The 71,790-nt window shown below is 45.3% G+C and overlaps 2 protein-coding genes across 2 annotated transcripts; both read left to right on the top strand.

Annotated features, from left to right (window-relative positions):
• The first annotated feature begins 357 nt into the window (after positions 1-357).
• On the top strand, positions 358-23,432 carry LOC123363322 (suppressor of cytokine signaling 1-like). The gene is made up of 3 exons (XM_045004212.1): positions 358-595; positions 19,523-19,647; positions 22,268-23,432. Exon 3 carries the CDS (start codon positions 22,334-22,336, stop codon positions 22,844-22,846), a length of 513 nt encoding a protein of 170 aa, XP_044860147.1. The 5' UTR covers positions 358-595; positions 19,523-19,647; positions 22,268-22,333; the 3' UTR covers positions 22,847-23,432.
• A 16,153-nt stretch (positions 23,433-39,585) lies between these two features.
• Positions 39,586-64,446, top strand: NFAM1 (NFAT activating protein with ITAM motif 1). Its single transcript, XM_044979437.1, has 7 exons — positions 39,586-39,832; positions 42,329-42,682; positions 43,604-43,716; positions 53,555-53,752; positions 57,281-57,367; positions 61,550-61,645; positions 63,124-64,446. The coding sequence occupies exons 1-7, from the start codon at positions 39,778-39,780 to the stop codon at positions 63,178-63,180; spliced, it is 960 nt and encodes a 319-aa protein (XP_044835372.1). The 5' UTR covers positions 39,586-39,777; the 3' UTR covers positions 63,181-64,446.
• The last annotated feature ends 7,344 nt before the right edge of the window (positions 64,447-71,790 follow it).

The raw sequence follows: 71,790 nt of genomic DNA on the forward strand, positions 1-71,790 counted from the left end.
AGCGGGGCTGGCACTTGCCGGCGGTCCCTTAGTGCGCGCGGCCTCCTTGGAACCAACGAAAGCGAAGGGCTGCGAGCGGCGCGCAGCCAGCCAGGCGCGCGACCCAGCTGCCGGTACCCGAGGCAGGCGCGCGTGCGGGGGAGGCTGGCGCGCGCCGGCCGGCAGCCCAGGGAGGCTGCTGCTGCTGCAGCTGTTGGGAGTCTCGTTCTACCCCCCGCCCCCCCCCCAAGCAGGCGGGACGCGCCAAGCAGCAGCCGCCGCCGCCTTCCCGTGACTCAGCCCCGCGTTCCTCGCTCTCTCCCCTCTGCGCTCAGAGCAACTTTGCTAGAGGGCTCGGCTCTGAGGTGCTCCTTGGGGGGGTTTCCAGCCGCACTTTTGCACCTGGGCAACTATTTGGGACCTACTTAGGAAACGGGGGCGGGAGAGAGGGACACCCCCTCTGCCTCTTGTCCTGGAGAGAGCATCTTCTTCCCTTGTTTGCAAACCCGAGGCGCCCTAGCCCCCATCCCTCCTCCCGGCCCCCGGCACGGGCGAGCCAGCAGGAGGACTTGGCGTGCATCCCTGGCCCAAGTGCACGGGCTGGCCCCCGCCTCCAGTAAGTAACGCAAAGCCTCCTTTGTTACTTTCAAGTGGCTCGAAGGGGGGCTCTCTTCGAGAGCGGGAGGAGGGAGGAGGTTTTTGGGGTGGGCGCTTCATTGAGTTAGCGGGAGATTGTGGATGAAACCCGGCTCCTTGGGGTGAAGAAGCAAACTCTTGGCTGAACTCCAGGGTCCGGTGCTGCTTCTCCGCCTGGAAAGTTGCACCGATTGTCCTAAAGTTAAAGCCAATTAGCAGCCGCTTCCTGCCTTGATCCCCCAGCACACAAAACTCCTTCTCCAGCCTGCAAATCCATGTAGGAGCAGAGCCCCACGCTGCGGCGCACGGTGTCCGAAGTAGCTAGCCACAAAGAGCGTAGATCGCGGGCAGGTCCTAGCCTCCGGGGCTAGTCATCAGAAGTTCGCTCCTTGGAGTCCATCTGGACTGCGGCAACCTGGAAAGTGGAAGGGTTCCCCCCCCCCCCCCTTCCCCGGGAAAGATGTGCTCTCTGCTGTTATCCCTTCCTGATTCAACCACGCTCGAGTCACTGAAGTCGCCAACCTGGCAAAAGATGGATGCCACACAGTGGGCTTCCCCCCAGCTTCTCTGCTGAAACAATTTAGCGCTAGTTGTTAGACAGGCAGCCCTGGAGAGCAAGTTAGCACAGGCACTGGCAATGCCAGCTACAGCCACTCAACCATCCTGATGCTGCAGCTTTGGTCTGAAGGTACCAGCGCAGGTGGAGACACAAGAAACCAATCTGTCATCTTTAACCAGCACTGAATTTTCTTAAAAAAAAATAAGAAAGGGGAAGATAAAGGCAGCCTCTTAAAAGCTGTTTTATTATCTTATGTCACCACTTGCTCTGTCCCAAATTCTAGCTGTCAGGTTTGTTAGCTCACTTGGAGAGCCCTCTTGTTTGTTGCTACATGGCTAGAACACAGGTGGTAGGTGCAGCTACTGTTACTGCTACTATAGGTGGCTACTGATTTTGGTTTGGTTTATTTTTTGTTTCTCAGTAAAGTAGCGGTTGATTTTATTCTAAACTAAAGATATTTAAAATTGGTGTGAATTTGTGGATTGGAACTAGATTTGAAAATTAGAAAATGCTTCAATTAATGCGTGTTCTTTGGTGTGGGTTTGGTAGAGGACCTGAATAATCGGTATAACAGCATTGCAAACATCTAGCATTCAAAAAATCATGAGTCAGACCTCTAAAAATAATGAGATTTTTCAAACAATAATTAATCTTGGGGTCTTCTTCTTTGCTTTCTGCTTTTTGAGTATTTTGGGCTCACTCGGGTCACGTTTTCAAGTTTCTCCCCAGAACCACAAGGGCTAGAAATTCAATTAAGAAAAAAGAAAACTGAGATAATAATTCAAATGAGGAGCTATGGCTATAAGAAAAATATCAAATCTCAGAAGACTCAGAAATAAAATATTGAGAATTGGCTTCTTTCATCCAAAGAATATAAAATATTTTACCAACTTTACAAATTTTAAATAGCAGGATTATTTTTGTTGGCATGGAGGTGCATTCACCTCTGGAATGGTAAGTGTAATATAACAGTACACAATGTAGGACTTGAATAATTTGCCAACTGGAAATTCTTCCTATACAAATGCAGATTGTAATTTTAAATTGGAATTTGCTTAGAACACCAGGGATGATGATGACATCCCTACACTTGCAAAAAGGTGTCATAACCAATACCTTGTTTCTATAATTTATATGAAAAATGGCACTTTTAAGCAATATCGGGTTCCTTATTCTAGTCACCCTCCTTGCACTTTTATTGTGAATTTCACTATATTTATGTTTTACTTAATTAAATGCTTCCAAGAACTCAGACTTGAGAATCTCATCTTTTATCTAAAAATAAATACATAAATAAAAAAGCCCTGGTTCAAAGAAAAGCTTGAAAACAGGACCTGGATGAACCCTGAAGGCAAATGAAAATAATCCAACATTTATTATTTTTTATAAATAAAAACTCATGATTTAAAAGCCAGTCTCATGATTTTTGGAGGGTGTTTGACGTGATTTTTTAATTGTTATGGTTGCCAATTCAGCCCACTACCATTCTGGGATTATTAGTTCATTACTAATTTAAAGGGAATAGCATAATTTATTGCATTGCCAGTTTTGCTCCTTGCAGCACTCTGGGGAATTTAAAGGAAAATCCAATCACATGTTGACCAGGTCCAACCCTGTTTAGCTCCTGAGATGTGATGAGATCAAATATAACTACAGTTTTCTGACACTTCCCCTTTAATGCCAGTCTGTCAGTAGAGAGGACACAGTCCTATCTACATCACCAAAACAATCGTGGCTGTAGCCTGGATCCCGCAAATACTTAGCACGCATGCTTTAAGCTTGTTTAATCTTTTTGAGGTCAAAGGGACTATATGTATGTTTAAAGTTAAGCATGTGTGTTTAATGTTTGCCCCACAAAACATTTGAGTATAAACTTGGTCTGGGTTGACCTACGTTCTAATAAGATTTGGCTAGCCATTGTGGATGAAGCCAAACTGTGTTTATAAGCATTTCTGTTTTTGTTAATTGTCTTAATCAGTTGGATATTTGGCTTCAGGAATGATTTTTAAGTATTGTTTTGGCCTTCTCCAGATTAATAGGCACTGATTCATTTTTATGCTGCTCATCACTGTGCTAGTGATATGATTAAATAACCTGGCTCATCCATAACTGACCTTAAATATTGTTGATTTGAAATGTATGCAGTCTTTCATGTAATACTCCTGAGGGCATTCTGCACCAAAAAAATTAAAAAGTCTGCGCCTAAAAATTCTGTGCACAGTATTTTAAAATTATGCAAGTTTTATATGTGAATAAATAAATGCAGAGGCTCCAGCATGGCAGTGGGGAGCATAGGCCACTGGCTGCAGGAAGGTGGGAGATCACTCTGAGCCTCCCTCCCCCCAGCCCTGAGACACCCAAGTGAGGCTGCACCCGACCCTGACACAAGGCCTGGACCTGCCCCAGAAACACCCTGGGGCCGCCCTGCCCCCCTGCTCCAGGTGCACCAGGTGTGGGGCAGGCAGGCTCAACCAGGCAGGATCCAAGTGTGGAGGAGCTCAGGGTGGGGGGATCCAGGAGTGGGGTGAGATGATTCTGTGTGGGAAAATCTGGGTGCAGGCAGCTCGGTGGGGGGGGGGTGTAGGTGTGGGGGGATCTGGATGCACAGAGGCTTGTTGTGGGGGCTCCAGGGGCAATGGGACACTACAGAGGCTTCCAGGTGAAGGTGGTTGGGGCTCAGCAGAGAGGTCTGGGCATGGGGTGTCAGTGGGGGGGTCGGTGCTGGGGGAGTGGGGGTTGATGGGGTCGGGGATCTGGGTGCAGCTAGTTGGGGGGTCAGTGGTGTGGGGGTCTAGATGTGGGGATTGAGGGTGGGGCATCAGGGTGGGGGTTTGAGTGCAGGGAGCTCAGTGGGGGGTGGTCTGGGTGCAAGGGTGGGGGGTCCAGAGGCAGGGGGCTGAGTGCAGGGGGGATCCAGATGCAGGAGTTGAGGTTCAGTGGGGTGGGATTTGGGTATGGAGGGTTAGGGGGTTTCTGGGTGTATGGGGTGAGGCTTAGCGGGGGTGTCTGAGTATGGGAGGTCCAGATGCACGGGGGTTGGATGAATGGGGGAGCAGCTCCTCATACAGTGACCCCTTGCCCCACAGCTGAGGAGCGATGGGGGCAGAAAGCACGGGAGGATGCTGAACTTCCTGGGGGAGGTTTCTGGGGGTGGGTCTGACACAGTCCCAGCTATTGCTTGCAGGGGAAGAGGAAGTCCCATCCTCTCCTGCCTCCAGCCCAGCCAGGACTAGCAGTTGATCCCGGCTCAGGGTAGGAGCCATTGACTGGGGTGTCCCCAGCCCCATGCTGATTTACCTCTCCACCGGCTGCTCCAGGTGGCTGAAATGATGTACCTGCACTGCTAGGGAGTAGTGTATGACTGCTCTTGCAGCTTCCCTGTCAAAAAGTCATTTTTCTGCTGGGAAGCAAAGAAATTTGTGGGAGACGTGAATTCTGCACACATGCAGTGGTGCAGAATTCCCCCAGGAGTAATTTTAGGCTGTACTAGAAGCAATGCATAAGCCGCAGTCTTCTCCCAAGGCACAGGAGTCTATTTCACAACTATTGAACCTTTGTGTCTTGAAAAGCAGACGTGAAAGAACAACCGCGCCTCTGTCCCCACCAAAAAAAAAGTTGATCTCATGCAAACCTCCAAATATACATATCTCTGCTTCTGTAACAGAGTTGTCAAACTCATTTTTGGAGAGGGCCAAATTCTATTTCTAAATTATGGATTGGAGTCAACATGGAGTATGTACCATCCTTAATCCACTGGGAATTTCTTGCAGGTGTCAATGGGATATTTGCACAAAGATCTAAGGTAGAATATAGCTTGTAACTGAAATGTTAGTTATCTCATTGATACTGAATGTGGCTTCAATATTACTCACAGAAAATATTCCCACCTTTATGCCACTATTTCTGCGCTATGTTTCTCTCCTTTTCCATTTTTCTTTCTCTGTTTGTCTCCATCTTTCTTCTATCTGCATTTCTTTCCCACCAGTAACTCCCAGTCCCCCCCACTACCACACACTCCCTCTCTCACCCATTCCCATCTCATCTTGGTTAGCAATAAAATAGATATTGCTGCTATTAAATGTAATAATTAGACTCCAAGATCATCACCTCAGTTGGATTAATTAAGGAGGTCACATTTTGTCAACCATTATTTCCGGAGCTCTGCAGACTTAACAGACAGCTTTGCTTCAGTTACATTTGGTTAGTGTTTGTAAACCATGAGGGCTGGAAATGTATTTTTTTAAATGAAAGCTTAGATTGTGTGGAATCTGAATATGTCATGTGGGCCACATAAATATCAGATGTTAGACACTTCTGCTGTATAAGAAGTACTTTTATAAATGAATATTTACTTACAAGACCATGCTGAAATTATATATTCATTTGATACATGAATGCATGTGACTAAAGGCATAAATTAAAGCTAGAATATTGGTTCTTACTACCAATCTGCCCATGTACATCACTGCTGACATGCAGCATTCCTACTATTGCTAATACTACTAAGGAGTAAAGGACAATTGGCAGTGTCTCAAGGAGGCAGTATTAAAGGCACTACAGCAAATTATCTCAGCGCAAAGGAAAGATAGGAAGAATAGTAAGAAGCCAATATGGCTCCATCAGGAACTCTTTAATTGCCTGGAAATCAAAAATGTATCCTACAAAAAGTAGAAATACGGGCAGATTGCTATGGATGAGTTCAAAAGAATAGCACAAGCATGTTGAGACAAAATCAGAAAACTAAGACCATGTCTACACTACAAAATTATGTCAACTTAACTTACATCAGCATACACCCACCACAGTTATTAAATCGCTTGTGTATGTGCACACTTGGCTCCTTCTGTCAGCAGTGTATGTCCTCACCAGGAGCGCTTGTGCTGATTGTATTGTCAGTGTGGGGCATTGTGGGATAGCTCCTGAAAGCTAGTAACAGTTGATGTAAGCAACGCAGTGTCTACACTGACAGAGCATTGACCTAATTACATCTACCATGACTCTACTCCACTTGGGAAGATGGTGTTACTAAATCAGCATAGAGAGGTGATTATGTTGGTGGGAGCCAAATTTATGTGAAGACATTTCCACAGCTAGGTTGATGCAAGGCAACTTATGTCAACCTAACCCTATAGTGTAGACAGGGATGGCTCTAGCTTTTGTGCCGCCCCAAGCACAGCAGGCAGGCAGCGGCTTCGGCGTACCCGCCGCCAAATCCACAGGACCGGCGGACCTCCTGCAGGCAAGCCGCCGAAGGCTGCCTGACTGCCGCCCACGCAGGGACTGGCTGGGCGCCCTCCGCGGCTTGACACCCCAGGCACGTGCTTGGAGCGCTGGTGCCTGGAGCCGCCGCTGAGTGTAGACCAGACCTAAGGAACAAACCGAGTTACACCTAGCAAGGGACATAAAGGACATTCAGAAGAGGTTCTACAAATACGTTAGGAGTGAAAGAAAGACAAAGGAAAGGGTAAGGCCAGGTCTAAACTACACACTTTAGTATAAGTATGTTGCTCAGGGATGTGAAAAATCCACATCCCGAGCAATGGGTATACTGACCTTAACCCTCCCATGTAGACAGCGCTGTGTCAGTGGGAGAAGCTACCGTCTTTCACGGAGGTGGACTTATTAATCCAATGGGAGAGCTCTCTCCTGTCGGCTTAAAGTGTCTTCACTAGGAGTGCTACAGCAGCTGCGTCAATGCAAGTTTGTAGTTTAGACCAGCCCTAAGTCCACTAGTTAGCAGGGAAGAAGAGCTAATAACTCATGACATCAAGAAGACTGAGGTATTTAATGCTGATTTTGCTTCAGTTTTCACTAAAAAGGTTAATTGTGACCAGATGCTTAGCACAATTAGTATTAACAAGGGGGAAGGAACACAAGCCAGAGAACAGGTTAAAGAATATTTAGATAAGTTAGATGTATTCAAGTCAGCAGGGCCTGATGAAATTCATGCTCGGGTACTTAAGGACCACGCTGAAGCAATCTCGGCACCATTAGCAATTATCTTTGAGAATTCATGGAGGACAGGGGAGGTCCCAGAAGAGGGAGAAAGGCAAACATAGTACCAATCTTTAAAAAAGGGAACTAAGAGGACCTAAGGAATTATAGACCAATCAGCCTAACTTTTATACCTGGAAATATAATGGAACAAATTATTAACTAATCAACTCGTAAGCACCTAGGCCCAGATTTTTAAATGTATTTAGGAATCGTTGTACTCAGCATTGCAATGCCTAATTGATTTAGGAGCCTAAATCTAATTTTCAAAAAGGATTTCAACTGCCAATGGGATTTAAGCTCCCCTAAGTGCCAACATCCCTTTTAAAATGATATTTAGGCTCCTAAATCAGATAGGTGTTGCAATGTCTAAATGTCTTAAAAAATCTGAGCTGTACAAGATAGTAGGGTGATAAATAATAGCCAATAGTCAAGAACAAATCACACCAAACCAACCTCATTTCCTCCTTTGATGGGGTTACTGGCCTAGTGGAGGGAGCAGTAGACATGATGTATCTTGATTTTAGTAAGGCTTTTGACACAGTCCCACATGAAATTGCCCTCGTTTGCTTATGAAAATGTGGTCTAGATGAAAGGACTATTAGGTGGGTACACAAATGGTTGAAAGACCATACTCAAATAGTAGTTATCAGCAGCTCACGGTTGAACTGGGAGGGCATATCTAGTGTGGTCCCATGGGAGTCAGTCTTGGGTCTGGTACTTTTCAGTGTTTTCCTTAATGACTTGGATAATGAAATGGACAGTATGCTTATAAAATTTGCAGATGACACCAAGCACTTTGGAGGACAGATTAGAATTCAAAATGACCGTGACAAATTAGAGCAGGGGTTATCAAACTTCATTGCACCGCAAGTCCCTTCTGACAACAACAATTACTACACGACTCCAGGAGGGAGGACCGAAGCCTGAGCCCACCCAAGCCCCACTGCTGCAGTGGAGGCCAAAGCCAAATCCCAAGGGCTTTAGCCCTGGGTGGGAGGCCTGTAACCTGAGCCTTGCTGCCCAGGGCTGAAGCCCTTGAGCTTCGGCCTTGGCCCCACATGGGTGGAGCTTAGGCTTCAGCCCCGGGCCCCAGCAAGTCTAAGCCAGCCCTGGTGACCCCATTAAAACAGGGACCTGACCCATAGTATGAGAACTGCTGAATTAGAGAATTGGTCTGAAATTAACAAGTGGAAGGTACCATGCTTAGACAGAAAAAATAAAATACACAACTACAAAATGGGGAATAACTGGCTAGGTGGTAGTAATGCTGCAAAGGCCTGGGGGTTATAGTGGATCACAAATTGAACATGATCCACAGTGTGGTGCAGGTGCAAAAAAGGCTAATATGATTCTGGGGTGTATTAACAGGAGTATCATCTGTAAGATACGGGTGGTAATTGTTCTGCTTTATTCAGCACCGATGAGGTCACAGGTGGAGTGTGTGTCCAGTTTTGGTCACCATCCTTTAAGAAAGATGTGGACAAACTGGAAAGAGTCCAGAGGAGAGCAACAAAAATGATAAAAGGTTTAGAAAACCTGACCTCTGAGGAGAGATTAAAAAAAAGTCAGCATGTTTGGTCTTGAGAAAGAAGACCCCAGGGGGACCTGATGACAGCCCTTAATGTGATTGCAGAGTCAGACTGTTGTCGAGGACGGTGGTCAATTGTTCTTCATGTCCATGAAAGGTAGAGTAAGAAGTAATCTGCTTCATTTGCAGCAAAAGAAATTTAGGGTAGATGTTAGGAAAAACTTGCTTAACTATCCTTATTGTTAGAACTGGAACCAAGGGGGGATGTGGAATCCCTGTCATTGGAGGTATTTAAGCACAGATTAGACAAACAGCTGTCAGGGATAGACTAGGACGGTTTACTTGGCATGGGGGCTGGACTAGATTATCTCTCGAGCTCCTTTCCAGCCCTACATTTGTATGATTCTGCCTTATTTCTGATCAGACCCATCTATTAATTCAGTTTTGGGCCTTTCTTAAAGCAAAGATGTCTGGCAGAACTGGTCCCCGTTTATTTTGTATTGTGAATAAGTGTCCAAAAATGACCAAGATGAGAACTTTCAAACTCATTTACATCCATGACCAAACTCAGGATTTGAACCCAAGTCTCCAGAAGGGAAAGGTTTAAGAAGGTATAATCAATACTACTTTATATCCAGTTGTTCTGTATCAGAATCATAATAGTTCAGTTCTTGTAAACTAGCTTAAATGAGCAAAAGTTGTCAATTTTTGTGTGTTATTTAATGGCAAAATTTGCTTGCATTTCATTTAATGGCAACATTTGCTGTGTTGTCTTTGGAGAGTGCACAGCAGCCCCTTTAAAGCGTGTTCATTTTCCTTTCCTTTGGTGGAGAGATGAAAAAGTCAGTGTGCACTTCACAGGAAATGAAGTCTGATACAAATTTGCAGACTGCACATTTCCAAGAACTACTCTCAAGGTATTTTGGTAACGCTCATTTTCTGTGTTCCCCCTTCCTGCCCTCCCCCGAACAGTTCTCTTATGCTCTCTCATACTCATAAACATATGTAATGTACTATATAGAGGATCAACTTTCCATGGTTAAGGCTGCAACCAGGTTCCTTTAGCTTTGTATTAGCTCCCCTAGAATTTTTGTTAGCAAAATTGGGTTAGATCAAAAATTACTCTGAAGGCTTTTCTGCAAACCTGATCTCAAATTTTGACTTGTCCAACACTTTGTGATTCTCTAGCTCAAAAATAGCTGTCATACTTTCCACATAAGTAAATTATATTGAAAACTTATGTCCCACCTATAGTTGAAGAAAATAGATTATAATTAAGCAAATGTACTCAAATTATGTTTAATTGTAATTGTTGTAGGCCCCTGTTCTTGCAGTTTGAACTGCATAGGGGGATGCTTCCACGTGCATGGAGTCTCACTGAAGTCACTGGGGTTGAACATGGGTGCATGGATCTGCCCTTGAGGATCCAGTTGCAGGACTGGGGCCATAGTGTGTATGTGTGCTCTTACACTTTTGAAGAGAGCAGTAATGGTTCTCCTATTCATCAGTGTAATGGAGATTTTTCCCTTATTCTCAAATGGTAGAAGTCTGTGTTTTTGGCACTAAAGGAACAGTGTTCTAGCTGCAGCTTTGGACTAAGTCACTTATCTAGTCATTTTGTGCATATTTCTCAGCCTTCCAAGGCCCACATACAGGAGACAATGTGTGACCAGGAACCAAAGTGCGGAGGACATAAATATATGAACGCAAGAAACTGAAAGTACTGTGGGATTTATCCCTTTAATGTAAATGACTTTCAATAACATCAGCATCATGATTATTTTTGTTGTAAGCAACTTTTGAAAGTAAGTGATGGAACACAAGATTTGTGTGAAATGTAATGTACAACAGGACCAAAGTGCTGCCCCTCAAAATGCTGGAGAGGTATGATTGTGTTTTTGTTGGTAACAATTGATTCACTGTAGAATGATACATAACTTTTCTTTTGCGATAGCATGAAGAAAAGTAGTCTAAGTTATTGATATAGAGCTATTCAGTAGCAGCTCCTTAATTGAGATTGACATAAGGGCTCCTTTACAAGCCCTGTATTCACGCTCTTAACTTTGCACAGGAAAAGTATGTTTGTGATGATTATCAGAGCACAATGGAATTCTTATGGGAAGTTTGAATGTTTAAGTGATGGTTACTTAAAAGTGATACTTTAAAATGACTCACTGTGGAGTCTCTAGTCCGCTCTACTTTAAAATCACTTGATTAAAAAACTTCTGAACTTACAGCTAAATACTTTTAAACCAGGGCATAAACTGACCAATAAAAAATTTGTACCCAAACAAAGGCACAAATATTGGCCTTATGGATTGGTATAGTGAGGTGTGCTTTATGAAGTCTTCACAGACTGATAGGTATTTAATAGAGTTTGTGCAGGACAAGCAATGAAGAAATGAGAATGTTGGGGACTGCGCCAAAAATAAAGTATGCATGGGGAGAGCAGTTCTTCTGTCAATTTAAAGTTTACCTTTCAACTTCATTGACTGTCCTCTTCTTGTTGTATTATGAGAGCATAGAGAAAGAACTGCCGGACTGCCTTTATACATTCATTGTCTTGATATTTCCTTCATGCCCTTCTCACCTGTCTCTTCTAAACAGTGCTAGTCTTTTCTGTCCCTTTTCTTATGGAAGTTTTTCTGTGCCTCTTCATCCCCGGTCTCTGAACCCCCCTCTCTCTTCTGTATCCATTTTTTTACCAGAACTGAACATAGTATTCCAGGTGAGAGGTGAGGGAATATTATTGACTTTCTTAATGTCATTACATCCTCATTTTTATTTTCCATTCTATTTATTATGCATCCTAGCATTTTTGTTTGCTTTTCTGACTGCCTCTGCACATCAAGCAGACACTTTTTTCATTGAGCTGTCTACAGCAGAGGTGGGCAAACTACGGCCCAGGAGTCCCATCCAGCCCTTCAGACGTTTTAATCCGAACCTTAGGCTCCCACCGGGGAGCGAGGTCGGGGGCTTGCACTGCTCCGCCTGTGCTGGGGCTCCCGGAAGCAGCGGCATATCCCCTCTCTGGCTCCTATGTGTCGGGGCAGCCAGGGGGCTCTGCATGCTGCCCCCACTCCAAGTGCCACCCCTGCAGCTCCCATTGGCCGGGAACCACAGCCAATTGGAGGTGAAGGGGTGGTGCCTGCAGATAGGGCAGCGCACAGAGCCGCCTGTCCAGAACCTGCACCTCTGATCCCCTCCAATGCCCCAACCCCCTGCCCCAGCCCTGATTCCCCCTCCTGCCCTCCAAATCCCTCGGTCCCAGCCCAGAGCACTTTCCTGCACCCCCAATCCCTCATCCCCAGCCCCATCCCCAGCTGGAGCCCTCACCCTCCCACCCCTCCACCCCAACCCCCTGCCCCACCCCAGAGCCTCCTCCCACACCCTGAACTCCTCATTTCTGGCCCCACTCCAGAACCCACACCCCCAGCTGGAGCCTTCATCTCCTCCTGCATCCCAACCCCCAATTTTATGAGCATTCATGGCCCACCACACAATTTCCATACCCAGATGTGGCCTTCAGGCCAAAAAGTTTGCCCATCCCATGTCTACAGTGTTGTCCAGATCTTTCCTGAGTTAGTACAATTAATTTAGAATCTTGTAAATTGCATGAGTAGTTCAAATTGCATTACCTTGTATTTATCAACACTGAATTTAATCTGACCTTGTGTCGCCAATTTACCTAGCTTTGCTTGACCCTTCTGAAGTTCCTCTCTTCTATGGTTTTAACTAACCTAAATAATTTTGTCATCTGCAGTGTTTGCCACCTCACTGTTCACCTGCTTTTCCAGATAATTAATAAATATATTAAACAGTATGGAACTTTGTGGCATGAGGCTAACCGCTGTTAACCTTTTGCCATATTGCAAATTGACCCTTATTCCTACTCTTTGTTTTCTGTCTTGGCCTGTCTGTAATCGGTGATGATATACTTTAATGCTCACTCCATGACTGCTTTATTTTCTCCAGTAGCCTCTGGTGAGGGACTTCAACCAAAACTTTGTAAAAGTTAAAATAAATTATGTCAACTGGTTCTCCTTTATCCACTGTCTTGTTGACATAGAATTGCAATAGATTTCTCAATAAATTTATCTGGTACTGAGATGAGGCTTACTCTTCTGTAGTAGTGCCTTTTAAAAAAGATAATATATGCTATCTTCCAATCCTTTGATAGAAAAGCTGATTTTAATGAGATTGCCGGTTTTTGTTTGCAGCTGGTTCCTCCGCTAGTTCCTTCAGAATCCTTGGGTGTAGACCATCTGGTCCTCATGACTTGTTTTGTTTTTTTTTATCAGTTTGTCTCAGCATCTCCTCTCTTGATACCTTAATGTCTGATAGTGCCTAACCTTAATAACTGGAAAATAATAGATCTGGGGGAGATATCTCTTTTACATCCTTGATAGTGAAGACTGATGCATTTAGCTTTTCAGCAATGTCCTTATTCTCCTTAATTGTGCCTTTTACTTACTAGTAGTCTAGTAGACCTGATTATTTTCTCACAAGTTTCCTGATCTATGGAAAAACACTTTAGTTTTTATATATATCTTTGCTATTTGCTGACCCAATCTCATCATAGCCACCCTAACCTCAATGTACTTATTGCCTTCTGTAGTTTATTGGCTTCACTAGGGTTAGATGCCATCTTCTTAAAGATTACTTCCATTGTGAGCACATTCGGGTAGGAGCCATCTTTTTGTTGCATGTTTAGTACATTGCCTAGCCTTGTGGGGTCCTGATCAGTGACTGGGGCTCTTAGGTGCTACCACAATACAAATAATACCTGTTTGGCTTGAATGGCCTCTTGAACCTTGCCTTTTAGCCATTTTGGTTCCCTTCTTGCTTCCTTGTTTGCATACTTTTGTGACTGTATTAGGGTTGCTTAAGTAACCTCTGTGGTGACTTTGACTTTCAGGGCTTTTTTTTTCTAGCTTCCTTTTCATAGAGAGGGCAGGTGGGCAGGAATCCCCCTTTCTAATGCTTAGTGTGTCAATGCAATTTTTTTATACGATTCCTCCTTTGAGGATATTGACTTTAATTATATTGTGATTACTGTTACTTAGGGGCCTGACTATTGTTTCTTCTTCAATCAACTCCTGTGGGTTACTTAGGACTAGGTTAAGGATATCCTCTCTTCCTGTGTGCTTGCAGGACTAACTGTTCCAAGAAGCAACCATTTAAGTGTCAAGAAATTTTCTCGAAACCTTTCTCATTGTAACACTTGACCAGTTTTGTACCCGGGTAGTTGAAACTATCCGTTATGACTGGTTACCTCTTAGATCTCCCTCAGCACCATTCACTCAATATCCTTTTTCTGATCAGTGGGCCAGTCGTCTCACCACGCTGAAACCACTGACAGCCTGTTACTTCTGGAGAAGTTATTTCTGTGGTCTCAACCTGTCACAGCAGCAACTGAGCCCCAGTGAGATGGTGACGGTGCCTGCGTGGCGTTGGAGTAAAGAGGATTGAGCTGCATCAGGGAAAAGGGAAGGAGAAGGGGTTGAGGAGAGTCTGGCAGTCAGAAGGCAGGTGAATGGACATAAATGATGTTATTCATAGAAGTACTGCACTGGGGATGGGATGAGACCAAGGAAAAATGCACTGCTGAACATGCCTCAGTCTGAGTGTGTTGTCTGTTAGTGTTCTGATCTGGTCTGTGGTGGCTGTAAATATGACACAGACAGACACACAACTGGCAACTCTTCCAGATTTATAAAGTGGTTTTGGGCCCTGCTATGAGAGGTCTACTGTAAACTCTGTACCAGGAAGCAGCCAACTTCTCCCCAAAATGTTAATTAATTCTGTGCCCTCCCACCCCGCATCTATCCATCCTCCAGTTCATCAATTAATAACAAACCACCCCTGTCCCACATCTGCCCCTTACCCCTCAGTGCACCTCTGCTTCTCCTGCATCTCCAGTGTCTCTTCACCCCCTCTACCAGGTGCGGGGGGGGGCGGGGAGGAGGCAGATCCGGGGCTTATTCTTCCCCCCGCTCCACCTTCCCAGGCCTGATGTTGCAGAGGGAAATGGGAAGAGGAAGAAGCTGACACGTTTTTCAGGGGGAGCCAAGCCACCCTGAGCTTCTAGGTTGTTTCTACTTCCTCCTCCTCCCTCCTCTCTTGCGAGAATGGTGTCAGCTGCTCCCCCCCCCCCATCCTCCACCCTAAAAACGTCCCTGTGCTCCAAGAGGAGGAGGAAGAGCTATTTTCTTCCTGCAGCAGCTCTATCAGCTGCTCTTCCCCAGGAGGTGGGGAAGACAGCGAGTCAGGGGTTTTCCTCCAGGCAGGGCTGAGATTTGTGTGAAGGTTGGAGCTTCTTGCATCACAAGATAAAATCATGATTTTGACAACACTGCAGCTGGCCAACGACCACTAAAGGCAGGCATGTTAGCCAGAAAGGCAAGCAACAATACAGTTTTTTAGTCAGGCTCAAGTAGGCTAAATAGCAGCTGTTAAAGTCTCCTAAACTTAGCATCAGCCAATATGGCTGCTGCAAAAGTTTGATTTTTTAAGAGGGAGAAAAATAATTCCAAGCTGTAGGCCAGAGTTCAGTAGTAATTTTTGCCAGAAAGGCACGTGATAATTAAATTAGACAACCAAACCAGAGCAGGTTTGTAGTAACTAAACTGCAACTGGTTACTTACAGCTCTTGCAAAACATGTTTTGGCTTTTAGGAGAGCGACGGCCTCTCTGATATTTTGCAGTTGCAGGGCTGTAATGAACCTGGCTGTTGCTGCTAGAGCCAAGCAGCTTAATGAAAAGCTTTCTGAGAAGAGCAATCCTTTTGCAAGGCCTGTAGAACTGATTCCTTCCCTGTACATGATTGTTCTGCTGCTGATATACAATGCATGGAAGCAGGAAATGTCACTCTCTCTACATGTGGCTTCTGTTACTAGATTGCAGTATAAGGAGAGCTATACATTTGCTTCCTTGCCGAACACTGGTTTGTACAGTCAGTAGATGCAATTTCAGTTTTGAGTTTTTCCAAATACCCTGTAACTTGCCAATCATAATGGGCTTAATCAACAAACAATAAATAAATGGCTTCATTCTTGAATCAACCTATGTTTATATCCACAGAGTGAACGAGAGAGAAAGAACAGGCCTAAGACTTTGCACCTGTCTTAAAGAAATGAATGGCAGTTGACACTGTTAGCATAACAGTAACACCTTCATCTACAGGCAAACCTCTCTGTGTGCTATTCAGCCTAGGTTTGTTTGTTCCCCCCTAGAACCAACCTTGATTGAGACTCAATTGTGTTAGTGCTGGTGTGGACAAAGGAGATACTACAGTATTGTGGTAACAGCTTAAATAAGGTTAGCATTAATGTGGATGGAGCATGTGGTAACCATTAAAGTATACAGATAGGATTCCCTTCCAGCTTCACTCTTGGGCTCTCTATTGGAACACTCCTCACCCTCTCACTGCCGCCACCTTGCATGACTCATGATACACTTTTATGGGATCCAATTATAACCTTTGCTGCTGATACAAAAGTGCAAGCTCAGCATTCTGACTGGACTCCAGATTGCATGAAATTCTTTGTAATAGGTTGCTGTGCTCCAGGGGACTTATGGGATACCTCTTGGGAAGCAGAGAATTTCCCCAGTGAGTTGTGGGAGTGTGACCCCTCCTCCCACAAATATATTGAGGCCTTTCAGAATTGCCCGGAGTTCAGCCTGGAGCTGCTCTGAGAACTCTGGAATAGATACCCAGAAAGCACTGCAGCTACACTGATTGTGTGGACATGTGGCAGAACTACAAATCAGCTAAATACACCTCTCTTGTATGGGTGCACTTCATGGCATGGACTATAAACATTGCAAAACAGTCCAGTTAAATAGATATAATGAAACTCTGTAGTGTAGACAAGGTCTTAGGGAAGTGCCCCCGAAATATGTATAGAAAGCTAGGTTTATTTTTCTGCCTATTGATGAATCCACTAACAGGTCTGTAGCTGAACAAGTCATTGCACGTTGTATTTTTGGGACGTGTGCTCTCTTTGCTGACATAGCAGCCTTGGTAACTGGGCCAGCAGAAGGAATAAAAGGCAGCTGTAGAGGTTGTTGGAATCAAGGCAGAAGAGCTCAAATCAAAATTGATTGGGGCTGCATTCAGATGGTTCAGTAGTGAATATGGGCTGTTCAAATGACATACAGAACAAATGTAGACAAGATGCTTCTCACGTTAGGCACTGTATCAACCACCACCTTGAGCTTGTTGTGGGAAGCATAATCCTTGAGATCCTGAATAATTTTTTAAATTAGTTTGAAGACATTTTCAGTTTTCACTGTTTAAATTCCAAAAGACAATGACAATTTCAAAGCTCTTCCTGATGCCTCTGAGGCGACTGAGAGCTATTTTCGAGGTATCCACCATGTACACTGGGTTGCTAGTCAGGCCAGAGCATTGAAGGCAGTGATAATAAAGCTATCCTTTGACTGTCGCCAAGTGACATACCCAGGGTACAATCCAGACTAATGAGTAGTTGTGTCACCCCTGCCTTCTAACCTGGGGTGCCCTTTACAGTGCCTGGCTGCTGTTGCCTCCAGTTTGCACTGCTCACAAACACTCTCCAGCAGGCAAGTCACTCCCAGGTGTGTGTGTGTGTGCTGCAGCCAGCCAGCCACATCTGGGCTCTTGCCAGCCTTGGTTATGCAGGGTGACCCCAACCCAACCCACCCCGGGTCCTAGACTTCCTCCCGGAAATGTATGTCCTGTACTGTCTAGCCTTCTTCTGGACAATACAAATTATATAAAGTCAGTTATTCCTTGAATAGAAATAATGTGCACATAGCTTGCCACCCCAAATGGAGTTTCCCAGACACTTCAGTTCAAACACACTGGATTAGATAAAACAATAAAACAAGTTAATTAACTACCAAGAGATTTTAAGTGAGTACAAGCAATAGGGCATAAAAGTCAGAAATGGTTGCAAGAAAAATAAAGATAAAATGCAACTGGTGCCTAACTTAACAAACTATGTTAAATTCAAAGCATTTCCAGCAGGGAGCAAGGTGACAGGCAGTCTGTGGGGAAGGGAACTTCATATTGTATCTTTGCCAAGATGTAGATATTTTTGCCCCTGCACCCTTTTTTCCTGCCAAAGAGCATGGCTACACTTGCAGACGTAGAGCGCTTTGAGTTAAACCAGCCTTTGTAGAGTGCAGTAGGGAAAGCGCTGCAATCTGTCCACACTGACAGCTGCAAGCGCACTGGCGTGGCGCATTGCAACAGCCACAGAGAGCAGTGCATTGTGGTAGCTATCTCAGCATGCAAGTGGCTGCAACGTGCTTTTCAAATGGGGGGTGGGGTGGGTGGAGTGTGACGGGGAGTGTGTTGTGTGTATGTGGGGGGGAAGAGGGTGGGTTTTTGGGGGACTGAGAGCATGTCAGCATGCTGTCTTGTAAGTTCAGACAGCAACAGACCCCCCTCTCCTCCCCGCCTCTCTCTCTCACACAGCATTCCACAGTAATGGTTGCTTTGTCTCGAAGCAGATAAGCAGCCGGCTGTCAGAAACAGAAGCTTTCAAAGGACATATCTGCATTCCTGAAATGATTACAAAGCAATGACAAGAGTGGCCACTTGACTTAAGGGGATTATGGGACGTTTCCGGAGGCTGATCAGAGTGCAGTAATGCAACACCTCGTCCAGACTGGTGCCACGGCGCTCCAGCGGGGGTGCAGCACACATTATTCCACTCACCGAGGTGGAGTACCAGCAGCACTGTAACCGCGGAGTCAAAGCGGTCTACGTGCCTTGCCAGTGTGGATAGGTAGTGAGCTAAGGCGCCCGGGGCTCCTTTATTGCGCTGTAACTCGCAAGTGTAGCCAAGCCCAAAGAATGGCCACTTCACAGGTAATCGTCCGTCAGCCTTGTTCACACCTGGCTGAGGCATCAGCTTGCCCTTTGCCTCTGAGGAACTGGTTTGGCCATTCCCAAGTCTTCTCTGGAAAACATACTTTTAGGATATGTCTACACCAGACACCTTACAGCAGCACAGCTGTACCAAGGCAGCTGCACCACTGTAAGATCTCCTGTCTAGCTGCTCTATGCCAGTGGGAGAGAGCTCTCCCGTTGACATAATTAAACCACCCCCAACAAGTGGCAGTAGCTATGTTGTCAAAGCATCTCCCGCCGCATAGCGATGTCAGCACTGGAGCTTCTGTAGGTGTAATTTTTGTCACTGAGAGGGGTGTTGTTGTTTTTTCACACCCCTGAGTGACATAAGTTATACTGACAAAAGTGCTAGTGTAGTCACAGTCTTAGGGTATGTCTACATTACCTGCCGGATCGGCTAGTCTAGACGCGATAAATCAACCCCCCGAGCGCTCTCCCGTTGACTCCTGTACTCCAGCTTGGCGAGAGGCGCAGACAGAGTCAACGGGGGAGCGGCAGCAGTTGACTCACCGCGATGAAGACACCATGGTAAGTCGATCTAAGTATGTCGACTTCAGCTACGTTATTGAAGTTGCGTAACTTAGATCGATTTCTCCCCCCCACCCCAGTGTAGACCAGGCCTAAGTAATGGTCTCAGCTTATGTTTATAACTTTGCACGTAACAGTGTTTTGCCATGATATCATTTAAAAACTCAATTTTCTGATAAATAACATCTCACAAGGTATACTTTGTACAAAGATTATTACAGTCGTGTGTAAGGTGTGGACATGGGTACATTCTGTCACACACCATCTGAAATGTACTGCAGAGCAAATGAGTCTGGGCTGATATAGATCAAGATGGGCAAACTTGGAGCCCACTGTATTTCACTGATGGACTTGCTCACCAGTTTAACTGATGTCTCTCTTACTTTTCAAGGTGAGAAGCTATTCTTGCTTGGGGCTTTGCAAAAGTTAGGAAGTGCTGTGCTGGAACTCTTGGAAATGGATATTCCTGGGCCTTATGTCCAAAAGCTTATCCCAATGGATGGCAAATTGAAAGAGGTAAGCCTTTGGGGGAGTTTGGATGCAAAGGTGCAGAAAAATCAGATCTATATGCCTGAAGCTGCAATTTTCTTTGCTTTACAACCTATACCCTTGAGGTCACATGTCATAGCTGAGCTGACTTGGCTAAACTGCTATTTGGAGGTCTTGATTTGGCCAAAAGGGGCGCAATTGAAAGAAGTGAGGTTTTGGACCTGCCTCCTCAACTCAGTGCTGTAGCTACATCCTGGGAAGCAAATAGTGGTAGTAATACATTTCTATAGTACCTTTGATCTCAAAGCACTTTACAGACTGAGGATATCCATTTAAGTGTGTGTGTGTGTGTGTGTGTGTGTGTGTCTCATCTGAGGTGGTGAGTTCTGTGACAAATTGCATTTATAATGCAATTTTGACTATTACTTGCTTTCTGCCCACTGATCAATCTCGCCTGGGATTTATTCTGACATTCCAAATCTCCGGAGCAGCTTCCAACAGCTGGCTTTATTTAATAAATAAATAAAAATCAACCTGCCAGTGGCTGACTTCTCCTTATCCTCCCAGTGATGGGTTAAAGGTTCTGTATCTCACAAGCTTTCAGACTGGAAAGTGAAGCTTTCTGCCACTGTAAAAGTTTCCCAATGAGAGATCCGATGGTATAGTCACAGTTCTATGTCTAGAAAAGTTCCCTTTGTTAGTGCCACTGGTGGTGGTGCTGCTGTGTCATTATTAACCACAGTGAGAAACATTAGTGGGAAAAAGGCTAGCAAAGATGGGGCCTTAGTGGGCCAGTGTCCACATCCTCAAAACCACCATGACAACTGGCCTTAGTCCTTTGTTGGTAGATTCAGCAGAAGGACAATGGATGATGGAGACTGAACTCCTGTAACCTCCTCCAAAGCCCACTCTTAGGTAAGGGGTAAGACCTGTTAGCAGGGCCATGTGAAAGAAGCTTGGCTCCCTCTGCCTGTGTTATACCTCCCCACCCCCGCCCCTCCACTGGAGGACTTCAGGCTATAGAGCAGTCAATCTGGTGCAAGTACCAAACTAAATAAATTAAAGGAGGCTTCAAAATAATGAGCAAATTGAGTGATGTGATTAGCTGAGCTTTAGAACAGTGACTGCTGTAGCAGGCTTCAGAGGGGTTCTGTTGGGGTTTGGCTTGCCTGACCAGTCTGAGGGAATGGAAAATCCCTCTCTTTTGACTGAAGGAACGTGGACATTGGTTTTTGTTGCTGTAGTAGTGTGGTATGCCTGAGATAAGCTATGAAGTTTCCCAAGGTGAAGGAAGAGGAAACTGAAGCATGTCTCTTCCCCAGTCTATAGGCTGCTTGGAGGCAGTTCAGTCTGCTCGCATGCTTGCCTTCTCCCCCTCATGTTCTGTAAGAAAAAGAGAGAGTGACTGGGTTAATGGAGCATGTCAGAGGATTGAGGGCAAGGTTTTGGCGGTGAGTTACTGACTCGTATGCCGGGGAAGTGGTATGTAACAGCTCAGACTTCTCATACAGAAGAAGCCTCTGGCTCGGGCTGTGGTTTTTATGTTTATATATGTGTATGTGTGTGTGTGTGTATATATATATATATATATAATTGTAATAACTTAGATGGATTGATGTCTGCAGCAGCGGGTCCGGGTGCAGGAATCAACACTGCTAAATATAGGGAACCTGGTAGGAACACAGAAACAGAGAAAGAGACTGTGACAGTGAGAAAGAGGAGTATTCTTATTCCAGCATGTGAACAGAGGCAGGAGGAGTAACAAGCAGACAATTAGCAATAGATTGTCAGGATATAACTTGTTAGGGAAGAAGCATATGGTCTGGAATTATTCAACAGGATTCATGGAGCACAGGGGAGAGACACCCAGGAGGCTGTGATACAGGAGACTGTCAGTGGTAAGGGGCTGAGGTTAAGGAGAAGATCACTACTTGGACTTCAACAGTACCTAGCTGTATAAATGGGATTAAAATCTAACTCATGGTGATTCTGACCCACATGCTCAGGGTTAAACAGATCATCAGATATGGGAGATATTGTTGAGGACTGGGGCAGAGAGCTTCACCTTCTTCTGTTGCATTGAGGAGAGCTATTCTATAATTGAATCATTGATTTCAGGGGCTTGTGGGTATTGGTGGGAATCAGTCCTTCCAGGCATCTGTTTCTTCATAGCCATATTTGTCCTCGAAGAAGAGAGTGGAGGCAGATATGAGAAATCCTTTGATCAGCCATTAAATGATAATGAACAAGATTTCCTGGCAAGGAAAGATCCCATCTTCAGGCCTACGGTTATTCTCTAAGTTGTGGGAATGTGTTGGGAAATTCCAAGCAGTGTGCTTTATTAGATTAAGATAGTCTGCCGAAGGATGTGGTGAAAGCCCCTTTGCTGGAGTCACTTAAAACTAGAGTAAGCAGACCGTTATAAGGAATACTCCTGCATTGGCTGAGGTGAGAGCCAGGGTGGAGAGAATATGAGTTACTGAACAATTTTTTTATCACTGATTTCTGCAGCTGTATAAATTCTGTGTACCTTTTCCTCCCGGTAGTGTCCTTGCTCCCCAGCTTTCTTTGTGTGAAACTTCGTTTATCCAATTAGAAAGACACTAAAACTCCTATCTGCCTGCCTCACTTTCATTCTCTTCCCCAGGCTGGATGCAAAGAAGAAAGTGTATTAAAGATAACATCTTTCTGGGATCCATGGGCCCTTTGAGAGATGATCAGAGGGAGGCCGGATGATCTACTGAACGCACACAACAACCTTTCTCTTCCACAAAGGCAGCATCAGAGAACTCCCCACGCTCCAGCTCCATCCAGTTTACCCACTCATTACCGGGCCTTCCGCAGCTGTGAGTGGGAGGTAGTGGAGCGATCGCTTAATATCTTGCAGGCCAGTGACTTCTACTGGGGTCCCTTATCTGTGAGTGAAGCACACGCCAAGCTACAGCAGGAGCCGGTGGGGACCTATCTGGTGCGGGACAGCTCTCAGGGGAACTGCCTCTTCAGTGTGAGTGTTCGGATGCCAGCCGGCCCAGTCAGCCTCCGGATCTCCTTCCGGGAGGGCTACTTCTGGCTGAAGGACTGGTTCTCAGACTGCGTAGTTAGGCTGCTGGAAATGGTCGTGGCAGGAACCCAGGCCAACCCCATCCACTGTGATGAAATGGGGGGAACCCCCTTGGTGTTCTCTGAACCCCTCTGCAGGAACCACAGAGTTGTGCCCAAGTTGTAGGAACTTTGCGTCAAAGCCTGGGAGCTTACAATGGGACAAGGAAGGAAGGTCAGAGATTGGAAGAGGTACATGGGAGCGGCAGTTACTTTTCAGTGTGGAAAGGAACAAGGCATAATATCACCTGGAATCCACTGCCTATACAGAGAGGGAGACAGCTGCATACATTTGGCAGGCAAAACTGAGCGAATGTGACACGCTAACTGAATGTGCCACTGTCGTTGGGTTGTACTTTTCCTTGGGGTAGGAGTGGGGGGATAGCTTAAACCTGCTGACTACGGGAGCCATGTCCTCCTGAGGTAAAGGTGTGTAGTTTCTCCCTGTGGCAGAGTAGAACTGCCCCAATCCAGCACTTTTTATTCCAGTTGTGATGCATAAGCTTCAGAAACATGGGCATTGCCTGTCCTCCCAGCACACCCCTCTTCTTCCTGTATTCCAAAGTGCCTAAGCTATTTCTTGCTGAAAAATCTCTCCTCGTGGAAAGGTCCAGTTGAATTTCAAAGACTTTGACAAGCTCCGATTCAGTGTCATCAGGAATTGTACACTGATCTCTGATACCAAAGGTGTGTGTGTGTGTGTGTGTGTGTGTGTGTGTGTGTGTGTGTGTGTGTGTGTGTGTGTGTGTGTGTGTGTGTTGAGAGAAAGATTTCACAACCAGCAACCTTCACTTCCCTGTACCATGGAAATACATAACATGCCACTTCAGAAATACAAGAAATGACTGTCTAATATTTGCACTGGAGGAAACAGTTGCAGTCATGTGTAATAATACAGTTCCACCAGTTTCTGCATTGCTTGTATTGGAAGCTGGACTGCATAGCTTCATTTTTTATGGGCAGTTGGGCTATACTGTAGTGGGATAATATAATATTTCAGCCAACCAAGTCTTGGTTTGGATAGTCCATTCTGCTATTGATTGTATCAGCGGATGTGTATAAAGCACCATCACATACAGTCATCTGGCAGTATGCTGCTGCCCCCTGCAGATCATCATTAAAGGAACACTCTAAAAAGTTAGGGTTTTGTCTAAAAGGGACGGAGAAGTGCATTATAAAAGTTACTACTAATAAAAATGTTTTTGAAAGTAGCTTTCAAAAAAAGTAATAATTGTCCTGCAGTGCTGGAAAACCAAACAAACTAGCATTGGGCCAGTACATGAAAATCAAAGGTTCACTGGCCATGCTGAGTGAAGTGAAAAACGAAAAAGGATTAGTTAGGAACAATAAATTTCACTTTTTTTTTTAGTGTATTAATCGAAAAATATAGGTACCACAAGGAGGACACTGTCTCAATATATAAGGTCTAAATTTCAAATATTGTATTTGTATTTCATTGAATAGTATGCTAGGTGCCTCAAAGAACAGCTAGTTATACAAGGTCCTGATGCAAAGAATACACATTATAGATGTCACAGTTGGTGAAGGTGGGAACGGACATGGGGATTAGACAGAATTATGAAAATAAGGTCCTATAAAGATTGGGTTCATCTGAGTGACATCAGCACTTAAGCAGTGTCCCTAAAAATGTCCCTATGAAAACAGATGCTTCTGTGCACAGATGGCAATGTGAGTGTGTAACTTCAGAGCAAATGTTTGAAAATTTGGTCCATAACTTATATCGGAACAGTTTCCTTTTAAAAGAGAAACCAACTTAAATTGCCTCATTAGCACTGGTACAAAGTTAAATAACCAAATCTGTGCAGACAAGTAGACTGTATGTTCTTGGTACCTTTTGAGGCACATCTCTTTTCTTTTTAATGTCTCAGGCAGCAGAGAGGCAAGGTGTTCCTCTGATTAATAGCTTGCAAATTTTTTTTCTGGCACTAGCTCTAAATAGCGAGAGTCCTGGGCTGCTGCCCACTTCAAAGTGAAAAGAGGAAATAGGCCTTGCCCCAGGCCCTACAAGGATTTTTTTAAAAGAAATTTATTCAATGAAATTGGCATGACAAGCTCCTCAACAGCACAACCAAAGTACTCTGTCATACCGCCTAGGTGAGACTGACGGCAAAGTAGATGGAGAGGCAGGTGGGTCAACAAGAGGCAGTCAGTGACAGCAATATTTTGTGGAATTTTGAACTTCATCAGTGTTTCCAGCCTGTAGGCGAAGCCTCAGACACCCTTTATTTCTGTGCATTGCTGCAGAACCACTGCCCCTGAGCTCCTTCCTCAACCATGAATGCCACCTGCCTGCTCCACCCTGTGCTGTGCATTCCCTTACTCATCCCATTTCTGACAGATAGGTGGGACATAGTCCTCCCTACCTACATGGCATTTCACTCCCTCCCACCCTTTGCCCCACTGCAAATGCAACACCTGAAGTATGCTCGCTACATTCCTTTATTTACTCCATGCAATAGCAAAAGGAACTGACTTATTTCTTAAAGGTTCACAGCTATGCTCAGGAATGGCTCTGTTTTATGATGGTTGTGTAACACACAGAGGGAAGAGCCATCTTATTCCATTGCTTTGACCCAGCTATGAACTGTTCTTATCTGATTATTTGGCCTAAAAATAAGCACCTTGGGTTGTGTAGCTAACAGCTCTTGAATCATTCCATTGTTAATGGTCACAATTGCTCTCTTTGAAAATTACATTAAGGATAAATAAAATACTCTAGCTCCTAATAGAGGGATCTTTTAGTTAGTTTTAATGTTCGTGCTTTATACCTAAACCACACAGCACATGCTTAACATGCTGTATTATAAATAGCTTAATTGGTGCACACTCCATAGGAAATTGGTTTGAGCTCTAAAGAATGACAACTAATATATAAGTGCTAAGTATTGTTTTATTAATTTCTAAAACAAGGATGATATGCACATTTGTCCCAATTAATACAAAGACAAAGGTCTCTCAGAACACAGGGTGGGACAAAGAAACCAATTTTGGGAGAACTATGGTGTGGAAAAGTATTGTGGCAATTTGGACGTAAAGGGTTTTGGAGATGGTGCTTTCCCTCCCCCCACCTGCCCAGGATTATGGAAAAACTTTTTAAAACTTCTGGAAAAATATGTACTAAGTAAGTAAAAACATAATTGTTAGCTTGTGGGAGTGTTTAAATCTCTCTCTCTCTGTAAAGTATGTTCTGTTAAGAAGGATTTTGCTGCTGACACTCAGTGGGAGATATTTCTGTAAGACACCTTGAATGTAGATTTGTCCATCCCCACCCCAAGAAGGAGAAAACATCTCCTGACATGTACCCTAGTGCCTCTTTGGATGTCTGCAGGTCTGTAATTTCTTTATAGTATTCTTATCATCTACTGCCCTCAAAACCCTGTTCAGGGAATAGGAAAACGAGGTTGGTTCAGGTCTCTGACTGGCACACCTCGGTTTGCTGAGGAAATTATACAAGCGCACATATGGATTTTTAATGTATTCTTGTTAATGGTAAAAGTTAAAAGTTGATTGGACTCATAAGAGGTTCTGTATATCAAGTCTTAAAGTGCTCGAGTTTTAATCCCAACAAGCAACAAGTGCAGCATAAGAAACTGGAAGTTCCTAACAGATGAGATTACTAACCTGACTCTCACCAGCTCTCTTCATAATGCTCTTGTGTCTTAACCAGTCATGTTGTATTTTTCCCAGAGTCTTTGGCTGAAATTTGTTAGTTGCTTCTCAGTGTGCACATGTGCAGCGGGGGCCCCCAGCTGATGGCTTTTATGTTATCACTACCTCTGAGAAAAGGGTCTGTGTTCATTATGAACCTGCTTCACCAGATCACACTCCGTGTTTCTAGGTGGAGCTTGCACAAACCCCCACATCTCATATATTGCATAGCATTAGGGCATGATGAATGTTTGGATTCCTGAATGGCCCCTCTAATTTATCAGAATTCCAAATATAATTTTCCCTATACATGCAATAAGGTCTCAGATTTGACCTCTGATGATGTTACCAAAACTATGTTTGCATCAGTATTGCCTTATAATTTGCTAGAATTGATAATTTACCAGGATAAACTCAGGTACTAGACTATACCAAATATACCAATTCCTTTGATGTGTAACCCCATGAGTGTTGTATATTTGTATATGTAGACTGATGGAATCTTCTGGTTGTATCATGTAATTGCCTTACAGGAAGAGGGGACAGATTAGGGAGGATGTGGAAAGGAGAGAATAGGTGTCATAAAGAAAGACAAAAACGGGAGCCAAGAGAGCCATTCTGACTCACGATTCCTTTCTGGAGAGTTGTCTGAGCTTTTGGGCCACTACACCTAGTAGCACTATTGTCAGAAAAATCTAATTTTGATTCAAGCTAAATAGTTTAGTTCCATATGCGACTTCCCTTGAATTTGTTCAGATGGGAAGGAACTGGATGGCACAAAAGAATTGCAGATGTGACTCCTAGCCCTTTCCCTCTGTCACTGATTGAACTGATTCCAGATTCAGGTCCACAGTGACCAAAAGTTGTTACCATCTGCTTTTCTGAATTGAGATGTGGGGGTTTCGGTCTAGTTCCTAGTAGACAAGCATGGACCTAGGCTGGGGAAAAATCATATTGCCTGGGACAGACAGAGTCAAGCTTCCTATCTGTTAGACCAGGACAACAAGGGAGGCTGGTGGCAGGCTGAGTAACTTCAGGAGCAGCAGCTTTGATCTGTGCCAGTCAGAGGGGAGAAGAATGGGCCTAATTAATGTCAACCACAGTAAAGCTCGACGGCTTTACAAAAGTGTGGAGGAGAAGTGGTTTGCTCTCAAAAAGCGCTAATGCGTCAGATCCAGAATAAATGACAGCACATGCATGTTTTAACAAAGCTTTTAACTGCCTGCCTTTCAGGATATTGTTCTTGGTGGCAATACTTTAGATTTTGGCTTGATTCAGATCTCATTGAAATCAATGGAAGGATTATCACTGATTTCAATGATCTTTGGATCAGGCGCACTTCGCAATAAGACAGTGGTGGTAGAAAGTGGGTTTTCCATCATACATTTAATCAAAACAAGCCCACACTTGCACTGTTATGAATAACAAATTGCACTTGTGGAATTGATGGATTTATACATGAATAGGTTTCATGTAGATGCTTTCAAATCCCCTCAGGCTATTCTCTTCTGGCTTTAAGGGTGGGAGAGGACCAGGAGCAAAACATGGACACGGTAACATTTTCAGACATGGCCAAGTGACTTAGGCTCTGAAGTCAATTGGGATATGTCTTTCCCAAGGAAAATGTAGGCTCTAAGAACTAGAGAATAGAAGTCTGAAACCTGGGCATAATATTCCAAAACAGAACAAGTGCAATAAAGAGAGAAGCCTTTAGCCGATCACAGCAGGACCTGTATTTCCGCGTAACTTACTCAAGAGAATGAGCCCACAACTTGGAAACTGGACAACCCCATTTTCTAGTCAGGCAACCAGCTTTTGAAATCTTATCTGCCTGTGGCCAAGTGAACAGAATTTTTTCCCCAGCCTATGTACACATCAGGCAACTCATAATCACAGATGTCAGTTAACAACCCCACTCTTGATAGTCCAGTAGAGCGGCCAAGGATTGAACGGGCCACTGAAACTTAGCTTCCCTTAGCTGAGGCATGGTGGTGCGGGGATACAGTGTGGGGGAGGGGGAGGGGCTAGAACAGCTACTGGTTGAGCTATACCTGGTTGGGCATAGAGAAGACTCCTGCACCAATTCACTTACAAGATAAAACCACTCTCTCTATCTGTTGTATGGATTAAATCCGAAAGGACACTTTCGTTTGATGTAAGCTAATGATTGTGATGCTATGAACTCTGGGCTGAAAACAGTTCAGTTTGTATAAACTATATTTTGTATATTTTAAAAATTAATAAAAAACCTCTTTAAAAAAAACAACCACTCAGTGTTTGCATTTGTCTCTTAAATTTCACGAGAATAAGTCAGAATTGAATCCACCTCATTATGGCCCTGATTCAATAAGGTACATAAGCATACAAGGAATTCCATTCAAATCAATGATGCCATTGACTTAAATAAAACTCCCCATGTATTTAAGTATTTTGCTGAATTGGGACCTATAGCAGGAACAAGCCAACCTAGTACTCTCAGATGAGAAATACATCTAAAATGGTTCCTGTTTTATCCAGAAGGATCCCAAAGAGCTTTAATGCATTCCTTCTCTCTGTCATTACATGTCATGTAAATCCACACACACCAGATCCCTCATCTCTTTCTTTGAGTCCTGTTTTATACCTCTGAAATGATTAGTGCTGAATTCATCTGCTAGAGCTTACCTACCAGCTGGGGAGGACTAAGATGTTCTTGAATTAACTTCATTTTCAGCTTTTACTTTCTATGCTGCTATGCTGGTTACTTCTTTACAGTAAGTGCAGCATATGAACCTGTCTGTACAAGTCAATCTCTTTAAAGTTCCTTCAGTTGCAGATTCTCAAGGCAGAAGGCTTCCCAACAAATTTGATGATGCACACCATTATTTCTAAATGGACAAGATGGTTCACTTTTTACTTCTACATTTAGATCAAAGAATGTATCCACCTAGAAAGGTGGTAGCTGTTTTGACAGCAGACTGTGAACCACAATATTATACAACAGCTTAGTACTAGGGATATGTCCCATCTCTGCTTAGATCTGTACATAAATCCAGTCATATTGTAAGTATCTGGATTCTTGGACTCCCAAGCAAAAATAAATAATAGATCTGTGTGCTGGGGGGTGGGGGGGGGCACCATCCCTGCAGGCTCGGGATCATGCATGAGGAAGGGATGAACTGGAGACAGGGAAGTAAGGAAGCCCAGATGTTTTCCCATCACCACTGAACCTTGCAGGGAATATGCCAAAAATTAATGCAGCCTCTGACTTGTATGTTGATATAGTTACTTTCTTTAAAAAATAAGCCACACAGACAAATCATTCATATGTTATCCATTAGGGCCAAAGCTAATAATAGCAGTAATGTGCTTTAAAATCCTGAGACGAGGTGCTATAGATGCACTAAGTATAACTGCAGTGCATTATTATTACTGTCTCTTCTCTTTCTCTATAACATTTTTCCAGTAGCATGAAAAACTTCTTACCAGAATTTTCTGATGCGTTTTCTGGGTATTCTGTCACTCACACTTCCTAGGCTGTATGAGCTGGGCCTTGTCAACGGTGTTAATAACTATTATCCGTGAGTGCATCATATTTCACACTATATCCTCTTAGTCTCTCCTTGGTCTTCACTACAATAGACCTTTTCCCCTGAAATTTGCTATTGTTGCTACCACTAGTTCAACTCCACCAGTGGGAGCACTAGTGTAAATACAATGCTGCTGCTGTTTTACTTCTGTGTTGTCTAACCCTGCTCACAGGAGAGCCACACAACCCTGTGCTTTAAGTGCAAGTGGCTGCTCTCTTGTGTATGCTAGTATTCCCCCCACATTGCTACCACTGATGGGGTTGAAAAGGTAAGGGAATTCAGCAAATATTTCCTATCTTAGGCAAGGTCATAGACCCAGAGATGTGAAACCTCAGCTGTCCTTTACAGTTTCCAGAGGTGAAAGTCCTGAAAAAAACCACAACATTGAGGAGTTTAGCAACTGCACATTCAAGTCTAGGGTCATATATATCTGGGAATCATCCTTGCTGCTGAAACGTGCAGGTCCATTCTACTCCGTGTGAGCCTATTCCATGCAGGGAAGTTAAAGGGTCTCCCACGTTTATTTCAGTACTAATGCTTTTTTGATCACTGCAAATTGTTGCTGTGTCATGCTATAAGGATGCAGACATTGCAATGTAGATGTACAATTACTTTGATGTTTGTAGGACACACATGGCTACTTGCCACCTCTATAACTAAAGGCGGGCTTCCCAGAGAGGGGTTTTGTCACAGCAAGGAAAGTCCAGGGCTCTTTTCTACCCCACTTCTCTGGACATGGCCACTGACTAACTTAATATGATGAAAGACATCACTGGGTACGTGGGTTAATATATTAAGCACTGTGGGAGGTACTCTGCCAATGCATCTCAGTCCTTTTCTGCAGCACCTGCCATGTTCTATAATCATTCTGGCCTGGGAAGTTAGGTGCTTAAATACTTTCTAGGATCTGGGCCTCTCTCTGACCATGATGCAGAAAAGTACGTAAGTCTATCCTTGTTCAGAAAAGTGCTTAAGTGCTATGCTGAATCTGAGCCTCTGTCTCAGGTTTCACATCTCAAAAGCATTTTGTTCTATTCACATAAGGTCCAAAGCAGGACAGCAGGAAAGGGCTATGTGGTTTGAACAAATGCAGTTGTATTTCTCGAAGTGGGTTTCTTCTCTGTCTCTCCCCCCTCCCCCACCCCTCAAACAGAGCATTTTCATCTTAAGTCAATGAAAGTAGGGCAGAGCCTAACCACACTTTGAGCTGACTGTGTTTTTGTATTCTGGGTAATTGTGATCGTTATCTGTACCTAGAAAAGATTTAAACAATTTATAAACCACAGCTGGGCAGAGATAATGAAGGACGTACTTACTGACGGGGGTGAGGAGGGATGTCCCCAGAGAGCTAGGAGTTGACAGGAGGGTTCTCGTGGGGCTGTAGAAGGATGAGATGAGATGGGAGGAGGATCTGAATATGGGGCTGTGAGGCTGGGGGAGAAGGGTTAGTGAAAGTGAAGTCTTACCAAAGTTTTAGTGAGTATGGTATGCATAAAAATATTGTGGCAGGGGTTTGAATCCTGGTAAGGAACAATCCCTCCAGGCACCCTTTCTTGGTGAGGCTATTTCTCTGTATGAAAAAGTGCTCTGCCTCACCCACTACAACACTTATTTGCTATTTCAAATACTATTGGATTTTATATCTAACAATAGCAGCCATTTAAAATTCAAGAGACTCATTTGATTGGATAAGGTCAGACATATTTGTTCACTGTATTCTGATACTTTTTTACTCCTAGACACCAGAAGATACTAAAAGCCAAAATCCCCTTTGCTAGCCTGATCTGCTTACCTAGTGGTTAGTGCTCTGCACTGCCTTCTGGAAAACCTGGCTTCCATTCCCAGCCCTTGTCTCTTGCTTCCTGAGATGGGCACTCAGAGCCCAAATTCCCGCAGCTGGAGGACAGAGCCAGAGGATGAAGCCTGAAGCCAATGGGATCCTGGGGCTTGCTGCCAGGCAGCCAGCGCCCAGGGCTAAAGGCCGAAGTCCTGCAGCCAGAGCCTGCTGCCCTGACACCCCTGAGCTGAAGCCCAAAGCCTGCACCCTACCACCCCTGGGAAGATGGGGAACTCACCGGCTGCCTGCTCCTACAGCATTGTGCCCGCCCACAGGTGACTCCAGAGGGTGGCCCCAGCAAACAACGCCAAGGCAGTGCATCCAGGAGCACCAGGGACGGGGAGGAGGCACTGCTTTGCCCTCCCCACTCCTTCGAATCACAGCCCAGGAGGCTGTCATGGCCTCGAGTAAAGCCCCTGGTGGCTGCATGTGGCCACATTTGAGAAATACTGATTTAGAGACATAGCCCAGCTGTGAGGGCCCAGAGAGAGCTCTGAGTCAATGATGCCCAAGTTATGGACCTGAGTGAACGGTAGGGTTGCCAGCTTTGGTTGGAGATATTCCTGGAGCTTTCATCAGATGACAACCTTCAATTAAAGATTAATCATTTATTCCTGGAGACTCCCGGACAATCCTGAAGGGTTGGCAACCCTAGTGACAGGCAGGATGATGGTATTGTCCACGGTAATTGAGAAAGGAGGTAGTGGCTGGGGCGGGAGGTGCTTAGGGGGCTTTTTTTTAGCCATGTTGAGGTTGAGCTGATGGCTAGACATCCATGAGGAGATGTCAGAGAGACAGGCTTAGATTTTAGTTTGGACAGAAGGAGACAGGTGTGGAGTACAAAGCTACATCAGTCAGTTGTCTGCGGGTAGTTGAATTTGTGTTTTGCGGATGAGATTAACCAGAGATAAGTGATTTAGGGCTCTTCCAGATGAGAAATTTGCACCATTTTAATTTAAGGTGTTGTTTTATATTGATTCAGTTAAGCAAAAGTCTAGAGGGAGGTGGAATTTTAGTTCCATTTAGTTTAAATCAGTTAGGAATCTGTTTAAGCTAAACCAAAATGTGTGTTTACACAGGGCTTTGCAGCAGTTTAACTAAATTGGTTGAAAACATGATTTGTTAAATCAGTTCAACTTTCTTGTGTAGATGAGATACAGAGCTGGACTATTAATGTAGAATTGGGATCTCTGGCTCCCTTGCATCCTTTTGACAACTTGTGTTTATACATGCAACTCTGTCTGCCCTCTTCAGGATCAACACCCAGCACACACCCCCACCCAGCACTGCTGAGCCACATACACTTCTTCCACCAGGAGACCATACAGCCATTCACTCAGGGCCAGATTCTCAAAGGTAATAGTAACCTAAAGATGTAGATAGGTGCCCCCTGGGCTTCAATGGGAATTTGGTGTCCAGGTGCTTTTGAAAATCCCACTAGGCGTTTATCTGTATATCTAGGAACCCCATTACCTTTAAAAATCCATCTCACAGTGGTGTGTCCTCTCTTCCTGCCCAGTATCACCCCACTGGCCTCTCAGCCAGTAATGTGAGAACACTAAATCACTAAATTAAGTTAAATACAATCAAGGTAACTATCCAGTGAAGACTAGGCCTCAGTTTATCAGTTAAGGAAAGAGGTTGTTTGCACAGTGCTATTGGGTAACTCTGGTATCCTTTCTTAATTCCAGAATATGGTGTTGGCTTTGGGAGTAATAAGGAATGTTTAATCAGCTTTTACCATCAATTCCGTCTTCAAGTAAACATATCAGTAAAGCAGATCTTCTAATTTTCCCTTGCCTGCCATGCCTTGATAACAACCAGGGGAATTTGTGACTAGGGCCTCGTCTACACTAAAAAGCTTTGTCAGTATAAAAATGTCATAAAAATCATATCCCTAACTAATACTGCTATACTGGCAAAAATTTCTAGCACAGACCTGACCTGGAATGAGTGAGAAAAGTGTTTTTCCTCTTCTATTTCCCATGTTTTGTGTAATGTGTGAACCATTGCAGTAACATCTACAGCCTGAGAAGTACAAATTTTTGTTCTTTAAATTGTTGATTACAGTTCATTAGCATTATTTTTTGCCTTAAGCGTATTCTAGTTGTGCTCTTTTTCTCTGGGGTTATAGCTCTGGTGCTGGTAAGTGGAAGAGCTGTTCAATTCACATAGAACTTTGACTGTAGAATACAAAATACAGATGTCACATCTTACATCCTGGGTTATATAATTCTGCCAAAGCAAGATGATGGGAGCTGGGGGAGGAGGGGAAGGGAGAGGGAAATCAACATAGCCTATACTTTATAAAAGCTTTTTTCTCCCACTTGACCTGTGTGAGTTTGGTGTTTTACCTTGCATGAAATCCAGATACTGTGCAAGGTACAAAGCTTTTTATTGTATTAATAGAAAATGCTTTCGTGTGTGAGAGTAGAAGCTTAATGTTAATCTGTCCTGAGGTGAAAAAAATTCTATTCTATTTACTACATAGGATATAAATTGTTTATAATATTAAAAGAACCAAAGAGGCAAAATTGAAAAGCCAATAGGAAGTGCTATTTCATTTGCAGAGGGAGGTCTCATAAAACACCAGAGAACCTACACAGAGAAGGCACTCAGCGCAATAAATACCAGATACTAATTGGCATTTCTGCTCCTCTTTCTCTACAGTGCGTGTGCTGCATGCAGGTTAAATGGAGTTTCTCTGGTTTTAGTGCGGTCTTCATAAGCCTTCCCGTTTTTCTCTTGCTGTTTACAATATTTCTAACCCAAAATGTTAAAAAAAACAAACATGAATTAAAAAACATAACAAACAAAAAACTCTCTCATGATTTTTAAGGCAATGTGCATTCTTACTTGTCTTCTGGTTTCTGAGCCTTTAATGTGCAAGTTCTGGATCACATTTATAATCTTCTTCCTGCAACTGTGAGAGCTAAAAACATCCTTTTTTTGTAAATGAAAACTGAGCTTCTCATGTAATCACTTGGAGCCAGGAGCCAGGCTGTAAGAACAATACCACAAAGCGTTTGACTGTAACTCTGCTGTTTGTCTTTTCAGAGAAAGATGGTTGAATAGCCTTGGAAAGGGGTGTGTGTGTGTGTGTGTGTGTGTGTGTGTGTGTGATCTCATCTCATCTCATCCACCCCTCCCTTAGCCCTGACATTAGCAAAACAAGAAGACCAGAGGCAGAATTATCCTTGCAAAGAATAATTCCCCCAAGATTCATTATAACATGAGGAAAGAGAAGGGCAACTGTAGTTTTTTCCCCCAGGTCCGAAGGTGGGCTGGGTGAGGAATCTTTGCTGTTTGATAAATAAACAAAGGATAGAGTGTGTGTGTGTAACATCATCCCCCTGCAGTAGGGTGACCAGATAGCTAGAGTGAAAAATTGGGACAGGGGTGAGGGGTAATAGGAGACGATATAAAAAAAAGCCCCAAATACCAGGACTGTCCCCACAAAATTGGGACATCTGGTCACCCTACCCTGCAGTGCCCTGGCTAGGCTTCACTTTCTATAATGTCACATAGTGTAATTTCATATTTTGTTCATGTAACCATATTGAGGCTTAGAGAAAAGGGACCACTGACTAAATGAACCATGTTTTTGCAGAGGTGACTAAGACAGGAAGGGAGAAGGTGGTAGATTTATACAGCTGTCTCCACCCCCAAAACTGACAGATGCACAAAGGAAAAAGTACACATTCTGTAATGGGGCACCACCTGGTGGTTCAATGTGCACCACTCAGAGAGATGCAAAAAGCCTCGTCTGGCCTCTGCCATGCAAGATTGTTCTCTCTAGTTCATTTCCACCTTTCCCTCCTACTGTTTGTTACTCACTGCATCTTGTTCCAAATAATATTGTAACCTCTTTGGGGCAGGGATTGTGCGTGCGTGTTTATACAGGGCTCTGAACAACGGGGTCCCTATCTGATTTGGGGCCTTAGGGTAAATGATGATGATAATAAGAGCAGTGTTTTATCCAGGTCTGTTTTAAACATCCTATGCCACGAGGTTTCCATCACTTCCTTATGGTCACAACTGACAGTAAGCTGATCAAGCGCTCCGCATTTGACTACATTGTGGACAATGTAATTTTTACATGGAAGTTCCTAAATTGTCTTCCTAGAACTGATCACTGTTCATCTAGTCCAGCATCCAGCAAAGGCTCTACCTAATGCTTCAGAGGAAGGGGAAGGAAAAATCCATAATACAGCTGGCTAATTTATGCAATGCTTTTCAACACAGGAAGGGAAATCTTTCCTTCCTGATCTCCCTGCAGAGCAGTTAATGCCCTGAAGCATAAGGTTTGATCACACTCTGTGCCAACTGGTGATGTTCCAGATGAGAGGGAATGAGCTGTCAAACCATTTTTTTAAGTGAAGAGTAGCTAATTGGGGCAAGCAAACAGAAGGGCAAGAACAAAAATATTAAACACATGGACAATATTCAGCCTCACACTAATGCTCTGTATAATTGTTTCCTGTAGATCATTCTAGGGCAGCTACAGAAGTAGTGTCAAGGTACCTTCCTCCTGCATCAGTATAAAAAAGCTCACCAACCTTCTATGTTTCCCATTATCCTTGTGGATTCTGGGGCTAATGCCGACAGAACCATCCCTGGAAGATGTCCGCCTGTGAAGTGAGAGAAGTAATGCTCAGTTCTCCATTTGGCACACACAGGCTACACCAGGAAGATTCCTGAGGGAAGCTCCAGGGGGAATGATGTGAGAGTGAGGGATGGTAGCAAGGGTGGTGAGAAGGAACCCCTGAGGCTACATGATGATGATTCGCACGCCAGGAGCCTTTTCAGTGGATCAAAACAAAAGGAACCAGCGTGGGAAATTTCTGAGAGACTCATTTTGCTAGCTAAGGAGATTACAGAACTGCATCCTCTCTTTTGTAGGCAGTGTCTGCCGCTTTTTGTCTTTACATTTCCCATTGTTGCTGGTGGTAGTGCTAGTGTAGACAGGACTCTGGTGTTTTTACAGTCATCTCACCCTGCCCAGAGCCGATCTAGATAACGTGGTGGTAAAAATGCCAGCAGTAACCTGGACCATGTCTATACTGGCACATCCACCATGGCTGCCACCATAGGAAAGCTTTAAGCAATAAAGTCTAGTGTAGAAAAGGTCTACAATAATCTGAACGCATTGAGACGGGGAATCTAGCTGTGAAATTACAGTAAAGCTAGGCTGTGGCTGTTTTGGAAAGCCCTCTGAAATGTTATCAGCCAGAATCTGTAATCAAGCTTGTTGAGCTGTTCTCTCTCCTTTCTACACCTATAGTTGCTTCAGTTCATTGTGGTGTTAAATGCAACTGCAATAAAGAGACTTTGTTGTGGTCTCTGCAGAGCTGCTTTTGCTAGCGTTCAACTGATCACTTGAATAAAAGACTTCACCTGGAAAGGTGTGTATGTACTTGCTGGTGCATGTACATCAGATTCAGCTAGGAACAGGCAGTTCTAAGGGGCTCATATCTTGCACAGAGAAGGTGTTGTCCTTGATCTGCAATACAACATGCTTTTCTGCTAATGCTTTTTTACTGTGGGGACAGCAGGCCCCTGTCATTCCAACAATCCTGGATCCATTAGAGCTATGCACAGAAACAGCGCCATATCAGTCTGGACCATTGGGCCAGTCCTGGGTTGTGTTTCAGGACGTGTCTGATACCTGATGCTTCAGAGGAAAAACAAACCCATAATGTAGCTGGCCAATCTGTAATGCTGTACCACAGGGGCTGGGGGAAGAGTGGTGCTTCCTAATCACACTACAGCTGGCCAGCTCACGCTCTGAAGAGTATTTTACCTACAGAAAAAAAGAACAGGAGTACTTGTGGCACCTTAGAGACTAACAGATTTATTGGGGCATAAGCTTTCGTGAGCTACAGCCCACTTCATCAGATGCATGCAGTGGAAAATACAGTAGGAAGATATATATACACACAGAGAACATGAAACAATGAGTGTTGCCATACACACTATAACGAGAGTGATCAGTTAAGGTGAGCTATTACCAGCAGGAAGTTTGTTAGTCTCTAAGGTGCCACAAGTACTCCTGTTCTTTTTGCAGATACAGACTAACATGGCTGCTGCTCTGTTACCTACAGAGCTTCACGTGTCATTGATGCTAACAACATTACTCAGCACTTAGAAGTTTTGGATTGTGCTGTCTGGGTACAATCTTCTGTTAGCAGAGCCTTCCTAAGCGGGCTCCACAGGAGGTTTAGGGGGAACCATACTGAATAACCTCCCAACCACCACTGGCCTGATACAAAAGCACAAGAATCCCCTATTTCCCCCCCCACACACATTTAAATCTCCAGGGCTACAGCCTAGTCCAGTATCAGAGGGGTAGCCGTGTTAGTCTGGATCTGTAAAAGCAGCAAAGAATCCTGTGGCACCTTATAGACTAACAGACGTATTGGAGCATGAGCTTTCGTGGGTGAATACCCACATGCATCCGACCAAGTGGGTATTCACTCACAAAAGCTCATGCTCCAATATGTTTGTTAGTCTATAAGGTGCCACAGGACTCATTGCTGCTTTTACAGCCTAGTCCAAAATTCCAGAAGCAAATTGAACTTGAGTATAACATTCAAAGGTTCAGGCTCCTCTGGTGCTAGAAGGAATAGAGTGTTACCTTGCAGTTATTAGCTGCTGGTAGTCATTTCAAAGCCATTTGTTTTCAGAAAGCTGTACCATAGCAAATTGCAGCAAGGAATTTATTTCTGGCCCGGAGTGCCTCTAAATCCCCCAGATAATTCTCACCCCACAAACCCACTCTACTTAATTTACTCGTCACTCTGAATTCCTGAAATCCATAAATGCTGATCAGAGTTAAAACACATCATAGACAGAAGAAGCATACACTATCCTCCAGAAACACATCAACACTGGAATACGCAAAGGTACGCGGGGTACCGTGAGGATAAAGATAACAGAAAGCCACTGCTATTCAGTTGGGGCAGCAAAGTTCTTCCATGAGGAGGTGTCACACTCCCTCCCCAACCAACAATCTCAGGACTTGCTTCAGGCTGGACAGACGCTGTCACTCTGACCCCACATCTGAACAGGGCTGGTGCTGCCCAATCCATGCCTGCATATCAGAAATACCAAATGGGCCCCAAGTGCCTTGTTACCACTCTTGATTGTCCTTGCTGCTCAGCTGTAAGACCGCTAAAGAGTGATTTCCAGCTGAGACCAGCCCAGTGCAGCTCCTTTCAGCTCATGGGGTGGGGGGAAAGGGGCCTTCATTCTGGCTAATCTGAACCAAATCTCCCCTGGAGGAGTGCAGCTGCTGCACCAGCCTTGAAGAGTATGTTAGGTCATTGCTTCCCCCCCCTCCCCATCTGTCAAGGGCACTAAGTGCTACCCAGGAGAAATCTTTGTACTCGGGGGAGTACAGTGATTGCTACTGGGCCTGCTCCCTGTATGGGTGCTCAACTTGGGAGGGAGACTCATTCCTTTTTTGCACCTGTGCAGGGTTGGGCACAGTATGTTACTAAAATAAAGGGTGCTTAAGAGCAAATCTCACTAACGCAACCCCTCAAAATCAATAACATGACCTGTAAAGACAATACATAGTACATCCACAGCGACATCTGCCTTCCTATGTATTGCCAATGCTCCATCCAGCATGCAAAGCACACTCTGCTTCCCCATCACCTGCTCCAGCCAACACACAATCCTAGCAAGCCGAGGGTTATATATAGTGTGGCCATCAATTGACTGACGTAACACTAGCCTAGCAGTTAACAACAACCCCAGAGGCAGGGAGGAGTCCAGCCGAAAAGCAGAAGGCAGCTGTGTCTACCAGGAACAGCCTGCCTGTTGCATTGTGTTTCCCACCCCGCTGCCTCCCCGCCTCTTCCCTTGCAAAAGGGAAGGGAGAAACGACATCTCAATTGTGGAGATACCTGACCAAAACCATCTCTCGTCCGTTGGCGTGTCAGATCTGGTTGTTTTCTTACAGCCTTTGACCCTATCATGGCCTCCGGTCTAAACGCCATCTTCCTTCTTCTCTGGCTCCTTCAGCGTGGAGGTAAAAAGTGCTTTTTGTTCCTTTTGTTTATGCTCTCATTTGGTCACATTATGGCATTTTTTCAGCTGGTGTCTTTTGTTAATGTCCAGAGAGCCCCCTCTAGGAACTTGCACATTCCTGCTATTTCTGTCTTTTAAACATTCTGTCTTTTAAGAACTCATAAAGAAAATCCAGAAGGGAGGGGGAATATGGAAGTAGTGCCATGTAACCTACATTAAATGGTTCAGGTCCTCTGCAGCAAGTTCTTCTCAAGCTAATGGCTCCAGGGATTAACAGGAGAATAGGTATTGGTGTTGGCCCTGCATTGTGACAGTGGTACTTTGTAATGGCTTGTGTGAAAGCCAGGTTCATGTAAACCTTGGCATTGTTATACAGGGTGAACTGAAGATGAGGATGACGAATGATCATGCCCTAGACTCGAGAGTGGGGCCAGAGACCACTCAGATCATTGGTCCTCCCATACCACCACTGCATTTTGGATGATCCCTCACTACATCCCTCTTTTATGGTTAAAAACTGTTCCCAGTGCTGTAACCTAAACTTTTCTGTAACTTCAGCCTATCACTCCTTGTTATGTCATGTGCAGAGGCCTTTCTTTCATTGGCATGATTACCTTGAAGTTGTTTGTAGACCATGACCATGTTCTCCCTCTGTCACCCCACCCCAGAACTCTTCTCAACAGTTTGTATTTAGCTCCTTTCATTTTGGGTTGTCACTTCTGAAATGTGGTTGTTAGGTAATTGTGATATTCGGGTCACAATACGGTGTCATAACATGATGATGTCACACTAAGCTCAGATTACATTATGGGGCTCTTTTAGTGTTCCGCAGTGACCCTGTTTGTAGAATGCAAGATTTCAGAGAATCCCATCAAAACCAGGAAAGATGACCATGCCACCTTTCTCTTTATATCTCTGGCCTTCAATTCATGTATCACTGAAAGAATCAAAATTCCTGTTGTATAGAGAGACTTGTCCATAAGATTCTGACCCACTGTCCTAATGAGGGAAGAGCACTGGGATTCACAACGCCTCATCTCTTTCTAGGCCAGTAAAGGTCAGGTAGTTTGAAAGATGATGTAATTTGTCTGTAGAGGAAAGGGCAGCAGCTGTCCTGAATCTTGAGGGGCCAATTTCAAGTTGATCTATCCATAGAGTCCAAGTACAGTGGTGACTGAGGTCTCTCCTGCCCCCACACTTATCATGGGAACAGTGACAGAAATTAGCTCCACTGGCAAATGGAAAAAAAGCAGTTGGCTGGAGTTGCTCTGATGATTTTCTGATAACTTTTAAAATGCTTTTGCTACTCCTCCGCTCCTATTGTTCTCTATTCATTATTATGTCAGATGCTTTGAGATGGGAATTGCAAGTGCTAACATAAACAGATCAAAGGTTGTCTAGGGTTTGGAACTTGACTCGTGATGTCAAAGGGACGGGGGCATATACCCTGTGAAATGGGCTTTCTATCGGCATTTTCACAATATATGGTGTTCCCCTTGCGCTTTTTTGTTCTTTATGCTAAACAAAAAAGGGAACAAGCCTAGAGGCAGCATCTCCTCTTTGCTTCTGCAGCCTCTGTTGTAACTTCCTATATATCACCACTTGGTGAATTGCAGAAGCAGATATCCTTCTAATTGCCTGACAACAATCATGGGAACTATTTCGCCTCTCTCTTAAAGAGATATTATCATGCATGGCTACTTCAGGTCTTCACAGTTCCGCCAATAGTTCCTGTACCTTATGTGCTGACTCGCCCTTTGCTTTGCTGTTTAGAGTGGCAAAAGTTTTGAGTGGTGAAGCTGCATCCTCTTAATATTTTTCACGGTCTCAATACTGGCATGCACAGTGTGTGCAATTTCCTTCCTCACTCTAACACCCCATGTACCCAAATACACAGTTACACTGACACACACATTTGCACACTGACACAAAGGCATGGGATTTTAGAGGAGGTTTTATAAAAACATCAAACCAGAGTTAATTACCACTTTTGTCAGCCATAACATATTCTCACATGCTGAGTAATCAGTCCACTTCCTCCCTTCATCCCCCTTTCAGCATGCTAGAGTTTTAGAGAAGAACTCACAAAGAAAAAGCAGAAGCCTGGGATTGCAAGTATCAGAGGGGTAGCCGTGTTAGTCTGGATCTGTAAAAGCAGCAAAGAATCCTGTGGCACCTTATAGACTAACTGACGTTTTGCAGCATGAGCTTTCGTGGGTGAATACCCACTTCTTCTGGGATTGCAAGTGTATCTAAAACCACAAAATATTTATCTAATGGACTGTACAGACTACACAGGAGTTGCCTTGCCAAAACATACGAGTGGTCCATGTAGTCCAGTATCATCCTGTCTCTGACAATAGCCAATCCTGGATGCTGCAAAGCTGGGTGCAACCCCCATGATAATGCATCTAATTGTGTGTGTGTGAGAGAGAGAGCAAGTATGTGTTTGGAGGTGTTGTTATATAAATGCTAAAGATTATCTCCTATTGTCTAGGACGGCAGGTTGGTGGACAGAAAGTCTCAGTAAAACAAACCCCCCTGATCCAGGTCGCTTTTGCCAATGAAAATGTATCTATGACGTGCCTGGTCAGCTACCCCTACATGAATGAATACATCACCTTCACAATCCATTATTACTGGGTGAACTCAGAAGGCAAGATAGTCACCATCAACAATCATTCCGTATCTGAAACAATCCCCACTGGACAGACAAACCAGACAACAGAGAAGGATTACCCACATACAGTTGGGACACCAGAAAACCCCGCTGCTACTGGCACCTACTACTGCAAGGCCAGTTGGAGACGCAAAACAGAAACAGGAAATGGGGTATTCATCCTTGTTAGAGGTAAGCTCCCACTGCGCCTCACCTAGCCAATGAGAGATCAGAAGAAGAGGTTTGAAGGGCAAAATCTGACTGGAGTTTCCCCATAAAGGGGTGATTTTTTTTGGCCCTTTTTTTCTTTACCTCAAAACAAGGTAGAAACTAGTAATACCTAGCACTTGGGTAGCACTTTTCATCCACAGATGTCAAAGTGTTTTACAAAGGAGGTAAATAGCATTATCCCCATCTTACAGATGGGGAAATGGAGGCACAGAGAGGCTAAGGCCTGGTTTACACTACAAAGTGTTGCCAACATAGCTATGTCGGCTAGGAGTGCCACCTTACTCTAATCCGTACAAAATGCAACTGCAAATATCATCTTCTTTGCCTGCTGTTCTGATCACATAACCTCCTCTTTGGATCTCTCCACTGGCTCCCTGGCTTATACCATATCAAACTCATTCTTTTAGCCCTCACTTTCAAGGCCCTTTCGTGGCTTTGCCACGCCCTGCTTATCCTCATCTGTCATATGTCCCTGTTTCCTGCACTCCACCGTACGACCCATGTCTTCCCCAGTCTACTTCTCCCACAGAGTCTTGTACTGAATGTGTGTGTGTGGAGGGGGTGGGGATGGGTTCAGGACTGGAGCAGCAGAAGGTGAGGTGTCAGGCGTGAGGTACAGTGGCAAAGTTGGAGGCATTGGGAAAGCTTGCAAGGACCTACCTGTACCTGATTCTGCCCATCACTATCAGTCTTTGTTTTGAGACCTTTCACATTCACCCAGGATGTGATTTAAAAGAAAACATATATTAAAAGATATGTTCTTCAGCTCTGCTTGTGAGTTTTAGCCCTCTGACAGCTATTGAATGGAAAACTTGGGGGTAAAAATGAACAGTGGTTCTCATCTCCACTCATGCCATGAATCGTTTGCCTTCCTCCTCACAGACACAGGGTACAGAGAGCCCTCCCCGGGCATGTGGAAATTTCTCATCGCTCTTACTACTATCCTCACCATACTGAGCATCACTGAAACAGCTCTGCTGCTGTGGAAGAGAAAGGCAAGTCCTAAGATAAGTATTACAGGCGGAGCTGGTAACGATGCCTGTAGCTAAGGTTTCTTGACACTTCCCATTATAAGACCCTGTTTTCAGTAGTTAGTAACTTTACCAAACTTTAAGTGTTTGGACTGAAATTTTCCATGCTGAAAGTCTACCTCAGACTGTTGGGTTTTTTTAAGTTTCAGTAAAAATGGTTCAGCCATATCAGAGAACAAGATAAAGGGTAAATATATTGTTTTGTTCATGTTAAAAGCTCCTTGTGTCAACCAGATTGTGTGTGCACTATCCCCAAAGAGCAACTGAGAGTGCTGTAGCCCAGGGCTGCCAGGCAGAGCAGGACTGCCCCTGCAATCACTTCTCACAGCAGCTGAGGGTGGCTGTGTCACCAGGTGCAGGAACTCAGAGCCCAAAAACTCTCTCTTCTATGGTCCCAATGCTAGGTAATAAAGGTAATAATTGGAGATATACCAATCTTCTAGAACTGGAAGGGACCTCGAAAGGTCATTGAGTCCAGCCCCCTGCCCAGGGGTGGCTCTAGAAAATCCGCCGCCCCAAGCAGGGCGGCGCGCCGTGCCGCTCGCCTCACCCTTCCCCAGTCCCGCGGCCGGGGCAGAAGTGCCTGCGGACCGTCCCGTGGTCCCGCGGCTCCGGTGGAGCATCTGCAGGCATGCCTGCGGGAGCTCCGTCCGAGCCGCGGGACCAGTGCACCCGCCGCAGTCATGCCTGCGGGAGCTCGAGCGGAGCCGTGGGAAGAGGGGACCCTCCGCAGTCATGTCTGCGGCAGGTTCGCTCGTCCCGGGGCTCCGGTGGACCTCCCGCAGGCATGACTGCTTGGCACACTGGGGTCTGGAGCCGGCCCTGCCCCTGCCTTCACTAGTAGGACCAATTTTTTGTCCTAGATGATCCCTAAGTGGCTTCCTCAAGGGATTGAACTCACAACCCTGGGTTTAGTAGGCCAATGCTCAAACCACTGAGCTATCTCTCCATACTGGTGCCCAGGCAGTGTGGTGAAGAAGCAGCCAGTCTGGAATGCAGAAGGGCAGGAGCTAGACCCCTGGGGAAGGTGTGCAGTAGAGGAAACAGAATGGACAAGGGACACTGTGGGGCAGGGGGTGGGATACAGGAACGTGTTGGGCAAGGAGACTGGGGCAAAGAGAATGAGGGGAAACTGAGATGAGAAGCCCGGGGAAGGAGACTGGGACTGGCAGCTAAGGTCAGGGAAGAGTGGAACTCCAAGGAGAAGACTGGGACTAGGATGAAGAGCTGGGAACAGGAGGAAACTGGGATGTGGAGCAAGGGGAGAGGAGTCAGGGCCGGGACAGGAATAGACTAGTGGGGTCAGGGCAGAAAAAGGGGTCAGGTCTAGGGGAAGCAGGGGCATAAGAGTCTGTGCTCATTGGAGCACATTACTCTCCAGAACCTAGAATGAAACCTAGGATTCCTGGATCTCAACATTCCTCTGCTGCCAGCAAATATCTATGTAATCCACTGGCAAAGTGTGTGTTTCATCCACCTCTGGTGGCTGTTCTACATAGGGGATGGCAATCTACTACTGCATTTAATGCCACCGCTAACTCAAGCAGCAAAGATCTGTGCTGTGGACTTACTATTTCCAGTTTTTCTGATAAACCGTGTGGGTATCAATTTCTGGTTTTCCACTTTGCTATTTTTAAAAACATGGGATGTTACATACAAAAACCTATTAGTAAAATCATTATTAATGTTGCAAAGTCAAGCAATTAAAATTTAGGAAATGCCAAAATTAAGTTTTCCTATGCATCCTTGAGTTGGGCCACTTATGTGTGTGCCTTATGATAGCATCTTTAGTTACATGATTACACACTATTTTTTCCATTGGACCTCTGCCTCATCTCAGCACAGGATGGACAGTACTTACTTAATGAGCAACTATTCAATATTTTGGTTTCTCTGCATTGTTCAAGGTGTGGCCCTATGCCTTATTTACTGCCACCACTCAAACACTGCTCTTCAGATGAATTATTAATTTCCTTATGGACTTTTCTGTGGCATTTATAACTATAGTGTCATGACCCAAGTCCTGAACCCAGGTCTACAGGGAGGTCATCATTCGCCAACCCTCCATTTATCAGCTTGCTGGGATTAGCTAGACCTGGCTGTCCTTGAAGCCCAGCTCATCTAGGAGGCTCCACTCTGAGCCCCAATTGATAGAATGCTGGGCCTCCTGATTGGCCTACTCTCCCTACTTAAACCAGAAGGAGGAACAGGAACTTGCTGGTACAACTGGTCTCCACCCTGCTTTGGGTTGCCTCCCCCTGTACTACCTGCTCTTGTCTCCTGGTCCTGACCTCCTGGTTTCCTTACACAGCATGATTCCTGGCATAGGCACCAACTCTGTGAGTGCTCCAGTTTACAGGGCTTAGGCGAAGGGGTGGAGTGGGGGCAGGACCTGAGGTGGAGTGGGGGCAGGAAAAGGCAGGGCGGGGTGAGGGTGGGGTTTGGGTAAAGGGGTGGAGATGGGGCAGGACCTGAGGTGGAGTGGGGGCAGGAAGAGGCGGGGTGGGGCAGGAGTGGGGTTTGGGTGAAGGGGTGGAGATGGGGCAGGACCTGGGGTGGAGTGGGGGTTGAGCACCCCCGGGGAAACTTGGAAGCCGGCACCTGTGATTCCTAGTATATGACCCTTGGCTCTTAACCTTCTGGACCCTGGCTCTGAATGCTGGTTGGTTGGGGACCCAGCCTTCCTGCCCCACATTAATTACTAGGCATGCCCTTCTCTGATATTCACCCAAGAGTTCTGAAGGAACTCAAGAAATTGCTGAACTACTAATGTGGTATGTAACCTATCACTTAAATCAGCTTCTGTACCAATAGCTAATGTGGAGGATAGCTAATGTGATGCCAATTTTTAAACAGAATCTCCAGAGGTGATCCTGGCAATTGCAGGCCGGTAAGTCTAACTTCAGTACGAGGCCAACTGGTTGAAACAATAGTAAAGAACAGAATTGTCAGACACATAGATGAACATGATTTGTTGGGGAAGAGTCAACATGGCTTTTGTAAAGGGAAATCATGCCTCACCAATCTATTATAAACTTTGAGGGGGTGGACTAAGATGATTTAGTGGGTGTAGTGTACTTGGACTTTCAGAAAGACTTTGACAATTTCCCTCACCAAAGGCTCTTAAATAGGCAGTCATGGGATAAGAGGGAAGGTTCTCTGCTGGATCAGTAACTGGTTAAAAGATGGGAAACAAAGGGTAGGAATAAACGTTTGGTTTTCAGAATGGAGAGAGGTAAATAGCAGTGTCCCCCAGGGATCGGTACTGGGACCAGTGCTGTTCAGTGTATTTATAAATGATCTGGAAAAAGGGTAAATGGTGAGGTGGCAAAATTTGCAGATGATACAAAATTACTCAAGATGGTTAAATCCAAAGCAGACTGTGAAGAGTTACAAAGGGATCACACTAAACTGGGTGACTGAGCAACAAACTGGAAGCTGCAATTCAATGTTCATAATGCAAAGTAATGCATATTGGAAAGCATAATCCAAATCATACATACAAAATGATGGGGTCTAAACTAGCTGTTATCACTCAAGCAAGAGATCTTGGAGTCACTGTGGATAATTCTCTGAAAACATCCACTCAATGTGCAGCTGGAGTCAAAAAAGCAAACAGAATGTTAGGAACCATTAGAAATGGGGTAGATCATAAGAAAGCAAATATCATAATGCCCTTATATAAATCCATTGTACACTGACACCCTGAATACTGCATATAGTTCTGGTCGCCCCATCTTAAAAAAGATGTATTAGAAATGGAAAAGGTACAGAGAAGGTCAACAAAAATTATTAGGGGTATGGAACAGCTTCCATATGAGACGAGATTAAAAAGACTGGGACTTTTCAGCTTGGAAAAGAGATGACTGAAGGGGGAATAAGATAGAGATCTATAAAATCATGAATGGTGTAGAGAAAGTGTTATTTACTCCTTCACATAACCAGGGCCGTCCAGAGGATTCCGGGGGCCCGGGGTCTTCGGCGGTGGGGGGCCCTTCCGTTCCGGGACCCGCCGCCGAAGTGCCCCGAAGACCCGCGGCGGGAGCCCCCCCGCCGCCGAATTACCGCCGAAGCGGGACCCGCCGCCGAAGCGCAGCCCGGTCTTCGGCGGTAATTCGGTGGCGGGGGGGGTCCCCGCCGCGGGCCTTCGGGGCACTTCGGCGGCGGGTCCCGGAACAGAAGGGGCCCCCCGCCGCCGAAGACCGGGCTGCGCTTCGGCGGCGGCGGCGGTGGCGGCGGCGGCGGCGGCAGGTCCCGCTTCCCCCCCGCCCCCCCGGCCCAGGCCCCGGCCCCGGCCCTGGCCTCTTACCCGAGTGCGTCTCCGGCGGGGCCTGAGCTCCGTCCCGCTCAGAGCCGCGTGGTGAGGGGGCGGGGCTGTGAGCTCTACGCCGAGCGGAGGCAGCTGCCCCGCCCCCTCCTCACGCCGCTCTGAGCGGGGCGGGGCTCAGGCCCCATTGGAGCTCCCAGCCCCGCCCCCTCACCACGCGGCTCGGATCGGGGCGGGGCTCAGGGGACCCGGCGGAGACTCGGCGCTTGATGCGCTGAGGCTCCCGGAGAGGGGCGGAGGCAGGAGCCTCCGCTCTTCTCTTGGGGGCCCCTGCGGAGCCCGGGGCCCGGGGCAAATTGCCCCCTTTGCCCCTCCCTCTGGGCGGCCCTGCACATAACGTGAGAATCAGGGATCACCCAAAGAAGTTAATAGGTGGCAGGTTTAAAACAAACAAAAGGAAGAACTTTTTCACACAACACAGTCAACCTGTAGAACTTGTTGCCAGGGGATGTTGTAAAGGCCAAAACTATAACTCGGTTCAAAAAATAATTAGATACATTCATGTACGATAGATCCATCAACAGCTATTAGCCAAGATGGTCAAGGATGCAACCCCTTCTCTGTGTGTCCTAGTCTCTGACCATCGGAAGCTGGGAATGGGCGACAGGGGATGGATCACTTGATTATTGGCTTGTTTGGTTCATTCCCTCTGAAGCACCTGGCACTGGCCACTGTCGGAAGACAGGATGCTGGGCTAGATGGACCATTGGTCTGATGCAGTATGGCTTTTCTTATGTTCTTATTCGTGAGCTCTTATGAACATGGCATCAAATAAATTAGAGGAGGAATGAAGAGCTGGCCAAGACAGGCTGCCAAGGCAACAGCTCTTGAATCCTGGAGCACCACTCTTGTCATAATGCAGTCAGAGACAGATTATTTTTCTGATTTTAAAAAATTACAATTATTAGACATTAATAGGAGAGAGAAATCAGGGTGAGAACCTCTCCCCTCCTTTAGCCCAGTAAAGGGACTGGAATGACTAAAGGGACACTAACAGTCTCGGTTCCAGTCAGGGCAGGATTTCCCCAGGGCAGGAACTGCAGAAGACAGCTACGCACGTCGTCCAAGGACACCCTCACAACTCCTGGTGTGGAGGCCATGCTGGCATGGGGTTGGTAGAGGGAGGGGCATGGCAGAGGCAGGACTGTACCATGCAGCTTTGCATAGCATTCAGGACATGACGGGCAGCTTTCCAGGAGGCCCGCAGCCTTTCCAGTCCCCAGAGCACTGGGAAGGCTGAGAGCTCTGTGCTGTGCCTTTTAAAGTTTGTCTACACATGAAAATTAATCCAGAATAAGGTAAAGTATGACTCCAAAATGGATTAAGCTAATTTGGAGTAAGGCACTCATTCTGGAATAAGAGCATCCACACATGGTGTTAATCAGGAATAGCTATTCTGGAATAACTCCCCTGTAGGCAAGCATCACAGACTCCAAGTCAGTGCAGGAGGGAGCTCAGGGATCAGCGTTTAGGAAAATTGTCAGGCTTTTCATTTTCCATCATAGGCAAGTATGTTTGACCCTCTTTATCTTGTGGGGCTGCTCCTCTGCCTCCGGACTCTGCAGTACTACCTACCTCAAAGGTTCAAATATCATGAGATACCTCCTTCCCCCTCAAAAAATCATGGGTTTGAGATGGGAAAAAATAGATTAATTTTTTTTATTTGTCTTCTGATTATGCCAGTGTGGCTAATTCACAGATTTTATTGTGAATCTTGCAATATGCGGTGCTTTGCTTAAAACCTCCGCTCCTGGAGTTATGTGATTACAAGAGACTCTCAGCTTTCACATTTTTTTTTTAAAAAGTAAGTTTCTAGGCCTCAAAGGTTGTGGTGTTTGAAAATGTGGAAACCAAAAGAACCAACATTTTTATTATTTTTAATCTCATGATTTTTAAACCAGTCTCATCTTTCTGAGCACTTGGGGTTGGCAATGTAGTTTAAGCTTTAGATAAGCTGCCTGGTCACAGTCCATATATGAGATCATTTCAAGTTGAAAATTCAACCTAAAATTCATATCTCTCTCTCTCTCTCTCTCTCTCACACACACACACACACACACACACACACACACACACACACACACACACACACACACACACACACACACACACACAAATGGTTGCCATTTTTGGTTGGAGATATTCCTGGAAGTTCCATCACATGGCATAATATTTAATTAAAGATTAATCTTTAATTCCTGGAGACTCCGGGCCAATCCTGGAAGGTTGGCGACCCACCCCCTTCCCTTCTAAGAAGGAGACTTCACTTTCTCTCCTCTCTATCTTGGGGTGGGAGAGATGTCATTCTTTCCTACTTCTATTCTCCTCATCACTCATCACTTACCTTTCTCTGGTCACAATTTCCTAATCCCAGTATTGCCTGCCCCAAAACAGTCAAAAATAATGAGTCAGGCTCCCTCAAGTGAGATTGGCTTAGATAATGAGATTTCTAAAAATGATAAAGCTGGGACTCTTTTTATTTGTCTTCTATGTTTTGTGCCATTTGTATTCACACTTCTGAGTTTTTCTCTACACCTGTGAGGGCTAGACACGTCCAGTTTTTTTGTTTGTTTGTTTGCTTTTTTTTTTCTTTAAATGAAAGCTGAGATTGTGGTGTATTCACATGACTTCAGTAGCTGGGGCTTTTGGAAAAACTCCAAACAGCATGAGACTTGCAATAAAATGGCAACACTGCATCCATCCCCCCAGTCACCTCCCCAATCTTTCCAATTCCTCCCCGATCATTTTATCTCAGGTTCCTTCCTGCTCTCTGCTTCTCCCACAGTCTCCTTTACTTTCCCCTCAGTCCCTCTGCTGCTACCACTCTCCCTCCTTAGCTCTCTAGATTGCCTTGTCCTCCTATATTCACCTACTGCACCCCAACCCCACCTACCAGTGTCCTTCCCTGTGCCCCGTAATCACCTCCTCTTTGCATGGCCCCTCTCTGCCTCCTAACAGCACACATCTTTGCTAAAATGTAGCCTGACTTTAAGTCTCATTGGAGAAACTGGGAGGTGGTGGCCCTCTTTTCTAGGGGCAACCTGACTGCCACCTGCACAGGCTGTAGGGAAATAGTAGCCATCTTAATTAAGAGCAGCCTGGCATCAGGCCCACTAATGGGGTATGGGAAATGGTAGCCATTTTGGGAAAGGGTAAAACTTTGTGAGGTTGCTCCTGTTCATCCCTACATCACAAGAGGCTTCAAGTCAAAATACCCAACATGAGTCTCACAACAAAAATGTGATTGCTGGCAACTCTCTAAAGTCACAATCTCTCCCCCCACCCCACCCCACCGTGTCCTGTGGGGCCTGAAGCTGGGGAGCAGCCTGTGTGAGACTACAGCCTTGCACCCTGTGCCTCGGCAGGGTGCTCACCTAGCTCAGGCCTCTATGATGTCTCTGTCGCTCTTGCCTACCATGTGCTGTGAGGCTGCCAATTTGTTCCAGGCCCCTGTGAAATCACTGCCTTTCACTCTGGGTCTGCGGCTCTGACTCCAATCTGATTAATCACTCTCTATCCCACGCACCTGCCAAACTACAGGCCTTTGGCCTGAACTTCAGGCCCTTGGGAGATTGTTCAGCCACTCAGGACTTTTGGTACAGCCACAACTATCAATCTTGTGAATGCCGGATAGGAGTGGGCATGGAAGCTTATCATCCTTATAGTGTATATGGAGAAGGCGCTAACCTGCTTTTTTTAAAAAATAACCCCCAAAACGTATCAAAGCAGTGCTGATGCTGGGTTTTTCAATCACAATTTGTTCTGTGTTTTGTGCCTTATGAGAACTAAATGAGGGGTTTTGTGTATATTTGTAGGTATTTGATTGGCAACTTGCAAATTATTGTAGAATTTCAAATAAATAGCGGGTAGGCTTCTTTCTCCTTTTGCTTTGTCTTCTCTTTGACTAAAACGCCATGACTTGACAGGTGATTCCAGACCTCCCATTCAGATCTATATTGACTCCCCGCTTTAGTTTGTCTAGTTACAGGCCTGCTGACCCCTCCTTACCCTGGGGCCTCACCTCATAAGCTCTGTCTATACTGCAACTAAACACCATCGGCTGGTCCATGTCAGCTGTCTCAGGCTCACAGGGCTCGGGCTACGGAGCTGTTTAATTGTGGTGCAGACGTTTGGGCTCGGACTGGAGCCCAGAGAGTCTCGGAGCCCAAGGTCCAGCTTGAACCCAAATGTCTTCACCACAGTTAAACAGCCCCATAGCCTGAGCCCTGCAAGCCCAAGTCAGCTGACACAGGCCAGCTGAGAGTGTTTAATTGCATTGTGGACACATACCCATAGAGGTAGTGACTGTGAATTGATGTGAAATGCAGACAGTGCCCCTCCTCCTTAGCAGGAAAAATGCTGTGTCCACATCACAACCAAAATAGTTAACCAAATCACAGGTTGCACTAGCACCAAGGCTGAGGACAAGCTCCTTCCCCTTACTCCAGAGAGTTTAGCCAGATATCTCGGGGGGGGTGGGGGTGGATTTCAAGACTGGCTGATACCTCCAGATTTTGAGTTGACCCACAGATTTTTTTTTTTAACACCATAGAATTTTTTAACGCAAGTTATCTAGGCTTGAAGATTTAAATGTTTATCCCTAATTACTAATGGATTGGAAAGTAGTAGTTCATCATCCTCATGTGATATGAGACTGATGTCATCCTGCTTCTTTCCAAATACAGGACAGAAATACTTTTCAAATACTTCTGCGTTTTCTGCATTATTAACAATTCTCCTCAGCCAGAAGAGTGCTTGTGGTGGTATTGGTTTCCCTCCTCCATGTTGTTAGAACGACGCTCTCCTTCACAAAAGGAAAACCCCTCCACAAAGTCATGGATCAAGTGAATTAATATTGCCTTGTATTATGCTGCACCTTACATTTCTGTCCTTCGTATACACAACCTGGGAGGGGGTGATGACCTTGTCAGATCTCACAAGCTAAGCAGGGTTAGATTTGATCTGTAGTTGAATGGGAGAGCTCTACGGAAAACTCATTTGCTGAAGGAAATGGTGTTGGTGATTCCAGAAGAAGTCATCTTCCTTCAAGTCAGTATTGGACCAATGCCTCGGTGTATTACTGACCAATAAAAGGTCTCTTGGTACTCTTCTCAAGGGTTGTGATGTTAGCACCAGTTTCTTGGCCAAGTCCCATTTTGAGTAATTGCATTCTGCACTGCTAACATTCCCCCTAGAGTTGCAGCTGGGTAGGGCTGTCTTTATTTCTTGTGCTACAGCATTGCTATGTGCTGTTAAATAGGTGCAAGCTCCACCCCAGAGATGTCTGTATTGTAGAAGTGATTTTTGTTTAAACACAGAGTCTGGTTCACACAGTTTTACACCAATTTTAACCCAGCTGTTTTCACTGGTTTACACTGGTGCGAGAGGAGGGTCGAGCCCACTGTTTTCAAAGTGGTCTTTTGTGATGAAAGTGCTATAGAAATGTGATTCACTAGTTATCATTGATCATGTGTTAAATACAAGATGCATGCAAACATTTATTTAACATTTTGGAATGTCATGTGTTTACAACAGATCTGTCATTTAGTGTCTCGTCCTAAGTTGGTGGTGTGTCCTGGGAGATGCCCAGATGTCCTCCAGAGATGCCCAGACCTAAGCACAGGAGCCCAAGCCCCTTCAGGAAGCTCAGAACCATCTGGCTCCATCTACACTGTGAGTACCACCAGAATTACCCTCATCCCCACTGTGGCCTACTGCTGCACCTCCATGTGTACACCAGCATGGCACCATGTAAAAACAGGGTGATCTAGGGGGTGGAAGAGAGAGACAATGTAGTCCATTCCTTCAGTATAAGGAAGGATTTGATTCCAAAGAGTGGGTTGGCGAGGAGGCGAGGAGGCGAGGCATCTGCTTATGCCGTCTCCTCTCTATAACTTTTGCCTTCTGTTCAGAATAAAACTGACACCCTTTTACCACTCCTGACACTGGCCCAGTGCAGCTGTTTCCATTCCCCGAGCCTGGTGGTGGCAATGCCTCTGTTTACCCAAGGAGGGGGAGGAATTGCTTAAGATGGGCAGCAGGGCAAATGTGGAAGGGAGTAGAAGGGTGAAAGCAGAGAAGAATATTGGTTGAATATCAGGAAACCTTTTCTGAGCATGAGATCTATAATGGAGTGGAAAAGTCTCACAAGGGGAGAGAAGGAAGCTCAGTTGCATGAATCATTTGTGACTGGACAAAGATCTGGAGAATGTACTGTAGGGAATGCTAATGCACTGCCAAGAAAGGTGAGATGCTGATGTGGACAGGAGGATGGACTAGGTCTTTTCTAGCTCAAACTTCACGGGTTCTTATGAGGCCAGTAGGGTTTGGTTTGGTTTTTTAATTTTTGGAACTGAGGTTTTAAAAAAAAGCAGCTGGAAATACCAGTGTAATAATTTGGGGAAGGGAAATTAATTTGATAAATCTTTTACTTTCAGAAATTTCTTTTTAATTCAACTTTTTAGTAAACATGGAGAGTTTTTCTGTAAAAGTGGATGATTTCTGCAAGGAGGTTAAAAAAAATTCCAATCCAGTTCTCGCTCAGTCAGTGTTGCCATGCATCCTCAGCTCCATCTTAATTACACGTTCTGTCATGTTGCCTTGTTTGAGGTGTCTACCTGAAGTTTAAAATAACAGTGTTTTAAACCCTGGCCCAGCTTTGTGAAAGTGCCCCTGGCAAGGGCTGGTGGACTTGATGGTGCAACCCCCCCACACTGCTCCTTCTCCATTAGGGGCTAGGAACCGGCCGGGGTGGTCCCCAAAATATAAGTGATATTATCTTAGAATGTGGCATGGCTAATTTCCCTGGGGGATGCACTCATTTAGTGTCTCTTGGGAAGCATTAGCTGCTGAGGTTCCTAGGGAACCCTGGCAAGAAAGTAAAGGTGCCATTCACTGGGATGAAAGCCTCCTCCAGCCTAGCTACCCAAGGGTGCAGATTGCACTCCTGTTCCCAGGTGCCTGTGGGTGTGAATCTAGCTGATCTAACAGGACAGGGTAAAAAGGAATGTTGTGGGGCCTGAAGCACCTCCTTTGGTCCCATATACACTATGAGACGCTAGTGTTGTGCTGGAGCTGGTTACCGTACCGTAGCACACACAGCCTGATTTCTCTGTTGGATTAGGGGTTTGTGGGGCCCTGGGCCAGAGTAAGTGGGGGGCCTCTCTCCACCTTTTCCGCCTGCAGTCTCCCCATTGTCCTCCCCCCTGACAGGGAGCTGGGTCATGGCATGAGGGCTTCCCCTGCCCGCCAGGTGCTCCTGCTGGGGAAATGTGGTTGGGGCACAGGTGCTTGCCCTGCCCCGCCAGCCCGGGACCCCTGCCAGGGAGCGGGGGCTTCCCCTACTCCCCCACAGGAGCACTGGGTGGGTAGAACGGGTTGGGGCATGGGGGCACCCATATTTCCAGGTGCCCCCGAATTGGCTAGGGCCCCTGGGCATGGGCCCCGTTGGCCCAATGGCTAATCCACCACTGTGTTGTTGCTGGGAGAAAAATGCACAGGGTAAGAGACTCTCTGTGACCAGCAGCAGGAAAGGAACAGAGAGCAAGGAAGATGAGAGGAGAGCTCTGTGTGCGTGCTGTGTGGGGCTATGTTCCGAATGAGTGGCCAGATGAAATAACTGTTAATGTTTGCCTCTTTTAAGGGGCGAGTGGGGGTAGAAACCACATGATGCTCTACTCATTTTGGCTGCCCCGTCTGTCTTAAGGCCCCTAGGCAGGCTGTTCATCCCCCTCCCAACACATTCTGCTCTTCTTTAAATCATGATCACTTTGAGCCTGAACACTTGTAATTCCCAGGGAAACGAATGGGGTGATAGATGCTCAGCGCCTCCCAGGATCAAGCCCAGTCACTTGTTTTTTCTCTTGCTGTATTAGGAGACATGACAGTCTCATTCACTTTGCAATCCTCCCTAAGAGCACCTGCCCCTCCTGCCTGCCTAAGCTCCTCCCATCTTCTTGTTGCCAGAGAAACAGCCACCTTGGCAACCTGCTGTCATCCTTGAAATACACATAGAAAAGTCCTCCTGATTGTTTTATTAGATCCTCCGGGCAGATCTGGAGCATCATTCAATCTGACATGCATCTCTAGTGACACGATTATCTGAGGGACAAGGAGATGCTCACATGTGTAGGATGTGTGTGTGTGTGTTTCTGCATGTACCTGTATGTGAGCATTCAGGGCAGAGCTTAAATTCTTATAGCGTATTTCCCGGAGGCCCCCCCAGCCCTCCCCCCATTCAGGTCTCCAGCTTCAGCTGTGGGGCAGAGAGTCTCAGGGCTTTAGCCTCATGGGGGGGCACCCTAGGGCTCAGGGCTTCTGCCCCACGAGGCGCCCTAGGGCTCAGGGCTTCTGCCCTGTTGGTCACCTGTGTTGGGGCTTGGGCTCCAGGCTTCAGCCACAGAGCCAGCTCACAGTCCCCCAGAGGTTTGAAAATATTTACCGGAGCTCCACTCTGGACAGCTCTGGCTGAATTTAAGCCCTGATTCAGGGGGGAGTGTGTGGGTGTATGTATGTAAGTGTGATTTAGAGTATATGTGTGAGCTAGACTCTGTGTGTGTGTGTGTGTGTGTGTGTGTGTGTGTGTGTGTGTGTGTGTGTGTGTGTCTATATTATTTCTGCATTCTAAGAGGAAAAATAGTTCCCGGTTTAAAAAAGAAATGCAAATTGTCCCTGTTATAAGTGACTATGAAGTTCCCACCTTTTGCTGTGCTGTTGGGCATCAGGACATCAGCTCAGCCACTCTTTCCATTGCCAAATGCCCAGCGTGATTGTGATTGGAACACTAGTGCCAAATTGTACCATTCAGAGCTCATCTTGCTTGCAGGTTCACCTCCTGTCCCACTGAGCAGTGAATGTCCCCTATAGAGGAGGGTCTTATTCTGCACTATGTGAAGAATTTGGAGTAGATGGAGGCAGGTGGGAGGGGCCCTGCTGTCTTAGATTTATATCCTAGGGAGAAAAAAATCTCATCATGTCTCCATGATTCAAAATCACGACAAGGACGGGGCTGCCCTGTGCAGTTAGGGCATGAAGCGGTTTCCAGGACTTTTGCAGACTTTGGGACGCAGGCTTTAGGTTCATCAGAACTCAGATTTAGGATGGATGACAATCCCTGATCACAGCAGGCAACTGCATTTTTTCACCTCTCTGCACTGCATGTTTGTGATGTGACACAAGCCCTCTTTCCTCTCTCCGCTCTAGTGCCTAGAATCCCACCAAGCTGAGGTCTATTCTGTCCTTGAGGATAACACGAACAGCTTGTCGCTTGAGAAGAATCCCACTGCTACGGTAAGTCTCCTCTCAAGTAATCCTGACCCTGTCCTGCTGGGGGTTCCCTTTGAAATTGGGCCTGGCATAGAAACCACCACAGAGCTGCTGTGCCTGTACAAAGGCAGTAAATCTAACTGCTGCTTCCACTCCTCCCACCCAGAAAAGGAAAGGCTGGATTCTTCCTGCCCCTAGGCTGGGCTTATGCATGTTGAATCTTTCTTCTCTCTGGTTAAACAGTTGTTTTTTGTCAAACATTATTAGTTCGGGGAGGCCTGGCTGATATAGGGGCTGCGATGTGAGATTTGCTCTGAGGCATGGTGGGAGATTTGAGATAATTTCTGGCAGTGGAAACCTCCATGTGTGCAGACCAGACCAGGGCTTCTTGGAATATGGGCTGATCCTGGCCTCCAATATGGCCCTTTTGGACTGCTCAGGCAGTGCAAAGATCAGGCAGCTGAAGAGTCGTCCAGCATGGAGAAGTCCTTGAATATGGGCATGGCTGGGACACTGCTGAACCCAGCCATCCCCAACTGGCATAACAGCCCCCTCAGGGCAATTACCACGGGCCAAAAGTTTAAAGCAGCTCTGAGACTGCTCTAACTTCTGCCAGGGTTGCTGCAACCCCTGACAGCCGTGGGGATCAGGGAAAGGGAAAGTACAGCCATGTTTGGCATCCTCTGCATTCTGGTCCTACACTGAGTGCAGGTCAGCCAGCCCTGGACATTGGGCTCGGGGTGTTCTGAGCCCTATATATAATTTGTGTTTCCCCCTTACTGTCAAGATGAAAACCATATTGAGTGAAATGCTTCTGGAGCACCTGCTCAAGAGATCAACAAGAGTCAGCTGCTTAACAGAAGTGACGGGCTAATAAAAGCAGAGCAGAATTGTGCCCTATACGGTAGGGGACATTTTGGAGCACTCTCAGAGTGAGAGTGTGCCTCTCTTAGGTGGACTCCTCTGCAGGTTTCCCTGTACTGTGTGGGTTTGTTTGGTTTTGTTGTTTTGGGGTGTGGGGGGGTTACGAACACTTTGGATTCAATGACTTTTCCCAGTTGTTGCTGTTTATTATTATGAGCGGGGTGGGACCCCTGCCTAGCGGTTAGAATCTCTGGTGGCAGCCTTGCCTAGTGGTTAGGGGTAGGAGAACCCAGGCCCTCCCACTTCACCAGGTTCTGACCTAGGACACTCTTGGGCACCACAGGGAAGGCAGTCATGTTGTGTGATCCAGTTAACACCCCTCCCTGGGTCTCTTCCTACCTCTCTGTCCCTCCTTGGGGTGTGTCATGGCTTGCCATTATCTCTGTAACTTGGTCCATGGGCCTTTGCAAGCTAAGGAGTCGCAGCTTCATGCAACCACTCTCCTCCTGAGATACCTTCCTGGCACAGTGCCTCCATCACAGTGGCTGCACCCCATCTCTCTCTCCACCCACCAGCCTGTTGTGCTGAAGAGACTCTCTCTTAAGGCCCTCCTCCAACCAGAGCATGCCCAGCAGGCCTGCTGGGGCGGGGCTTCCTGGGCCCAGAGTTATTCCTGCACCCCTATCTCTCTCCAACATAAAGTTTGTCCACCCCATCACAATTACCTTTTGCTCTCAATTTGGAGAGTAAAACAAGGTTTGGTGAGTTTTGCCTCATTTCCAGCTGGTTTCACTTTCTGCTTCTTGTGCATATTATGTGTCCAGGATCCAATAAGTAAATAATGTCTCACATTACCTACAATAGTAGAACAACAAGGACAAGGACAGAAAGGAACAACAAAAATAAATCATGTTAGCACAGTGAAAGGGCTCTTGTTTACAAACTACCTCCAGCCTGATCCATTTCTAACTTCAGAATCCAGTTAACGCCAATTGTTTCCCACTGCCAAACTCTTTGGAACTCGGTGTCCAGAATCTGCTGGGCATTCCAAGTGCTGTGTCCACACACACCTTCACCACGGTTCTTAAACTTGGCACTGGTCTGTTTGGGTTGCAAAGATAGGAGGGAAAGTTTTTAGTTATAAAAAACATCCCCCCGACTCCTTAATGTTGTTAAAATTATTACTGTGACAGAAGCATTTCTAATTCATATTCTGTTGTCTTACGAAACCTTTTAGGCTTGAACCTTCTTGGCAAGTTGAAAAGTGTAGTGTGGACAGTGCCTAGGGGCTGAATCCACTGCTAGCATAAGCGGATGCAACTCTGAGTGTTTCAGAGTAGCAGCTGTGTTAGTCTGTATGAGCAAAAAGAACAGGAGTACTTGTGGCACCTTAGAGACCAACAAATTTATTTGAGCATAAGCTTTTGTGGGCTACCGCCCACTTCATTGGATGCATAGAATAGAACATACAGTAAGAAGATATTTATATGTACAGAGAACATGAAAAGGTGGAAGTACCCATATCAACTGTAAGAGGCTAATTAATTAAGAGAAGCTATTATCAGCAGGGGAGAAAAACTTTAGAAGTGATAATCAAGATGGCCCATTTCGGACAGTTGACACGAAGTTGTAAGGATACTTTAACATGGGGAAATAGATTCAATTAGTGTAATGACCGAGCCATTCCCAGTCTCTGTTCAAACCTAAGTTAATGGTATCTAGTTTGCATATTAATTCAAGTTCAGCAGCTTCTCTGAGTGTGGCCCTCCAACTGCATATTGTCTTTGGAACATGGCATAATAGGAGCAGGGCCGGCTTTAGGAAGTGCGGGGCCCAGTTCGAACATTTTCGGTGGGGCTCCGGCAGGGATGACTTAAAAAAAAAATGTAAAAAAAAGCCTTTCATTTCTTAGCAACCGGTTCCCTATAAAAAGTTCTGATTTAAGGGATGTGCCATAGTATGTATTTTTTGTACCAATAGAACAGGAGTTCATGGCACCTTAGAGACTAACAAATTTATTTCAGCATAAGCTTTCGTGGGCTACAGCTCACTTCTTCGGATGCATAGAATGGAACACACAGACAGGAGATATTTATACATACAGAGAACATGAAAAGGTGGAAGTATGCATACCAACAGGAAGAGTCTAATCAATTGAGATGAGCTATCATCAGCAGGAGGAAAAAAACTTTTGAAGTGATAATTAAGATGACCCATAGAAGGTGTGAGGAGAAGGTGTGAGGAGGCAGCTTGAGCCCCCCGCTACCCCAGGGCTCTGGGGGCTATTTAAAGGGCCCAGGGCTCCCCTTCTTCTACCGCCCTGGCCCTTAAAATAGCTGCGGGAACCCTGGGGAAGCGGCGGGGCTCCAGCGGCTATTTAAAGGACTGGGCGGTAGAAGCAGCCAGAGCCCGGACTTTTTTAATAGCCCCCAGAGCCCTGCAGCCCTACCCCAGGGTTCCAGCAGTGGGGCTCTGGTGGCAATTTAAAGGGCCTGGGGCTCCAGCCCCTGCTGGGAGCCCCAGGCCCTTTAAATTGCCCCCTGGGGAAGCCGGGCCATCCCGGTACAGCGCACCAGCTCTTGCCAGTACGCTGTACTAGGGCTTGGGCGCGGGGCCCTCTTAGGGGCGGAGCCCGATTCAGGGGAATTGGTTGAATTGGCCTAAAGCCGGCCCTGAATAGGAGTTGCTATATTGGATCAGACCAATAGTCCATCTAGTCCAGTATCTTGTCTCCAATGAGCAGCAGCAGCAGCTTCAGAGGAAAAAACCCTGCAGTAGGCAGTTATGGGAAAGTTTCCTCCTCTCCCCAGATAGTTAGGGGTTGGCATATGTCCCAAAGCCTGAGTGGTCACATCCCTTCCAAAACTCTTGTTTACTTTAAAAATATATTAACTATTATAACATTGAGTAGTCCAGTTATCCATAGAAATGTCTGGTACTCTTTGGAATCATGCCAAGTTCTTAGCCTTGGTGATATCTTGTGGCAGTGAGCTCCACAGACTTTTTCACACAGTGCACAATTGGTATCTCCTTTTCTCACTTTTACATTTTTAGCACCTTTCAATTTCATCAGAGGCCCCTTGTTCTTGTGTTCGGAGACCAGAAACACAGGAGATTCCAACTGGCCTTTTATCCCATTCATTCTTTGTTAGACTTTAATCATGACCATTCTTCTTTGGGCAATCTGAGCAACCGTGTACACATGATGTTTCTGTTCACTAAATATGGAGCACTCAGCACGTTATCAGAACCCTGGTACTGCCACATGCGAGCGAGTGTTTGGAAAGTGGATGCTAGGGCAAAGTGACCTGTTACTGAGTGATGTGGGTACGTCTCTTGTAGCCTCAAGACATGAACATCTCGCAGCCAGACAGGGTTGAAGACAGAAATGAAGACTGTGGGAAAACAGGGAAGAAGAAGAAAAAGAAGAAAGAAATGGTAAGAGCCTTCTACAACCCTGCCGTCAAAAGCAGCCTCATACCTTGTGTTCAGCTGATCACATCATTCAGAAAGTAAAGAACTGAGCATTGTAGTGATGTTTAAAATCTCACTTGCACTTACCACGTGTCCCCGTGTCCAGACTCAGCTGTGTGAGGGGACAGGGATGGAGGGGAGGTTCTCTAGCAGGTGCAGTGTTAGGAATGGAATGGGAAGGTTTGCATTAGGCAGCTCCCACACCAGCCTCTGTCTGCAGTGAACACAGAGTGATTGAAAACAGGAATGTCATGATAAACATGGTGGGCCAGATTAATCTGTGGTGTAATTCCATCAAAGTCAGTGAGGATAAATTTGGCCCAAAAGGTCCATGGCCTTCCCTGTGCTGGAGAATTTTGATGTGCTGCCTGCCACTGCAGTTCTTAGCTCACCTGTAACACATCACATGCCCACACATAAAATTACAATCAATACCCCACAAGTATTTGCGCTACTATTAGGACGAGACTTGCTTTGAGCAAGGCTGGCCACTGTTGCTGCATAGACACTGAGGATTCTTAGATACACCCACCATGGCACTAGCACCATGGCACTAGCACCATGGTGCCGTTTCACCGATGCTAGTAATAGTGGGAGGGCTAGTAGAGAGTAGATGCCAGTGATTTTTGCCACCCTTTCCGGTAATTCTGCTCACAGTAGTCCTAGGCAACGTGATGATAAAATGCCAGTGATTGATTTAGACCAGCGCTCTCACTGTTGCTACCGCCAGCACAGTGGCTGTGTTTGCAAAGAATGCCATATGTGGATGCAGGGCATGAATGCACCCATAACTGGAAGGCTGGTGTGGGTGCACTGCACCACTGCAATATCCACCAGTTCAGCTAGTAATGAATAGGTCAGTTCTCTGGTGTACATGCGCCCTTTGGAGAGTCTACAGTTGGCGTTTTTTGTAAAATGTGTCCCTCTGATGCCACGGAGGAATTGCTAGTGTAGACAGGGCTTCGTGCAGCCACTGGCATTTCAACTACTCAGTTGTCTAACCTTGCTCACAGCAACAGCAGGAGTATGTGACCCAGTGCTTAAAATGTCCGTGTCTGTCGGTGCCTTGTCTTTGCAAGATACAGTGGTGCAGAAAAGATTCAGCTATTGAAGAAACAGAATTGGGAAGGTCAGGGAATTCCTCTTTCACAGAATCCAGACTGATTTATTTTTTACTTTTGGAATAACCAAGATCAATCCCCCTTCCCAGGTGAATTGCTTTTTTGGAGCAGTGGAAAATAGGAAGCACCTTTATGCCTGGAGCAGGGTTATTAATGTTCATCTCCGGGGCAGCAGCATTCCGCTGGCTGAGTTAATTCCATTCTGTGGATCACTAGTGGCCATTGCCAGTGGAAAGAGTTGCAGAGGATACTTCTTAAGAATCAATCTGGCTTTTTGAATAATTTCCCTCCATTTCTTTTTTTCTTTTTACCATATTGTAGAAATCTCAGCAAGAAACTCTGGAAGAACCCTTTGATTCCCTGTATGAGAATATCTAAGAGGAAAGACTAATCGTGCTTGGACTACACATCTCTGAGTATGAGGGAACTGCCCCTCACATCTTTAGTATCCATCTGAATTCTCCAGAGACTCATGGCACACTGATGGCAGAGCCCCACGTTGGTCTCTTTCTAACCTGTTCTTTATGGACCTCAGAATTCCTTTGTTCTGCTCTCAGGGTGGCCCAGGCTGCATGGGTGCGCCTGCAGAGGATATTGCTTTCAGTTATTTATAAGTCTGACTATTAGCGATTGTTTTAGTCAGGATCTGTGCAAGTTTCCCTCACCCAGCTCTGGCGATGCATTTGAGTCTTGATCTCTAGCACTTGTTGTACAATACAGGGACCCCACTACTTTCTTTGACAGTGCACCTCAATCCTGACCTGCAGCCCATGCTATCCCACTCCTAGCTCTCTCCTGTCATGTCAATATGAACTTGATATATGTCTATTGAGGACCTGATTGGGAGCCAAGGACCCCTGTTACCACCTTCCCTTTCTCAACAACTTCAAGCTGAAACATGCTGATGCATAAAGCAAACTGACCTGCTAGCCCTGTACTGTAACTGCAGATATACAGTACAGCCCTGTGCTGCTCTGAAACAGTCTGTCGGATTCAGCTCTGCAGGGTGAATATTTTCCTTTGAATGCAATCAACAGAATATGGTGGGGGGAGGCAGCAAGAAAAGAGATGCAGAAAATGAAGGAGTCTTCCCTGCCTGTGGACATGTCTCATTGGTGATGTTCCTCCCATGATAAACTATTTGGAGACAGGGCTTGTGAGAGCAGCTGCCCTGCTGGACTCTGTTCCGTTTATAACCCTGTCCCAGGCTGATGTCCCTCCCAGGAAGGGTGCTTAGAGGGAGCGTTAACATTCTTCTTTTTAATAGGTATTGTTACATAGTGTGATTGGTTTTTTAAGCTCTGGCGTGGGCAGATGTAATATCTTGGGGAGAAATTGTCACCCCATTGAAGTCAGTAGGAGTTTTGACATTTATTTCATTGGGGCCAGGATATCACTCCTGGTGTTTAGAGTGGTATTTCAAAAAATGCAGCTAAACCAGTTTATCAGACTCACAGTATATGGAGTAGAGGCCCTGTGTGTGAATTTTCCATCCAAGCTCTTATCCTTGCCATCACATGGATCTAGCCCAGGGGTGGCCACCCTGAGCCTGAGAAGGAGCCAGAATTTACCAATGTACATTTCCAAAGAGCCACAGTAATATGTCAGCAGCCCCCATCAACTCCCCCCACTCCAGCCCCTAGCGCCTCCCCCTCCACCCTATGCCTCCCGCCTGCCGTGATCAGCTGTTTTGCATGTGCAGGAGGCTCTGGGAGGTAGGGGGGAGGAGGGAGGGCACAGCACATTCGGGGGAAGGGGCAAGGGCGTTGGGGGAAGGGGTGGAGTGGGGGCAGGGCCTGGGGCAGAGCAGGGGGTTGAGCAGTGAGCACCCCCCGGCACATTGAAAAGTTGGTGTCTGTAGCTCCAGCCCCAGAGTCAGTGCCTATGGGAGCCGCATATTAACCTCTGAAGAGCCGCATGTGACTCCAGAGCCACAGGTTAGCCACCCCTGATCTAGCCTATCAGCTGAACTTACACTCGTAGTTCTGATGGGAAAGGAGTGACATTCACTATATTGTATAACTTGATCAAAACAATGGATCAAAGAGCTGAAGATGTTGTACCTCTTCTTTTCTAAAAACAAAAGAAGAATCTGTAGAATAAGCTGAAAGGAATCATGCAAATCTCTCTAAAGAAGAAAATCAAATTAAAACTGATCTGAAGGTCATAGGATCCTCTCCAGTTGTAGGTAATGTTGCTATACGTCAAAGATGGGAGGCTATGGAAAGTGTTTCCAGGGCCTCCAGTCTTCCTATACTATGTTTTAAGAGATAATCTTCTTATTGCTTTGCTCATTTATTAGAAGAAATTTCAAATGTGGAATCTGTACATTTTAATGATAACTACTTTTCTCTTACCAATGTCTAGAAATTCATTGATGCATGGACCCAGAAAAATTGTTTTTCCATTTGTAAATGCTTGTGATCATTCTGAGATAGAATTTTAAAACAAATGTTTTTGGGGTCACCAGGTTTTAATGTTTCCTGAGTTGATATGGGAAACACGAGTTAGGGAAAAAAAAGGTTCAGACTTAAAGAATTTGCAAAATTGGTGCAATTACAGTAAAAAAAAAATTCCTTGCCAAGTTTTGAGTAATGTTGGTGATAAATGATATATTTTAATTGATTACAATGTGGCTAGAAAATCTTTAGAACAAGCTGATAGATTAGATGGAGTTAACATTTACCAAAATAAAAAACATTTGTAATTTCGTTTTAAATATGGCATTTTATAAGTGCTAAATGCTTTATGTACAACTGGAAATTTCTTGAAAAGACTCTCTAATGCAGTGTTGATAACTGCCCTCTGGTCAGCCTCTTGTTCGTCGTTTTCTTTTATGCTGTTTTCCCTCTAATTCACTGTATTTACATCTGACCAACTATATATATTATATACTTGGGGTTATCAAAAATTATAAAGTAATTGAAAGAAAGGGCTGTAGGAGAGCGTAATTCCCTCATTCTGTACTATGGTGGGAAGATGGTAGGCAACAGGTTAGAGGCACAATGACGATTCTGGCTAGTTAAGAAAGACAGTCTGAATTCCAGAGAAAAGATGGAAGGTCTGTGCAGTTTAAGCCTGATCCAAAACCCACTGAAGTCAATCGGAGTCCTTCCTTTGATTTCATTGTGTTTGTGGATTGGCCCACTGAGAGTAGATTGTGCAAAAAAGGAGAGATCATTATGAAGATGTGTAGCTGCAAGCCAGAAATACCCCTTTAGCATCACCCACTATCGAGAGAAGGAGACACCCCATGGAATCAGAGTGTCAGAGGGAAGGATGGATAAGGAGGAGAGTGTGTGGTGTAAGTAGTGTTTAAGACACAGACCTTTTCCAGGGAGACCTGTAAAGAAAGGCCTCCCACCAAGGGAAAGAAAGGTTATTAAAGAGCATTTAAATAGCATTGGTGTGATGAATGTGGTGCAGAGAAAATCAGTAATTATTTGGCTTTGTATTTGTACCTAACTGTCTGGCCCAGGCGGTGGGTGCATGGGATTAATATTATTTGCCTGTATTCCACAGGAGGAAATAAGTTAGTTTTTAGTAACTGTCAGACAGCTTAAACAAATGAAATAAAGAAACAGAGCCGTCAGCCTCCCAGAATCTGGTTTTATTGGCTTGTTGTGCTTCTTCCACACACATTTTTGCTCTAAATTAAATGATTGTTTTCCCTTCCGAAACATGTCTCTAGGCCAGGGACTGTTGGTGAGAGCTGTGATCTTTTCTGTAGCCATAACGCTAATACGCATCTGCATTTAGCTTATGACAAGCATGTGCACTTTGGTTCCCCAGTACTAGGAACACTTGAGGGTAAGGCTCTGTTCGCGGCTAGGGAATTGCAGTGAGAGGGTGGGGAAATCTCATGTCAAACTGAGTACTAGATTCAGCACTCCCCGCCTTCTTCATAAAGGAAGAATGACTGCCCTATATGAGCTCTAGTCATATTGGAGGTAATATTCCCCTTCCCCCACCCTCATGAATGAACCATCAGCAAATGGTCACCTTATGTCCTGAAGCATGTGCTTTGTTTGCCTTTATATCATTGTCTTAGCCTGCATAGCTACGCATATTGTTAATGGTGCTAAAATTATCTACCCCCTGTTTAAAAATCCTGCCACAACCCCTTTCAGTGACCTTCTGCAACAAATTCCAGTTTGACAATGCAGAGATTGGATATATTTTTGGTATTACTTTTTTCTTTTTCTGCGGCGTACAAATCTTTTTACTGTACCATCTTTTAACAAGCTCTACAGTAATATGTTTTTACTTTGCCCTTTATCTGTAATCAAGAAACACGCTATAACAAATAACTATGATAAAATGGATGGTCTAAGTTGTAGGGTTTTTTTTCTCTTTTCTCTTCTTCTTCTTTGACAACACCCATATTACCATAGGACCTAGATGCCTCAGTCAGGATTGAGGCTGTTCTGTGGTAGGTGCTCTGTCAAACAATATCCCAAAGGAACAAATGGATTTTACTGTTAGGCACGTTTAGCCCCACTCTTTCAAGATACTGGACACCCTCTCTGAGAAGCTTGCAGGCTGAGGGCCGTTGATGGAAACTGTATTGCCTTGTGGGTAATGGTTGCGTACAGTGATTCATGGCTTTGTGACCTCCAGGCTGAAGGCATCCTTGAATACCATCAACAGGTTGCACCTAGTGCAGTGTCTGTGGCAGTATAAATCCATGTGTTCGCCCTCAACAAGACAATGACCTCTGCCCGCCATGAGTTGCACTAGCTGCCTATTGTTTGGTGAATGAGATTCAGGCTTAGAATTTAAAGGCGTATGTATGATGGGACCTGTCTGCCTTTGAGACCTTCCGTGTCTCTCTATTCCTTTTAGCCCAGTGCAATGAGCGACTTGAATATGCTGACCATCCCTACATCCAGTCTGAAGAGAGCAAAGGCAGGCTGTGCGGTCTGGACTGCTTTTCCCATCTGTATTTATTGGCACACATCTTGCTACCCACCTGGGCTGGGGTCGAGACTCTCTTATCCCCTTTTGGTTTGTGTGTTTAACAGGCAAATTTTTTTCCAGACTTTCACTGACCCTCACAGAAAAGGGGATTTAGGAATGGCTACACCTCAAGCCACCAGATGGTGCCCTTGGCCCTCAATGCATCTCCTGTCCATCCCCTTTATCTTTCTTTACCCTCCCACAGCCCCGCTTCACTATCTCCAGTAGTAAAATTATGCTTTGGGCAACCAGGAAACTGAGTCAACTTCTGTGGTTGGAATTTCATTACCAGAAATAAAAATCACAGTGAGGACAGTAATAGGAGGTTAACCAAACTCCATGCTTCAACCTGCAGAATAACAAATGAATACGGGGTCAGAAAGGAATTCCCACCACCAACCCATACCATGGATAGCATTGTACATTTGTCCGGATGCTGGGTGTGTGTAAGCTAGCAGGGGGGCAGGACTACACAGGTTCACCTTCTTCAGAACCATCACGTACCAGCAACATCATCATCAACCACAGGCCAACTGCACCTTGGCACTGCATTGTCTGTCCTATGGAAGTGGGATAAGTGATGTGGGGTGGGGGGATTTCTTACTGATAGCATCATTATGACAAACTGGCGACTTAAATGCAAAACCAGCGGGGCACGAAAGTCCAAAGAGAGCTGCAGCCAGATCCCTCCACTGGTCCTAGTATCATGGCTGGTGAGTGCAGGGGAGAGGAAGGGATGTCTTGTCCTAGGCTTGGAACCATTGTTGTGAGGCAGGATATAGGAACAGAAAATGTCCTCCGTGTGTCTGCTGTACAGACTACAAGGAAAATCCTTTCCAATCTGAGTGGTTTTTCTGCTTGGGCCTATCCAGAAAACCCAGTTATTGACATCTTTGTCCTCTGTGGTTGTTTGACGGCCAAGATTGGCCCTTCTTTCAGGGTCTTCACTGAGCTAACATGCACTAAATAAAAAGGGGGGCATGCAAAATAAAAAGCAACAGCAAGGACCCTGTGCCCCTGCTGTCCACCTAGAAGAGAAGGGTCTGAACCTGAATTCTCCCATGAGCAATATTCTTCCTTTTCCAGGTGTTGATATTAAAACATGCCTGGGACTGGGGCAAATGAATCCCTACTTACTGTCAGAGAGAGAATGAGTCATTGCTGCTTTTTTTTAGAAATGAAATACTAACTCAGATTATCATTAATGACTAACGTTTCTATAGTAAGAAGCAACAAAGAGTCCTGTGGCACCTTATAGACTAACAGATGTATTGGAGCATGAGCTTTCATGGGTGAATACCCACTTCGTCAGACGCATCCCACGTTTCTATAGTGTCTTTCATGATTCCAAAGTGCCAGGCAGACATTACAAATGATATATGGCAGGGCTTGTATCACCTGCTACTGAAATGCAGAAGCCATCTCTGGAATGGAGCATGATTGCTGTTTAACAGTGCACAGCACTGCTACATTAGAGTTTATAATAGGAAGTGAAGAAGAAATACAAGTTGTAGGGCTACATGCAGGTGGCCTTTATTATGTGGGAGGGTTGTCAGACTAGATTATCAAATGGTCCTTCTGGCCTTCAAATCTGAGAATATCATAGGTAATTGAAATGCTGGGGGAAACTTTAGGGAGTCATAATGTAATTGCCCAAACAGGAATATGGCCAGCAAAGTAGCACTAATACCACTACTTTGGAAAAAGTTGGATCTTTGAATGACCAAGAAGTGTCAGGGCCTCAGTTTTATATTCCATCTGTATAGCTAGGATTTTTTACCACCCTCAACATCATGGTCTCTGAGCTGGCACCTAAAGCATCTCTAACACAGTATTAGGACCTTAGTTCAGTAATACTGTTCGGTACTTTACAGACGCAACGCGTTTCATCCAAGCTGTTCTACAAAATTGGATAGGTGTTATTTCAGTTTCATAGCTGTGGAAACTGAATCACAAGGCAGTGAAATGCCTGTCCCAAAATTGTACACTGGGAAAACAGAACTGAGAGGCAGAGTTGGGAACAGAATCCAGGTTGTCTGACCCTCATTCCCCTGTTCTAATAACTAGACTATGCTGCCTCCTACTGGCTTAGAAGGAGGTATTTTTCCCTGCTGAATCACCCATGTCAGTTCTTGCAATACTTTGCTTTCCCTTTTTGGTTTATAATTCAAATATTGATTGGGATCAATTCTGCTTATCTTAGATTTGTAAGGATCACCTGCTGAGGTAGTGTAGCTGCAGGTAAAGAGACAGATTTCCTCTGCTGGAGGATTTGGTGTTTGGCCTTGAGGAAAAGAGCCAAAATTTCTACGGAGGTTCAAATACACATGGTGTAATTCCCCAAATAAATACACATGGGTTTGGAGAGAACAAGATGAATTCTAGTACACATCCCCCACAAATCCTCTAACATGCAAAGAGTGTTAGCCAAAGAAAATGTCTACAGTAACTGTACACAAATGTCTGCTTTTCAGTCACACTTTCACCATCTGCTCATTTAAAGGGAACACTGTCAAGTACACCTCTACCCCGATATAACACTGTCCTTGGGAGCCAAAAAATCTTACCGCGTTATAGGTGAAACTGCTTTATATTGAACTTGCTTTGATCTGCCGGAGTGTGCAGCGCCACCCCACCCCGGAGCATTGCTTTACTGCATTATATCTGAATTTGTGTTATATCAGGTCACGTTATATTGGGGTAGAGGTGTCTTTTTAATTCCAAATTTAGATTCTTTAAAAAAAAGGGAAGGGAGGTGTTTTACAGATCTAATGGGTGTGGAAATGTTTATTACATTTTTAAAAGTAACACATAAAGGAAACCACAATTTCAAGGTGCAGTAAATCCTTCTCTGCCAGGTTGGTTACCCAAACACAATAGCACTATGCTAGTGGATGAAAAATAGAAAGTAAATCTTTTCAGTCTGAGTAAAATGCAAAAAGCAAACACTAGATTTCAAAATGAAATCCATTTTAATAGAGGGAGCTATAACTCCACTAAAAATGACTTTAAATAGCTTTTCTGTCCACAGAAATCACAATCCCAAGGTCAGATGTCTTGGACTCATCCAGGCCTAGAATGAATGTTGTCAGTGGCTATCCCTGGATACGAGGATGATGTCTGCCAGGGGAAAAAAAGTCACGGATGAGACTTAAGATGGCTGAGGAGTCCAATCCATGCTCTACAGGTTTTTCCACATATATGACAGATGGTTTCTTGCAGGGGTGCTAGAACAGTTGTTATGGGAGGTGGGGGTGGGGGGGTGCTGACAGCCATTGAACCAAGCTGTAAACCCTGTATATAATGGAAACCACTTCAAGCCTAGGGTTCCTGCAGCACCCTCAGTTACAGGACCTTTGGTTGCTTGGAGAGAGCACAACTGCTGGCTGGGAGGCTGTACACTTTCCTTCCTCCTCTGCCATTTCTCAGCCTCTTGAGCAAGGCGATTCTCTTCAAAATGGGGTGAGGCTTGATGTATGATATGATGCCTTTGCAGTCTAATGCCAGCTAGCCCTTAACAATTCATCAGGTCAATGCCTCCCTTCTTAAGATATACTATCAGAATGTCCTTGTAGCGTTTCCTCTGTCTCCCACGATTCCGCTTACCATGACTATGTTGAGAAAAGAGGACTTGCTTCATAAAATGAGTATCAACTACCCACACACAATGACCAGCCCAGCAAAGTTGATGTTTCATAATCTTCACCTCAACACTGGTGATGTTAGCTACAAAGAGAATGCTGGCATGGGTGCGACAATCTTCCCATCTGATACGGAGAATCTTCCTAAGGCAGCATGTTGGTACCACTCAGGATGCTCTCCTTGGCCTGTTACCTTGTTGTTGTAGAGAGGCTTGTATATCCGAATGACCCTCAAAACTATGTTGTTTGGAGTCTTATACTACTGGTAGGACCACCCTTGGTGAACAGTTCTGAGGTGAGGTTCCAGATGAAGTGCGGTCCAAACTTCTCAAGACTCCCATGGCAGAACAGGCGTATTAGAAGAATAAATGTAGAATATCCCTGGAAA

The sequence above is a fragment of the Mauremys mutica genome, chromosome 1, assembly GCF_020497125.1.
Source record: "Mauremys mutica isolate MM-2020 ecotype Southern chromosome 1, ASM2049712v1, whole genome shotgun sequence".
NCBI lineage: Eukaryota > Metazoa > Chordata > Testudines > Geoemydidae > Mauremys > Mauremys mutica.

Excerpts from the sequence above, each read along its gene's own strand:
- LOC123363322 (XM_045004212.1), top strand. The coding sequence starts at position 22,334 with ATGATCAGAGGGAGGCCGGATGATCTACTGAACGCACACAACAACCTT.
- NFAM1 (XM_044979437.1), top strand. The coding sequence starts at position 39,778 with ATGGCCTCCGGTCTAAACGCCATCTTCCTTCTTCTCTGGCTCCTTCAG. Across the intron at positions 43,717-53,554 it reads TGCTGCTGTGGAAGAGAAAG|AAATACAAGATGCATGCAAA; the intron begins GCAAGTCCTAAG and ends TGATCATGTGTT. Across the intron at positions 61,646-63,123 it reads AGAAAAAGAAGAAAGAAATG|AAATCTCAGCAAGAAACTCT; the intron begins GTAAGAGCCTTC and ends ACCATATTGTAG.